Genomic DNA, 72089 nt, shown 5'->3' with positions numbered 1-72089 from the left:
ATAAAGCAGGTGACCAGCCCTCTGCTCTTACCTATGCTGCCAAGTCTTTCCTCATATTACAGGGGTGCAAATAAAGCATCAGCCAATCTCCCACCCTTGGGCATATAGAGGACCCAAGAGGTCAATTAATGACCAGTTACTGACTTCATTCCATCTCTGCCTGAATGACATGTATCTGTTTGGTGGATGACCAGTTGAGCAGGGTTCACCGCTTGTGTAAAAGCTAAAAAGGCAAAATATCTTCAATAGGTGTCCCCTGTGCTTATTGGGTCACAACACTCAAGTTGACATCCTCCAATTTCTACACACCATTGGATGCCCTCTAATGTCAAACCAACAACATCTCTTCACAGGATTAATCATGTTCTTTCTTCGAAAGAATCATCAATTTTATCAATTGGCCTGGGAAGATAAGGAAATAGAAAGAATCGTTAAAAGTACCTTAGTAGCTGAAACACTAGCTTTGGTCGAAGAAATATGCAGGAATGGTGTACTTGTCTAAAATTGTGAATAAAACTTTATATAAGGGGTGTTTTGGTGAAAAAAACCCTATAGAATGTTATGTGCTTATTGACTCCTCTGGAGCAATATTTCTTTGACAAAGGATGTCACAGAGAGAAGGGTGAGACTTAATCTTGCTTTGTGAAGGAAATGTTAGAAAGAAAAGAGTTTTACAAAATAAAAAGAGTTGGAATCAAGTCCCAAGTTGTCAGACTGTTTTACACAGAGATCTGCTTGGCCTAAGACATTGTTAGATGTCCTCAAAGATGGATGTTCTGTATTATGACAAAAACCTGGAATATTGTGTTATAAGCAAATGGATGATGATTTGTTTCTTTAATTCCTTAATTATTATTTCTACAAGTTGATTCTTTTTGAAATAGGAACAAGAAAATGGAATCTGTTATTGGTTGGTTATATTGTCATGTATGACAGAAGATTTAAAAAAGCATCTTTTATTTATTTGATTAGTTTTGGAAAGATTGTTACCAAAAGGTTGAAATTAAAGAAAAAAGTGGAATTTGTTAGTGCCAGTTAATCACGTTGTTGAGTTTGTGACTGTCTTTATTTAACGTTACAAAGAAATGGGTAGTGGCTATTAATTGTCATAGCACGAATATATAGGGTAAATCTGTAACACTGTTTAGGAGATGAGACACCAAGGTGAGAGGTTGGTTATTAATGAGGTTGGTACTTGGGAAATGGTTTCAACAAATCTGGAAACTACCATATGCTGAAGGAAATGCTCAAATAAATGTTGAACCAGTAACTGGACTCTCCCAGAGGAGAAGATCAGTCTCTCAGGGTGGGCCGAGAGTTTGGTAGCTCAGATAATAGGAAACTAAATTATATTTATTACTGCCTTTATCTGAGTGAACTGTAAAGGTGACCCTGATCAACACCTTGAGAAAATCAACCAAAAAACCATCATCTATGTCTGTGGAACAATGCATCATGAAAAGCATTTAAGTAATCTGCTGAATCTTGTTATTTTCTTTTTTTTGTCCATATGGGTTTATAACAAAGACCAATTAAATTACTTTGTTTAACTTTACTCTGCTGAAGTTACTGTAATGTTAATAAATGGCTAAGTCTCTTTTTAAAATTAAAAGGCGGAAGAGCGCCTCATCTTCTGCCTAGGACCCCTCCAACCACAAGGGATGAAGTCCGATTTCTCCAGTTTCCTCATTTCCCCTCCCCCCACCTTGTCTCAGTCCCAACCCTCGAACTCAGCACCACCTTCCTGACCTGCAATCTTCTTCCTAACCTCTCCGCCCCCACCCCCACTCCGGCCTATCACCCTCACCTTAACCTCCTTCCACCTATCGCATTTCCAACGCCCCTCCCCCAAGTCCCTCCTCCCTACCTTTTATCTTAGCCTGCTTGGCACACTCTCCTCATTCCTGAAGAAGGGCTCATGCCCGAAATGTCAATTCTCCTGCTGCTTGGATGCTGCCTGACCTGCGTTTTTCCAGCAACACATTTTCAGCTCTGATCTCCAGCATCTGCAGTCCTCACTTTCTCCTTTTAAAATTACCAGCCAATATCTAGAATTGTTTATTCACGAACTCCAGGATTGGTTATTCAAAAGTCTGGTTAGGATCCATTGGGATCAATTTTGAGGTCTTTGAAGGTTTTAATTTTACTATGTTGCAAATATGGAAAGGTAGATTTGGTTTGCTAGCTGTCTCTGTGTTGTAACAAGTTGGAAGAAATTATTATGCACTTTAAAAAATACCACAAAAGATCGACAAATTCAAGTTAGTCATCTCTGGATCAATGCTAGCATTTAAGTTGCACTAAGGTGTCTTTCTCAGCCATGGGTTCACATTCAGATCTTAAAGGTGAAGAACTTGCTGGATAGATTTTTGTAGCTTTGAAAATTTTCCTTGGGAAAAGTAATTTCTCCAGCCTTCGAAGAAGAAATTAAACATTCTGTGGTAATACAAAGAGTCCTCAATGATTGCCAGATTTTGAAATGATTAAGACACTGGTTTAAGGTGTCAATACAAAGGAATTATCAAAAGCTGAATGGTGTTGAAATAACCTTTAAGAGATCTGTCTATTACAACAGAAAACAAAATCAGAACAGCACTAATGGATGAATGAAAGCCCAGAATGCCCTCAGAACAGTGAAGAGATGACTTGAAGTATTGCTTCTGCAATGAATTGCTCAAAATAGAGAGGTAGCATTTTTTTAAATCACACGTAACAAAGAGACTTGAGGTTGGAGGTGAAGATAATGATAAATTTGAAAGAAACCAAACAGATCAAAAATAGTGTTAGTCCAGTATCAGTCTATGATTCCTTTAACAATGAGAACAGATTGTGTTTGCAATTTAAAAATGTTTGGAACAGATTGGCGAAAATGTTACCTTGATTACTAAGTAGAGAGTTGTCAAATGATTAAGGAACTTAAAAGTACAACTTGCTTTAGGTTTGATGATGAAAGCACATTGGGATTACTAAAGAGAAATGCAATATAACTGGAGTAAGCTATTTTATAATTGTTGATGTCATGTTCAGTGAGCTACCTGGGATGCTGAACAAACAAACTAGGCACAAATGAAACATGAAATGGTAAAAAAGATAAAGCAGTAAATTTTAGAAAATCAGTGAATCTAGTCAGCAAATTGTGGACAGAGAGAATGTGAGAACTGCAGATGCTGGAGAGTCAGAGTCAAAAAGTGTGGCGCTGGAAAAGCACAGCAGGTCAGGCAGCATCCGAGGAGCAGGAGAGTCAACGTTTCGGGCATAAGCCCTTCATTAGGAATGAATTCCTGATCATGAGTTCCTGATGAAAGGCTTAAGCCCGAATCATTGACTCTCTTGCTCCTCGGATGCTGCCTGACCTGCTGTGCTTTTCCAGTGCCACACTTTTCAAGCAGATTGTCTCATCCCAGTAATAACATTGGATGCCTTTCATTAAAGTATGAGATAAGTATGCAATAGTATCCAGTCATAAGAATCAGAGAGAAAGAAAAAAAGATTGTCTTAGACTCATACAGTTATAGAGTCTTAAAGTTGGATTGACAATTTACTCACCTTACTTTACATTTTCTGGGTATAGAGTGAAAAAAACTTTGATTTTGAGCCCTTACTGGAGGCAATTGCAGTACTCCTCCAATGATTGAGTAACGCTACTCATCTGCTTTCAATTTGTAATCTTTCAGCAGGTTAGTTGTTCTCCAAGAATGCAGATTAAATATTAAGGCCTCAAGCAGGCATGAGCATTACATGTCCACGCCAAATGCCTCCTTGTCCTGTGAGCTAACAAGTTTCATGAGAACAAGGTACTTAAAAATGGAATCTGAAGTTCCCAACTCCCACCCACTTTCCATAGCAAGTTTTGGAAGAAAACAGCTTGCAGCTGCCAGATTCTGAACTGTAAGTGTGCCAGGGCGAGACATGTGGTGTGGAAGGGAGCCTTTTCCCTGGCAAGGTTTGGGGATGAGTTTGCATGGTGGCTTACTGGTAAAATCCTTCATTTGCATACAATTTGAAAAAGCTCCTTATTGACGCATGACATTGGTCTCTTATAGAGCCCTCATATCACACCAAGCAACAGCAAAACACGAGGCTCCACTATAACGGATCTGAGGGCTCAGGAGTTGCTTTAGTAAAATTGCATTATCTTTCTAATATTACCCACAGATTATCTGCTCACGGACCTCAAACAGAAAACACCATCAGTGGAGTCATTGGGGCCTCGTTGATTCAGCAATGATTATGCAGAAAGAAACGGTGATTACAATACCATCAATAAGCCCACAAGAAATGCAACCTCCAGCAGCTAGCGCACAGCATTCAGAGTGGGAAGCAACAGCTGAATGACAAGGTCCGGAATCTACAGGCCTGCTGCCGGTTTCCACAACTGTCTAGAAACCATTGCAAGAGTTGATTAAGGTTGTCCTGCCCCATCATTACTGAACTTTGAGCCCTGCTGGAGGTGAATGTGAAATCGAAGGGCCTGGTGGCAATCTCATCTCAATGGCCATCAAAGTCATTGCTGGCCTAAGGTTTATGCTAGGGGCTGATTACAAGACAGTACTGGGGGAGGGGTGGCACCTCCCAGCTGTTGACACACAAATGCTTCCTGGCATGTTATTGATCTCTTTTGCTCCAGAACAGACCTCTTCTTATCCTCCTTCTGTGACAACGAGGGTCAAACATCCCAGGCATTGGTGTCCTCCTCTTTTCTCCTGGTACAGGGTGCTATCACCTACACCCACATGACCACAAACATGCAGAGCTCTAAACAGAAAAGCCTTTCTCTCCACAAATGTTCAAATTGTATGAGACCATTGATGCCAAGTGTAGAAGGTCTGTGTGAGGTATCCTGGACTCTGCCATCACTCCTACACTCTGGGAACTGCCTCCTTCCTGGGATCTCAGCATATACAGAGATGGCTGATGGGAGCTAAGGGCTCAAGATACCTTTTAAGAAACCCTCAGTAATGACAAGACAGCCACAGTGGGGAGACCGTAGGCCTCTTTAAGGGAATGTTTTGATGCCTGGGCTATTCCAGTGGGGTCTTTCAGTATAGGCCATCATTGTGGTATTCTGTGCCCTTCGCAACTGGAGCTGACAAAGCAGGTAAGTCCTGGATGCAGACAATATGATGGTTTGACAGCAGTCCTCTGAGAATGAATATGTGGCGTAGGATCAGAACACTCACAAGGAGGGCTGTTCAGGAGAGCAGCAAAACAAAGCAATGTATCACAGAACCTGAGAGGCTACAGTCAACCTCAGAGCCCCCTGCTTTCAAAATAAATGAGCAAGCTCAGACTTTGTTTCATTTTCCATTAATCTGGCAAGTCGCCCCTAATCAGTGCAAAGGGCATGAACAAATTTTATTTCTGTGCACCTTGTTATTCTTGCAGTCATCAACGGTTTGTGTTGCTGAATAAATGCCCTTACCCAAGTGATTGAAATCAAGGTATCTTCAGGTGGCTCCACTTTAAAGCATCCATATAATACCTGGTCATATGACCTTCAGGGAAAAGAGAGCAGTAAGACACTGCAGTAATATTGCATGCTGCTAATGTTAGGTAGCTCTTAAGGCATCAGTGAGGATCTGATATCCAAGTGTTGTGTAGTGACATCCCTAGTGATAGACACCAGGTTAACAGGAATTCTGAGGAATCACCTTTTGACCCTTTCATCATTGGTAGTTCTTCAATGTTTCAGAGGTCCATAGACTGTTAAATTGCCTTGGAGTGCTTGAACATTCTCTCTGATAGTGTTGAACCTACAAGAAGAGGTATTTTGTACAGATCTCTCTGAGAGACAGTGGACTTGTGAGCTCCACAACATCCATCTCCCAACCTTGAATGGCAATGTTCACACTTGAAAAGCTGATACATCAAACAAATTTTCTCTGTTGAGATTTGTGGAATCATCACTGATTCTGTACTGTCAGATGTGGATTGTTGCACGTAGATCAGGTCATAGAAAATGTTTAGTGTTGCCCACATTAAAGTGCAATGTCTTAGCTGCAGGCCTCAACAGCACATTTCAAGGACTCCTGATGTGAGGTTATCTGAGTTGGCAACTTGTGAGAGTTGAGTAATGCTTAAAGATTACAGTTCCATTTATGATTGGGATGTCTGAAGCGACTGCTTATCTCTAATGTGGGTGTGACTTAACCAGATCCGATAGCAAAACATATATGACAGCAGACAATGCAACAATGCAAGTGAAAATATATTAACAAAAGTAATAGGTTATTTACAATGATGGAACATCTGTTCCTTCAATAAGTCTGCTTCCTCCCCAGCTCTCACTACATTGAAGTGCAGGTCCATCTTCTACAGCACAGGTAGAGGACAGTGCTCTTTTGTTGGGCCTCCTGACTTGGAAGGCTCTGCCCAGCTAAAGGTTCACCCTCTTTGGCTTGTTCTGCTGAAGGCTTTCACATCACAGTACAGGTGGAGGTGAAGGGAGCAGGTACTTCTTGAGTAAGCCAAGAAGAAGCTTCTGGTCATCCTGTTTGTTGTTCCTCCTCCCTTTGGGTGCCTGCTTGCACCAGCCTGAGAGGATGGGGAAACCAGAGTGAGATCAAAGTTCCTTGCTCCCAACTCTTACCTCGCCATTGATCCTGAGCATCCATGGCAAATGCGATGGAATGTAGGTCCATGTATATATCTGGCAGACACTTACCCATGGCAATCATCAGGCAGGCAGGCATGTGCTTGCTGAAACCAGGACAACACTGAAAACATGGGTGGGTTCCTCTGTCCTTTGTTGCAGCCTACTGCACGCCTCTGGCAATGTTGTCTGATGTTCATGGGGCTATTTCTGCTCTTTCACCAAGTCATTACTGGCTGAAAGCAGGAGTACATCTGCCTGGGGCAAAGCAGGTGTCTGGTCTCCAGTAGACTTTGAGTTCCAGAGATCTGGGGTATTGCCTCATCCAGCGTCAGCAGAGACAGGTCAGTGATGCACTCGTGAGATTATTCACCCGAGTCGAAGCCGGAAACATTGCCTTCTGAGGTGAAAGCCTTTGACCTGATGCAGGGTTCTGGGGGAGGCCTTGCTGGGGTATCCTCAGATTCACTGGCTTCCTCCTCAAGGATAAAGGGGCCTCTGAGGGCCTCTTTGTGGAGATTCACTGGGGTCATGAGGAATGAGAGAAAATTTGTTGAAGAAGATGCACAAAGGTTTGTGCAGATTAAGAATGGGTTAGTGCTAGTGGTAATGGGAAATCAGCTCAGCACCATGAAGCTGCCCATTAGTACTAGCCCATCACTACCTGAGCATTTCTGCTCATCCGCAGCTAGATCCAATACTTCCACCTCACTGGGATTGACAAAACTGAAGTCCACCATCACCCTTACTGGTCTTGAGTCTCTTAGGCGACTGACTGTGTGGAGTTTGCACGTTCTCCCCGTGTCTGCGTGGGTTTCCTCCGGGTGCTCCGGTTTCCTCCCACAGTCCAAAGATGTGCAGGTCAGGTGAATTGGCCACGCTAAATTGCCCGTAGTATTAAATAAGGGGTAAATGTAGGGGTATGGGTGGGTTTCGCTTCGGCGGGTCGGTGTGGACTTGTTGGGCCGAAGGGCCTGTTTCCACACTGTAATGTAATGTAATGTAATGTTATCCTGATTGTGGGCTGGTTTTTCCTGCAATGGGAGAAAAGGGTGTCATTAAGTATGCTAGAAAAGGATGGATTAACAGTCAGTGGCTATGCAGAAGCAGGGGAGATGGTGAGATGATCCCAGTGAATATATAGGAAGCTCAGGTGCAGAATGGGTGAATAGTTTGGGCAGATAAGCTGGGTGAGAATGAACATGGTGAATGCAATACCGAGAACTGTGGTTCAAGAGCTTTGAATAGACGTGTATACAATGGCAGATTTAGAGTGAGTGGTGGTTCCTGTGAGTGCGACGTAGCAGGGAGAATGGTAACTGACCCCTGGAGAGCACTCCTGAGATCATTGACCTTCTTTCTGCACTCTAGGACGTCACCTTTCACTCTGGTCGCAGCACTGATTTGGCCTCCCCATTAGTCAGCTGGAGAAAAGACTGCTCTCTTCTCTACTGCCCTGTTCACCAGCACCTCCTGGTCCTGTCCTCGAATTGGGGAGTGAACTTTGCTTTCTGTTGGACTCAAACACCACACTGTGAGGGATTTTATTTTTTTATATAGCTTGTAGTGTCTGAAGTGTGCAGCTAGGTTTTAATAAATGAAGTGCCAGAGATATAAATGGTGAAAGGTTTTGTATTTCCATTTTATCAGCTATGTGAATCTGCTAGAAGCATGCCCAAGATCCTAATTTTATCATGAATAAGGTGAAAAGCAGAAGATTGCACGAGAAAATTCACTGTGAGCCATGGATGCAAAGAAACTTATCCACCATCACACTTAACTGCAACATGGGAAATATTCAGGCCAATGTGTTTTTGCTTCTGAAGGATGGATTCAATCCAGATAACTGTCTGAGCTGGATTCAACCAATGCCTAAGAGACCAAAGAACAATATCATTAATTCGTGATCTGATTCTGCAGCAGCAACAACATGTAAACACTACCTTCAGCTGATAGTGGAATCAAGCCTCATATTCTGATTCATGTTTATAAACTAGAGTTTGTGGATTTCAGGGGGCACATGAGGAAAGGGCAGAGAATGAGGTCATCACATTTTGTGCACTCGCCTATTTAGAATCTTAATGGGTACCAGTAACTCTTAAAAAGAAATCTAAACTGCCAGTCGTTAACGGTATGAATTTTGCCACATTTTTAAACACTATACAAGAGTTCGGCAAAAAACAAGTTCTACTGATGCAATTTTGTAAACTCATATTCTTTAAACTAGAACATCTCAACAGAACACTCCCTATAGTGTACTTTTTCCAAAATCTTATGACGACCTTAGCTTCTCCTGGGGCAAAGCTTTTCAGAGATCACTTTGATCCTCCTCAGTCTTCCTTCTAGGCAAGAAATTTCTTTAGATTCTGTTAAACAAACTCTCCAACTCTCCTTCAGAATCTCACAATTGTGGACCTTTCTGTTCAAGAAAGGGTCTCTGTACTCTTGCATTATTATAAATCCAAATCAGAAAACACCCTTGGTTTCAGATAGCTCTTTGTTAGTGGCAGGTTGTTTCGTCTGCTTGCCTGAAATCTTCTCCAAAGCTGACGGCAATTGCCTATTTTTGTAAGAAAACATGCAGATAAACCTCAAAACTAAAGGGTACCTCCTTGCATAATTACTTGGATAGCAACATGGCATACCTACGATGTTTCCAAATAGAACTTAAAATGACTTACCTCAACTGTCCAAAACTTCACTTTATCTAAAATGAATATCGATACTTTAATACCTTCCTTTGTTTATAAAATGATGCCAATGCTTCCTTTGATATTGAGGAATTATATAAATAATATAATAAATAATATTATGATTAATAATATCGCAGCACGGTGGAACAGTGGTTAGCACTGCTGCCTAACAACGCCAGGGACACAGGTTCAATTCCCATCCTCGGGCAACTGTCTGTGTGGAGTTTGCACATTCTCCCTGTGTCTGTGTGGGTTTCCTCCGGGTGCTCCAGTTTCCTCCCACAGTCCAAAGATGTGCAGGTCAGGTGAATTGGCCATGCTAAATTGCCTGTAGTGTTAGGGGTAAATGTAGGGGAATGAGTCTGGGTGGGTTGCTCTTCGGAGGGTCGGTGTGGACTTATTGGGCTAAAGGGATTGTTTCCACACTGTCGGGAAACTAATATAAATCACTAACCGGGACAAATATAACCTCCCAGAGTCGCTGGTGGTATTGAGAAGCTAAAAGAAGACCATCTGCTGTATCGTGTTTTCACACATACAAATCTAACTTCTTTAAGTAAACTCTGACCACTCTCTGAATTGTAATTATCTTGGGAATGTTTGCCAGCTTCCCAAACCCACTTTTTTCCCATTCCTACCTTTGCCATATTTCCATAATTTTACAAGTTTCCATATCTACATTTGTAAATACAATTTCCTAAAAGAGTTACAAATCTATAAAACATATGAATATAAATTAGATATTAGTAACATTGAATATTGATAAATATTGATTCAGTGGAGCTGCAATGATAGCTCCCACTCTGCCAATGATAATGCATGGACCAAAATGCTCCCATCAGTCCCAAATCCTGAGAATGTTTTTTTTTAACTGATCTGAATATCCTACTCATGTTTATTAGGGGCTTCATAGGCATTTGATGGAAGGAAAGAGAGGCTGGATAAGCTACAACTGTTTTCACTGGAACGTAAGAGGTTGAGACAGATTTATAAAATCATTGATTTGGTTAGATTAGGTGAATAGCAAAAGTCTTTTCCCAAGGGTTGGGGAGTTCAAACTTAGAAGGATTTTGTTTTCAGTTGAGATGAGAAAATGTGACAATGTTGTTACTTTAAAAATGTTATTTTGCCTTGGGCTTTTGTTGAAGAGAGGCTGTAAAAGCAGAGGTGCTGAACTGGTTACTTTAAAACAGCTTAAGTAAATAACTTAGGAGGCCTTTAAGTTTTAAAAAAAATGGTTGTAACAATGGGGGGGGGGGGGGGGTAGAGGAGGCGTGTCTCATAGATCAGGCTTTATAGGGTTTTTTTAGCTGTAACAGTCAGAATCTTTTTTGGCTCCCAGGAGGGTTGGAAGCTTCAGTAAATGTGATTCTTAGCTGCTACTTTCTCTGAAATCTCTCGATATTGTTTCCTCCTGGATGAGAGAAGTACATATAAGAATCTGTGCCTGCATTTACCTTTGTTGCCAAGGGGTGTATTTCTGGGGTGTTACTATATTGGAATATTTCATCAGTAATAGGTACTGTGTCTATTATTCAGTTAAATTTTCCAATGGTTAATTTATTCAAAATTCCTCTTCTTTTGTTTGTAATTTAACTACAGTGTTTAACTAAATGTGTTTTATTTAATATCAAGTAGTTTGACCTGTTGCATCACATCTAGAACATGCACTTCACAGCTACCTTTAAAACATGAAAAAGTTAGTACCTGGGCTACCTTCTTAAAATATTTTGAGGGGGTCTGGTCGGGTCCGTGACAAAAGATTTAAAAGGGACCTAAGGGACTTTATCACATGGGGGTGTTTCACATGTAGAATGAGCTGTGAAAGGAAGTGGTAAATGCAGGTACAATATTTAAAAAGCATTTAGACACGGTACATGAATTGTAAAGGTTTAGAGGGATATGGGCCAAATGTATGCAAATAGGACTAGTTTGGTTTGGGAAATCTGGCTGGCATGGACGAGTTAGACCCAGTCTGTTTCCATGTTGCTTGGCTCTGAGACTCTCCAGCTCTGTACAATGCAAACAAAGTAAAAGAGCTCGGGAAGGGACAGATAAAAAGACAACAAGTTTAATTTTAAGCTCTTGGGGGATATTTTAGGATGTAGTATTTTGGCAAAACATTTGGAATCAACTGCTTTTGGACACTACTTTTTAAAGTCTCTGATAAAGTTTTAGCAGGGTTTATGTAGCTTCCTGCTGGCATGGGTTTTGCACAGCTAGCCAAAGACACACTGGGCTAATTACTCAGAACAGACTGGAAAATCCCCCAGAAATGCCACTTGACAGAAGGAAGCTGGGTGCAGATTTGCTTCTCTAATATCTGTTCAAATGTAGCTGGCAAGAAATCCTGGAAGGACCAGATTCAGCTTTGAATCATTGAAAAGTTTCAGTAGCATGGTATTAAAATGTATTTTCTGCAGTGAATTTGCTGCTTTTCTCAACAAAGCCAAAAACTGTCTTTCACAATGTAAAACTGGGCATACTTCAGGAATTGTAGGCCATCTCCCACAATACAGTCTGAGACCATTATTCTAATTCAGGAATAGTAATTTGAACTTGGGTGATAATGTAAAATAGCTGACATTGATAAATTTGTCAGCTATTAGGCATAGGCCTGTTTTGTCTGAAAATCAACTTTAACAGAAAGAAGAGTTGCACATCTTGACTCCTATTATTTTATCCAGGTCCTTTTGCATTAATTTGCAGATGTTTCGCATAATTGTCTTCCCTTGATTAACAAATTCGCTTTTGATTGGCATCGGGTGACAACGAATGTTTAAAACCAGCTGTCGTGTTTAGTCAATACTACCAATCCATTTTATCACCTCTCAATTTATAGCTGTGATGAGAAATGAAATAATTGATTGTGAATGACAGCAACAGACTGGTCAAAGGAATTAAAATGTATGTGGTGTTTGAAAACCAATGTAGGGAAGAAGTATCAACTACTTAGGATAGAACAATGTGTGTTATGATGAGAGTGGTGGCAGAATCGCACAACAAATCCAGTGAGGCCGACCTCAATGTTGGGGAACAGCTTGTGGCATTTTTTATGCAAGTTTCATTCATTGAGGCACGATTGTCACAGGGCAGCAGTGAGTTGAGATTAGGGGAATCATTGTTTATTAACCACATTATTAACTGCACACTTTACCTCATGAAAACACAATGTCCCATCTTATCAACTGAGCAAACTAGAATTCTCGACATGGCAATCAGAGTGGGTACCTGGCAGCTTCAGCTCACTGCAATCAGCCTCCGTGTTGGTCACCACACAACAATATAGAACAATACAATGCAGAACAGGCCCTTTGACCCTCGATATTCGTGACTGAATACTGATGGGAAATATTCGTTTAGCACCTCTCCAATCTCCTCAGGGTCCACACACAACTTCCCACTTCTGTCTGTGACTTGCCCTATTCTTACCCTAGTCATCCTCGGAAGGTTTTTTGAGCAGTAAGACTGTGCTAACACTACGTTTTTGAACAAAGTCTGTTGTGCTTGTTTTTAAGTATTTTCTGGATCTGAAGATTGGTAAAGGAGCAGGTGGTTTTTATAAAGTGATGTACTCTTCTTATCAAATGTGGGAGATCAGGAAGCATTTTGATGTTCTTGAAGACTTTGCCTGCAGGAAGTGTGTTTGGTTGCAAATCCTATCAGATCTGTTGGAGTAGCAGTTAGAGGCAATAAGGAATTTATAGGAGCCATGGAGTGTGATGGATGACAGTTTAAAAGGGCCCTGAGGGGCAACTTTTTCATGCAGAGTGTGGTGCTTGTATGGAATGAGCTGCCTGAAGAGGTCATGGAAGTGGGTACAATTACAACATTTAAAATGCATCTGGATGGGTATATAAATTAGAAGAGTTTAGAGGGATGTGGCCCAAATGCTGGCAAGTGGGACTAGATGAGTTTAAGATATCTGGTTGACATGGACAAATTGGACCTAAGGGTCTGTTTCCGTGCTGTATACCTCTATGATTCTATGTGCCAGCAGCTTACCTGGCAAGTACAATGCATGTCCAGTAAGCAAGTCTCACTGTCTCAAGAGGGTAGTCCTTACTGAAGTCTATGGAAGCACCCCATGTTTCAGGAGGGGTGGGTGTGTCTTGGCATCGTATTTGTCAAGGGCAGCCTCTGATATCAGTCAGGACCAGGAGATTGGCCACAGTCAGGCAGCCAGTCATGGAGATCTTGGTCAGAGGTCCTGTCTCTTCAGACCAAGGAGTAGGTCCTGGTCAGCCCTGTGTCTCCATAGGGTCCAGTCTGGTTTGGGGGTACAGGGGCAAATAGTGAGTTATCCTGGGAGTGGCATGCAGTAAGATGGGGCTAGAATAACATGACAGGGCACCATAGAGACAGGGTAGGTAGTTAATGAGGTGTGTTTGGTTAACTACGTTAAGTAACCTTGTTCGGCCTTGCAGCAAGAAACCTTCTGTGAAACTTGACAAAACTAATGAAGGGCTTATGCCCGAAACATCGATTCTCCTGTTCCCTGGATGCTGCCTGACCTGCTGCGCTTTTCCAGCAACACATTTTCAAAACTAACGAATAGCCAAAAAAAGTAAGATTCAGCCCTAAAGGTCTGTTTACATTATTGTACAAAACGTCTGGCCATAAGCCAGCTTTTCTAACCAGGCAGCTGGAGAAACATCTAATGATGGTATTTAGTGCCAATTAAAGTTGCACTTTAATTCCAAACCAATAAATGGTAGTAACTTTTTGAAGCACAGAGTTTTTAAGATAATAATGGATTAGACATAGTGAATAGGTTTCCACTTGTGGGTGAATTCAAAACTAAATTAAATAAATATAAAGGACAGTGACTAACATAGAATTCAAGAGAAACATCTTTACACAGAGTGGTGAGGTTGTGAAATTGCCATGGAATGGTTATGGTGAGTTGCATTGATGCATTAGGGGAAGCTCAAAACAACTGTGCGAGCAAACAATCTAGTAGAGTGTTTTCATGGACTGACATACAGTCATAGAGATGTACAGCACAGAAACAGACCCAACAGTCCAACTCGTCCATGCTGACCAGATATCCCAACCTAATCTAGTCCCATTTGTCAGAACTTGGCCCATATCCCTCTAAACCCTTCCTATTCATATACACATCCAGATGTCTTTTAACTGTTGTAATTGTACCAGACTCCACCACTTCCTCTGGCATCTCATTCCATACATGCACCATTCTCTGCATGAAAAGGTTGCTCCTTAGATCCCATTTAAAATTTTCACCTCTCACCCTAACCTATGCCCTCTAGTTCTGGACGCCCCCACACCAAGGAAAAGACCCTGTCTGTATACCCTATCCATACCCCTCGTGATTTTATAAATGTCTATAGGGTCACCCTTCAGTCTCTGACGGTCCAGGGAAACCAGCCCCAGCCTATTCAGGCTGTCGCAATAGCTCAAACCCTCCAACCCCGGCAACATGAAGTAGGATGTGAGAAAGCTCACAGGGTATAAACACCAGCATAGACTGTTTGGGCCCAATGGCCTGTTTTCATGTAATACATTATATGTAAAAAAGAAACATTTGGATTTCTCATGAGAACACATGCACTTAATGAATACAAACTTTATTCATTCTTTAAGTTTAGAGAGATGATAATTTATTCTTTAGAAGCATATGCTTTCTTGGCTCAGATGATGACAATTGTGCATTGCCCTACCATTGGCCACATAAATTATGTAGAAACAAATAAAGCATTTTAATACATGATGCACTTTTTAAGCAAAATCAAATTTCACAACCATTTAGTCAGCTAGAAAGATTTATAGCATGCTTTAGCCATCTCCAATTATTTTACTGATTTTAATTTGACACAGCAATATATCAAAAAGTTGGCTTTAGAAATTCAGAAAATAAGGTCTGGAAATGAAGTATTCTTATAGTGAAAAACGTTATTAACTTGTACAAACTACATTATCCATTCAAAAGATCACATCTTCAGTCAAAGTACTGCATCAAAGAGAAATTATAAATTTTCTACATCAGAACATCAAATTATGAAAGTAATTAACACAAAGTTGACTGCTTAATTAATTACCATTTATCTGCTATGAAAATGTAAGTCAGCTCCACATCGAAGAAGTGAATTATCAATTACCAAAAATAAAGTTAGATGTATGAAGGGGAACTGCTTACACAATCGAGAGGATACAGGTAATTGGCTTGTGCAAAATTAGAATATGAAAACAAAGGAACATGATGTAATTTTTATTTGGTAATTTAATAAATGTATAACATTAGATTTTGATGGAAGAGGTCAGACTCAATGGAAGGTATATCCCATATCTGTGGGCCCCTACATTTATGGGGAGTCTCATTAAAACTATTATAGAACATAGAACATAGAACAGTACAGCACAGAACAGGCCCTTCAGCCCATGATGTTGTGCCAACCATTGATCCTCATGCAAGGTAAACCTAACATATGAACCCTCAAATTTCTGTGACTATATGCTTGTCCAGCAGTCTCTTAAATATCCCCAATGACCTCGTTTCCAAAACTGCTGCTGGCAATGCATTCCATGCTCTCACAACTCTCTGCGTAAAGAACCCACTTCTGACATCCCCTCTATACTTACCGCCAAACAGCTTAAAACTATGACCCCTCGTGTTAGCCATTTCTGCCCTGGGAAAAAGTCTCTGGATATTAACTCTATCTATGCCTCTCATTATCTTATACACCTCAAATTAGATCCTCTCTCTTCCCTCTTTTTTTCCAATAAGAAAAGTCCGAGCTCAGTCAACCTCTCTTCGTAAGATAAGCCCTCCATTCCAGGCAGCATTCTGGTAAACCTCCTCTGAACCCACTCCATAGCATCCACATCTTTCCTATAATAGGGCGAACAGAACTGGACACAGTATTCCAAGTGTGGTCTAACCAAAGTTTTATAGAGCTGCAACAAGCTCTCACGGCTCTTAAACTCAATCCCCCAGTTAATGAAAGCCAAAACACCATATGCTTTCTTAACAACCCTGTCCACTTGGGTGGCAATTTTAAGGGATCTATGTACCTACACACCAAGACCCCGCTGTTTCTCCACATCGCCAAGAATCCTGTCTTTAATCCTGTACTCAACTTTCAAGTTCGACCTTCCGAAATGCATCACTTCGCATTTATCCAGATTGAACTCCACCTGCCACCTCTCAGCCCATCTCTGCATCCTGTCAATGTCCCGCTGCAGCCTACAACAGTCCTCTATACTGTCAATGACACCTCCAATCTTTGTGTCATCAGCAAACTTGCTAACCCATCCTTCAATCTTCTCATCCATGTCATTAATAAAAATTACAAAGAGTAGAGGCCCAAGAACAGAGCCCTGTGGAACACCACTCACCTCCAGGCAGAATACTTTCCTTCCACTACCACTCGCTGTCTTCTGTCGACCAGCCAATTCTGTATCCAGACAGCTAAATTTCCCTGTATTCCATTCCTCCTGACCTTCTGAACGAGCCTACCATGGGGAACCTTATCAAATGCCTTGCTGAAGTCCATATACACCACATCCATTGCTCGACCCTCATCAACATGTCTAGTAACATCCTCAAAGAACTCAATAAGATTTGTGAGGCATGACCTGCCCCTCACAAAGCCGTGCTGACTGCATTTAATCAAGCCATGCTCTTCCAGATGGTCATAAACCCTATCCCTCAGAATCCTTTCTAACACCTTGCAAATGACAGATGTGAGACTGACTGGTCTGTAATTGCCGGGGATTTCCTTATTTCCTTTCTTGAAGAGACTAATTACATTTGCCTCCCTCTAGTCCTCAGGTACGACTCCTGGTGGAGTCCCAGTGGAGAGCGAGGATGCAAAGATCTTCGCAAGCGGCGAAGGAATCACATTTCTCGCTTCCCAAAGCAGCCGAGGACAAATCTGGTCTGGCCCTGGCGACTTGTCAATCTTAATGTTTGTCAAAATTTTCAGCACATCAGCTTCCTCAATCTCCATCCGTTCCAGCTGCTTACCTGATCCTCAATGGTTTCATTCACAACAAGGTCCTTTTCTTTAGTAAAGACAGAAGCAAAAAACTCATTTAGCGCTTCCCCTACCAGCTCCGACTCTATACACAAGTTTCTTATGCTATCCCTGACCGGCCCTACTCTTTCTTTGATCATTCTCTTATTCCTCACATACGTGTAAAATGCCTTTGGAAGTAAAAGTACACCAGAATATTTTATCAAGCCCGCCTTCAATGCATGAGAATCATGGGGCTTTGAGAAGCCTTGGGTCTCATGCAGTAAGTCCTTAGATGTGCTGTTTCAGGGTTCTTTACGAACAGGAGTCAATAATGTTGCAGTTAGCAGCAGCGTCAGGGCAAGAAATATTGGCTGGCTATCCATTTTCATTTTCAGTATCTCTGTTGAGAGTGAACATGTAAAGATATTAATTGAAAATGGATAAGGCTTGCCTACGGTGCATCCATGATTCTTTTCTCAGGTTCAAAATTTATTGTAGCCAACAAATAATTTGAGGTTAGACAGTACTATAGTGATAATGTCACTGGACTAGCAATCTGGAGTCCCAGGCTAAGCATCTAAAGATGTAGGTTTAAATCCTACAATAGTAATTTGAAGTCCAATTACAAAAATCTGGAACAGAAAATTAGTCTCAGTGATTATGAGCATGATTACCATCTGAGATCTGGACAATCAGGGTGAATTTTCTGAATGGATAGGCATGCCAGAATAGGGAATTCAAAGCCAAATCAGGCCCAGGCATCAAAGAGAAGAAAGATGGAATTAAGAGGGAGAGAAAAAGAAACAAGATGGTTAGAAAAGGTTTTCTTTGAAATGTTCTTTATTTTTCATCCAGAAAAAAATATTTGAAGAGTTGAAACTCCATGTTTATAATTATTAATTTACAGGGAGGTTTTCTGCCATAATTAAGATTAATCACATTAACGAAAACTCTATTTGGACTGAAATAGAGAAACCTTCATTTTCTGTGTCAAGCTTAATTTGTGTCTACTATGCAAGTACAGCAATTTCACACTGTTCAATGCATGAGGATGACAGAAAGATCTGTCTTCTTATAGTTCATGCAAAGGGGTGCATCTCAGACAGCAATATCCACACTTTCAAATTAAGCACACAACTCTCCTCACTTGAAGTTGCTGTGTAATCCCCATCATTGTAATTCCCTCTAGCCTTACAACTCCCTAACATCCATATGCTCCAATTATTCTGGCAACTTGTGAATTCCCAGCTTTAAATACCCTAACATTGGGAGTCATTCCTTTGTCGCCTAAGTAATAAGCTCTGTTATATATCACCAAACATGACTATCTCTGAACCTCTCTCTCCTCCATAAAGATAGATTTTGAAATGTGAAAACTTACTCTTTATGGTCATCTACTTTAATATTTCTTTGTGATTTTGTAATTTGTTTGATAATGATTGTAAAATATTTTGGCTTGTTTCATCAAGTTCAAGGTGCTATAAAATAACAAGTTATTATTTGTACAAATAATAATGAGGCAAATGTGTTAGCTTCCATATTATTCTGAAGGCAAATTCTAGCTCCATGTCTCAGGCATTATTAATAGCTTCATGAGTATAATGCCATAAACAGTCAAGGAAAGATAAATTACTAATAATTTTAGAGCTATGGAAAGAAAGGAAGTAAATATGGAAGTAGCATCTGTGCAAATTGTGGTAAGGCAACATAAGGAATGAATATCATGGATTACAAAACTAAAACTGGGTCTGTCACCTTTGTCCTGATAATAGTCTCAACTCCCTAATCTCTAGAACTATCTTCAATTTTTATTGTTATACTAATTTAATGGGACAAATGGCTTAAGTTGTATATAATTCAATAGCAATAGGAAAACAAATTTCATGAAGTTTGACAATTAAAAAAAATTCAAGGTGGTGCAGACATTTATTATTTGGTGATACCCTTATTTATCTTTTTTCTCCTCCTTCTCCTGCTTCCTTTTCTCCTGTCTTGAAGAACTCAATGAGAAATGAGGTCACGAGGCTACACTTAATTCTATTCTCACCAGACTTCCATAAAGGAGAAATCTGACTGGAGAGTGGCGAATGTTGTGCCCCTGTTCAAAAAAGGGAATAGGGATAACCCCGGGAATTACAGGCCAGTTAGTCTTACTTCGGTGGAAGGTAAAGTATTGGAAAGGGTACTGAGGGATAGGATTTATGAGTATCTGGAAAGACACTGCTTGATTAGGGACAGCCAGCACGGATTTGTGAAGGGTAGGTCTTGCCTTACAAGTCTGATTGAATTCTTTGAGAAGGTGACCAAGCATGTGGATGAGAATAGAGCAGTGGATGTAGTATACATGGATTTTAGTAAGGCATTTGATCAAATGGTAGGCTTATGCGGAAAGTCAGGAAGCATGGGATAGAGGGAAATTTGGCCAATTGGATAGAAAACTGGCTAACCGGTCGAAGTCAGAGAGTGGTGGTAGATGGTAAATATTCAGCCTGGAGCCCAGTTGCAAGTGGAGTTCCGCAGGGATCAGTTCTGGGTCCTCTGCTGTTCGTAATGTTTATTAATGACTTGGAAGAGGGAGTCGAAGGGTGGGTCAGTAAATTTGCAGATGATACGAAGATTGGTGGAGTTGTGGATAGTGAGGAGGGCTCTTGTCGGCTGCAAAGGGACTTGGATATGATGCAGAGCTGGGCTGAGGAGTGGCAGATGGAGTTCAACCCTGCCAAGTGTGAGGTTGTCCATTTTGGAAAGACAAATAAGAATGCGGAATACAGGGTTAACGGTAGGGTTCTTAGTGAGGTGGAGGAACAGAGGGATCTTGGGGTCTATGTTCATAGGTCTTTGAAAGTTGCCACTCAGGTAGATAGAGCTTGTAAGAAGGCCTATGGTGTATTAGCGTTCATTAGCAGAGGGATTGAATTCAAGAGTCGTGAAGTGATGTTGCAACTGTACAGGACTTTGGTTAGGCCACATTTGGAGTACTGTGTGCAGTTCTGGTCGCCTCACTTTAGGAAAGATGTGGAAGCTTTGGAGAGGGTGCAGAGAAGATTTACCAGGATGTTGCCTGGAATGGAGAATAGGTCATACGAGGATAGGTTGAGAGTGCTAGGCCTTTTCTCATTGGAACGGAGAAGGATGAGGGGTGACTTGACAGAGGTTTATAAGATGATCAGAGGAATAGATAGAGTAGACAGTCAGAAACTTTTTCCCCGGGTACAACAGAGTGTTACAAGGGGACATAAATTTAAGGTGAAGGGTGGAAGGTATAGGGGAGATGTCAGGGGTGGGTTCTTTACCCAGAGAGTGGTGGGGGCATGGAATGCGCTGCCTGTGGGAGTGGTAGAGTCAGAAACTTTGGTGACCTTTAAGCAGCAATTGGATAGGTACATGGATGGGTGCTTAAGCTAGGACAAATGTTCGACACAACATCGTGGGCCGAAGGGCCTGTTCTGTGCTGTATTGTTCTATGTCTATGTTCTAACTATTATGAAGTTATGTCTTCATGGTCACTGAAGTTGTTTACAGTAATTATGAACTTATTACACTGTTAAAAGTCAAGTTTGACATCGTTCAACAAGATATAACTTTTTTAAGGATTTTTAATCAGTGAGGCTCAACATTTGGGTTAATCACAAAAGCACATCATCCAGAGAAGAGTAAAATCACTGACAGAAACTTCAGGATTTCTGTATTTAACTATAGTATGGACATTCTGGTTCCAGAAGTCATAGGCACATTTACTAGAGTGATTACAGTGAAGACTAACAGTTTCATTTCCACTCCAACCACAAAAAATGAAATGGTGATGTACAAGCTAACAACATGGTTTTATTTGAGGTTTGTTTAATCCAATGCATCACATTAACTGCAAACCATATTAAGCCCAACATAAATCCAATGATATAAATTATTAATCAAGAAGTGACAATTTTAAACTAAATTTTATTGTGGGTTATTTTGACCATAACTAGTAGAACTTTAAACATTGAATGACAGTAAATCCAAGAAAGATTGAGAATCCCCAATAAACTGATATCACAGCATGCAGTACACAATGTACTGTGAGCAGTCACTGTTCATATGATTGTCACATTATATTAACACATGGGTTTAATAGAACTACAACCAAATTGAATCATGAGAATTCCCCTCAGATTCTAAACAACAAATCTCATGTGTTTCTTCATAAAGCTTCTCTCAACAAGCCTTCTATTATCTCTATGGGATGCTACAAGAAACACAAAGATGATTGTAACCACAGGAGTCTTGTTCAGTGTTGACAGCCTCAGAGTTTTCTCTGGCACTAAAGGAAATAAGACAGTAAGAGACTCTATTATTCCAGATGACTTATGTCTTCAGCAAGCTTCTATTTCCTGTTTCTTCAGAGCATGCCCACAAAGTATTTGGCTTATTGATGGAACAAGGCACATGATGTGCCTTATTGCTATTCCTCTAGCATCTGTCAAAAGTCACAATTTCAGAGCATAAACTGAATAGTCATAGCACACGGCTAGATATGTCCATAAAATCATAAGAAGTAGGGACAGGAGTAGGCCATTTGGGTGCACTGAGCTTGCTCAGTTGGCTTATTCGACATTCTGAATACCCAATCTCCTGATTTTTCCCTATAACTCTTGATTTCCCCTATTGATCTATCTGTCTCATACTTAAATCTATACAATGATTTTGGCCCCACAGCTCCCTGTGGCAAGGATTCCAAAGACTGGAATTCCTCCTCAACTCAGTCTTAAATTGGTGTCCCTTTATTCTGAGACTACGCCTTTTGTTCCTCGACTCTTCCATGAAGGGAAATGTCTTCTCAGCATTTACCCTGTTAAGTGCCTTTAACATGTTTCAATGAGATCACTTCTAATTTGTCAAAAGTCCAGTGAGTAGAGTCCCAAGCTGTTTACCTTTGCTTATAAGATAATCCCTCCACATCAGGGAGTGAATCTTCTCTGAATTGTCTCCATTGAAATAATATCTTTCCTTAAGGCATCAAAAACTACCCACAGTAATCCAGATATGGTTATACCAGGATCTGTACAGTTGCAGTAAGACTTACCTACTCTTACCCCCTGAAATAAGGGCCAACATTACATCAACTTTACCGATTGCCTCCCGGACCTGTGTGATAGTTTTCTATGTTTCATGTACAAGTACTCTAAGTCCCTTTGTGTTGCAGCTTTCTGCAATTTTTCTCCACTTAAGTAATACTTTGTTCTTTTGCTCTTTCTTCCAAAATGAACAGCTTCACATTTTCTCATATTATACTCTACTTGCTAACTTCTTGCCAATTACTTAATCTATCAATGTGATATCAATACCTCTCTGTAAACAGTTTGCATCTCTCTCACAATCCGTTTTGATTAGAATAGATTACTTTTTTTTAGATGAGATTACTTACAGTGTGGAAACAGGCCCTTCGGCCCAACAAGTCCACACCAACCCTCCGAAGAGCAACCCACCTAGACCCATTCCCCTACATTTACCCCTTCACCTAACATCTCGGCAATTTAGCATGGCCAATTCACCTAACCTGCACATTTTTGAACTGTGGGAGGAAACCGGAGTACCCGGAGGAAACCCACGCAGACACGGGGAGAACGTGCAAACTCCACACAGACAGTTGCCTGAAGCGGGAATTGAACCCGGGTCTCTGGCGCTGTGAGGCAGCAGTGCTAACCACTGTGCCACCGTGCCACCGTTCCACTTATTTTTGTGTTATCTGCAAATTTGGCTACAGTAGATTCACATCCTTCCTCCAAGTCATTAACATATATCGTAAGCAGTTGCTGTCCCATCACTGATCCCCACTGGTCATAAGTCGCCAATCTGAAAAACAATCCATGGGCAGTTTCCTGCCCATGAACCAATTCTCTAAGCATTCCAATATACTAGCTCTAACACTGTGAGCTTTTATCTTATTACTTAACTGTTTATGAGGTACCTTGTCCAACACCTTCTGGAAATCTAAGTGCCTCTGTCATTTTTTTGAATAGGAGTATCAATTAACAGTTTTCCAATCCTCTGGTACATCTCCAAAACTCTACTGTTTTTGAAAAATTTTCAATTGATACTGCCTCTAACTCTTAGTTTGTTTAATACTGTTTCTATAGTGATGGTGATGGTGCTTAATTCGACCTCCATATTCTTTAGTATTAATGAGATGTTCAAAGTATTTTCTATGGTAAAGAATGAAGTCATAGAGTCACAGAGTCATAGAGATGTACAGCATGGAAACAGACCCTTCAGTCCAACCCGTCCATGCCGACCAAATATTCCAACCCAATCTAGTCCCACCTGCCAGTACCCGGCCCATATCACTCCAAACCCTTCCTATTCATATACCCAGGATTCCTGAAGAAAGGCTTATGCCCGAAACGTCGATTCTCCTGTTCCCTGGATGCTGCCTGACCTGCTGCGCTTTTCCAGCAACACATTTTCAGCGCTATTCATATACCCATCCAAATGCCTCTTATATGTTGAAATTGTACCAGTCTCCACCACTTCCTCTGGCAGCTCATTCCATACACGTACTACCCTCTGTGTGAAAAAGTTGTCCCGTAGGTCTCTTTTATATCTTTCTCCTCTCACCCTAAACCTATGCCCTCTAGTTCTGGATTCCCCAACTCTAGGGAAAAGACTTTGCCTATTTACCCTATCCATGCCCATCATAATTTTGTAAACCTCTATAAGGTCATCCCTCAGCCTCTGACTCTACAGGTAAAACAGCCCCAGCCTGTTCATCTTCTCCCTATAGCTCAAATCCTCCAACCCTGGCAACATCCTTGTAAATCTTTTCTGAACCCTTTCAAGTTTCACCACATCTTTCCGATAGGAACGAGATGAGAAATGCATGCAATATTCCAACAATAGCCTAACCAATGTCCTGTGCAACCGCAACATGACCTCCCAACACCTGTACTCAATACTCTGACCAATAAAGGAAAGCATACCAAACACCTTCTTCACTATTCTATCTACTTGCGACTCTACTTTCAAGAAGTTATGAACCTGTGCTCCAAAGTCTCTTTGTTCAGCAACACTCCCTAGGACCTTACCATTAAGTGTATAAGTCCTGCTAAGATTTGCTTTCCCAAAATGCAGCACCTCACATTTATCTGAATTAAACTCCATCTGCCCCCTCTCAGCCCATTGGCCCATCTGGTCAAGATCCTGCTGTAATCTGAGGTAACCCTCTTCACTGGCCATTACACCTCCAATTTTGGTATCATCTGCAGACTTACTAACTCTCTTATGCTCGCATCCAAATCATTTATGTAAATGACAAAAAGTAGAGGGCCCAGCACCGATCCTTGTGGCACTCCACTGGTCACAGGCCTCCATTCTGAAAAGCAACCCTCCACCACCACCCTCTGTCTTCTACCTTTGAGCCAGTCCTGTATCCAAATGGCTAGTTCTGCCTGTATTCCGTGAGATCTAGAAATGTGTTGCTGGAAAAGCGCAGCAGGTCAGGCAGCATCCAGGGAACAGGAGAATCGACGTTTCGGGCATAAGCCCTTCTTCAGCCCGAAACGTCGATTCTCCTGTTCCCTGGATGCTGCCTGACCTGCTGCGCTTTTCCAGCAACACATTTCCAGCTCTGATCTCCAGCATCTGCAGACCTCACTTTCTCCTTCCGTGAGATCTAACCTTGCTAATTAGTCTCCCAAGGAGAACCTTGTCGAACGCCTTACTGAAGTCCATATAGATCACATCTACCACTCTGCCCTTATCAATCCTCTTTGTCACTTGCTCAAAAAACTCAATCAAGTTTGTGAGACATGGTTTTCCATGCACAAAACCATGTTGACTGTCCCTAATCTGTCCTTGCCTTTCCAAATACATGTCTATGACAGCCAATTTGTTGAGGAGGAATCTTTACCCGGATTGTGATATAAAGGCTTAGGTATGATTTTCATAGGCAGAATATGTTAATACCCAGAGTAGGCAATGAGAGAAAGGGCAAGAGTAGTGCCATGTTACCGATGTTGCTGTTATTTTATGCATTCACTTCTATTTGCTCTGTTGATTATTTCTGTTATGAGGAGGTGAGGAGTCAGTGTCAACACCATATACTTGCAGTTAATGCCCAGCTTGGTGAAAGAACCACCCGGGGAGTTGAAGACATGGCTTTTGATGGGTTGCCAGCACATAGACATGCTGAGCTTTGTATATCTGCAATCATTGGTTGGTTGGAAGTTGCCCAGTGACCAGAACTTCAGTTTCTGAAATGATACTCCACTTGCTGTTCTCTTTTATCTCAATTTCCTTAACATATATATATCAAAGAAAGCTTCCAAAATTTACTAAAACCTTGTGTAAAATATTAAATTAGGCTAATTGGGTTAATTTAGCTCTTTTGCAGCAAGCGGAATGTATACTGGAATTTTTAAATGTACAATTAGTAAATAGACTGATGAGTAGTGTAGCATCTTGGGGGTTAGTGAAGACTAAGAGTGAATATAACAGAAACAAAAACAGAAGTTGCTGTTAAAACCCAGCAAGTCTTGCAACATCTGTGGAAAGAAATTAGAGCCAAGGTTTCGGGTTCACTGACCCTTCTTCGGAACTAACAACAAATATAGCAGATTTATTTTAGGGACTAAAGAGCACTGGCTAGGATGCTCTCCAGAGTTAATTACAGTCAATGAAGTACAGTATTTGTTGTAAAGTAGGAAATGCAGCAGGCAATTTCAACATAGCAACTGTCACAAACAGCAAGGCACTAATAGCCATAGAAATTGAGAAATATATATTAGATAGGACATCATGGATAACTCCCTGGCCTTCTTTACAAGAATGAATCTTTTACACTCAACCCCCCACCCACCCCTATGCACTGTAAAAGAATATCAGAGCATAAGCTTTACGTTTCATTTAAATGCCACCACATTCCAACTGTGTGACATTTCCTCAGTGCTACATTGCATAGTCAGCATTGAGATTTCTGGATTAGAGTAGTGCTGGAAAAGCACAGCAGTTCAGGCAACATCCAAGGAGCAGGAAAATCGACGTTTTGGGCAAAAGCCCTTATTCAGGAATAGAGGCAGGGTGCCTGCAGGGTGGAGAGATTTCTGCTCAAGTCCTGGACTGAAACTTGAATACAGAGCCACAAGTGCTATTAATTGAACCACAGCTAACACACTCATCTTGGGCTAATTGGAAATTTACAACCAAAGGATCTTGAATAATCCCTCTGCTTGAACTATTAATTCTTGCGGAAATTTAGTTGTTTACTCCTACCCAATGAAAAGAAGATACACTGCAGACAGCAAAAACTAAAAATGTTTATGATAGATATATCCTGGCAGGGCAAAATCACCAATGCAGCACTTCTCTCAGGGGCAGAGTGCCCACGTTTGTTAGCAATCAACAAACAGATGCAACTTCTTTGGCTCAGCACATTTGCTAGAGGGTATGCTTGCAAGTGTGGCGTGAATCCTAAACATAATTTATTGCACTTGGAAAATACTAGCTGAGAACCAAGGCAAATGACAACACCTCCTACGGACTGACCATGGAGCAGCGGTTACAGAGGATTGGCACCAGGCGTGGAAAATAATAACAAGCTAGGACATTTGGAAATGTGCAGCAGAAGTTTTGTGATAGAACCTATCTCTGAATGATTGCACTTTTTCAGCCATCAGCAAATGTGTGCTGTGTGAAGAGACCCATCTGAAATGGATTGTGCATGTGTGTCATAGATGGAAGAATGCCAAGTTGCTGACCATCTTTAACAGTATGTGAACAATACCAATAGAGCATAATAGTCTGCTGTATTGCATATACACTGGTAGAAACATTCTGCATGTATGGCATGCAAATCAAAACGAAGTATATAATATCAGAGTTGTTATCACCCACATGCACAATTGCTGACACACGTGTACAGGTTGTCAGGTTCAAACTAAGGGTCAGATTTAGAGCAAGTCTATTCATGACACAAGAGCTTAAATAATGGGATGACGGTGACCAAAGTGTATTTGCCTCCTTATAAAGCTACACTGAAAGGTTTCTGACCTCCGATAATTGTGTGATTAGGCTGCCAGGCAACAGCATCAGTTTACAAAGTGATTGCAGAATGGTTTCAAAAATAAAGGTTATGACTAATTGATTAAAATAAAAAGTACAGCTGATATCTGAAGTGAGGAAATGAAATGAAAAACAAAGAGAAACATCAAGTGCTTCATAATTCCATGCATTGCTAACAATAAGAGCAGACTGCAGAATGTTATTTATGATTCTGAAAATACAAACTGGTAAAAAAAAAATCAGGTAGTATCGAGTGGCAAAGTATTCTAATCATTAGCTAGATATAGGAAAATAGAACTACAGAGGGGATCCAGTGTTTCATTCAACATTCCTTTTTATAAATAAATAAATTGTTTAAAACATAAGAATTAGTCATAGTCATAGTCATAGCGATGTACAGCTTGGAAACAGACCCTTCGGTCCAACCCGTCCATTCTGACCAGATATCCCAACCCAAACTAGTCCCACCTGCTAGTACCCGGCCCGTATTCCTCCAAACCCTTCCTATTCATATACCCATCCAAATGCCTTTTAAATGTTGAAATTGTACCAGCCTCCACCACATCCTCTAGCAGCTCATTCCATACACGTACCACCCTCTGCGTGAAAAAGTTGCCCTTTTGATCTCTTTTATATCTTTCCCCTCTCACCCTAAACCTATGCCCTCTAGTTCTGGACTCCCTGACCCCAGGGAAAAGACTGTCTATTTATCCTATCCATGCCCCTCTTAATTTTGTAAACCTCTATAAGGTCACCCCTCAGCTTCCGGCGCTCCAGGGAAAACAGCCCCAGCCTGTTCAGCCTCTCCCTGTAGCTCAGATCCTCCAACCCTGACAACATCCTTGTAAACCTTTTCTGAACCCTTTCAAGTTTCACAACATCTTTCCGATAGGAAGGAGACCAGAATTGCATGCAATATTCCAACAGTGGCCTAACCAATGTCCTGTACAGCCGCAACATGACCTCCCAACTCCTGTACTCAATACTCTGACCAATAAAGGAAAGCATACGAAACACCTTCTTCACTATCCTATCTACCTGTGACTCCCTTCACCTCTAATAGAAAACATGCTGATTTATAAATTATTCCATCTTAATCTGCCTCAGATTCAAAGCCAGTACTCCTTTCTTCAATCCTAAATCCAGCATCTCCATGCCAGTTCCAAAGTCTATCGTCTTCCCTCCAGTCACAATGCCTGAAACCATCTTTTTCAACTTTTAACTGGGATTTGCAAATTACCCCTTTAAAGAATCATAAACTGAGCACTCATGTTGGTTGAAGGCAATTTATTCATTTATGTATGAAAGCTAGCACACATAACAGCACTTACACGGTTTGAAAATTACTAATTTGACAGCAGAGAGAATAGCTCTTTTGCTTTCAGGGAAGAAAAGAATGAAAATGGAGAAATCAGCCAGATGTACCTTTCAGCAGTAATTAAAGTAAAAATTATAATACTGTCAGAATCCCTGGAGAGACCCATAACCTGCACAAAACGGATTCCCCAAATCGTGATAGAATCCCTACAGTACAGAAGCATGCCATTCAGCCCGTTGAATCCACACCGACCCTCCAAGTAGCATTCCATCCCTGTAACTCTACATTTCCCAAGGCTAATCAAACTAGCCTGTGGACATGGTGGGGCAATTTAGCATGGCCAATCCACCTGACCTGCACATCATTGGACTGTGGGAGGAAACCAGAGCACCCACAGGCACAGACACAGCAAGAATACTACATGATTTTTTTTTACCAGTTTGTATTTTCAGAATCATAAATAACATTCTGTAGTCTGCTCTTATTGTTAGCAATGCATGGAATTATGAAGCACTTGATGTTTTTCTTTGTTTTTCATTTCATTTCCTCACTTCAGATATCATGCAGACACAGCAAGAATGTGTCAACTTCATACAGACAGTCGCCCAAGGCTGGAATCAAACCCAGATCTCTAGCACAGTGAGGCAGCAGTGCTAACCACTGAGCTACCGTGCCATCCCAATGAATGGAAATGAGAGACTAGATTTCACCTTGTGAAACATTTGCTGAAACAGTCAAACCCAAAATCAACATTAAAGAAAGCATGTGAGATTTCTCCTCATACAAGTGGCATCATGTGCAATTTAAATCAAAGTTTTTCAACTCAAACTAAAATAAAACAAAGAATTGTGGATGTTGAAGATCTGAAATAAACAAAAGCAGAAATCGCTGGAGAAACTCAGCAGACCTGGCAGCATCTGTGGACAGAAAATAAATTTAATGTTTTGGGTCCAGTTCTGATGAAGGGTCACTGGATTTGAAATGTTAACTGTTTTCTCTTCACTGATGCTGCCAGACTTGCTGAGTTCCTCCAGTAGTTTCTGTTCTCTGGTTCAACCTCTGATACATAGGAGATCTCACTTGTCCACTCATTTAATTCAGGATGAGTATGGCTACAACATTTAAACAATTCAATACAATCCAGCACAGAGCAAACAATTTGATTGGCGTATCATCCACTACCTTCAACATTTGCTTACCCCACCACAATCATGATCACCAGCAGCCATATTCCATCCAAGCTTCCTGGATGGGATTAACACTGACAAGAAGCAAGCCAATGAACCCATGCTTACTCAGCTCACTACAGTGCAAGTGTTCCTTTTCAAGTGACTAACCAACAGCACACAGTTTGTGGACTGGTGCTTTGATATAAACTCCCAGGTCCATTTCTGAGCTATCCATACTGTTTTTGGGATTTAATCCCATTCAGATCATTCATGTATGGGTGGCACGGTGGCACAGTGGTTAGCACAGCGCCAGAGACCCGGGTTCAATTCCATCCTCAGGCGACTGACTGTTTGGAGTTTGCACATTCTCCCCGTGTCTGCGGGGTTTCCTCTGGGTGCTCCGGTTTCCTCCCCCAGTCCAAAGATGTGCAGGTTAGGTGAATTGGCCATGCTAAATTGCCTGTAGTGTTAGGTAAGGGGTAAATGTAGGGGAATGGGTGGGTTGCGCTTTGGCGGGTCAGTGTGGACTTGTTGGGCTGAAGGGCCTGTTTCCACACTGTATGTAATCTATCTAATCTAATGTATCACTTTGTCAAGGGTTTCTAAAATTGAACTTCTTTTTTACTGCCAAACCAGAAACTGACCTTTTTATAGAGAGCTTTGTTGATCTCTCCACAGATGAATATTGTTTTCTACAAATCTATCCTATTGTAGCACACATAGCTGGAACATGATACCACCCCAATTAGTTTTAATTTAAAAGGGTGATTCCCTGCAATTGATGTCCTTCATTTTAAAAATTTTCAACCCTTTAACAGCATTAGCGAGAGTTAACCTTTGCAAATGTGATGCCATATGCAGAAAATTCAGTTATTGTATTCCAGACCTTCCAGGATCCTTTCAATATCACTTTGAATTTCAAAAGATATCTCAGGAAGTCCTCTGTCTGGTAATAAACTCATCACAGTCCTTTATTTCAGATCATGGGAAAGGAACATGGCTGGCAAGGCAGGAATTTGTTGCCAATCCCTCATTGCCTTTCCAGAGACATTAATCTGTTTTCTCCTTTAGTTGGTGCAGACCATGTGTTGCAGGTATGCATACTGTGTTCGAAGGAAGGGAGTTTCAGGATTTTGAAGAAGGTGCAATATAGTTCCAAGTATGGAGGATTCTGGGTAATCCAAGATGGAGGATGGGAAAAATTTCTGGTTGTAACAACTGCTCCTTTTTTGAGGTATTTTAGGTTCCAAGAGATCAATTGTGCCAGAGGATTCTCTAGTCCGAGGTACAGACTGACGTTTCTGTGGCCAGCAGCGAAAAATCAGAATGGTGTGTTGTTTCCCTGGTGCCAGGATAGAGGAATTCTCAGAGAGGGCGCAGAATGTTCTCAATGGGGAGAGGGGCCAGCAAGAGGTCATTATCCACATTGGAACCAACGACATAGGAAGGGAAAATATTGAGATTCTGAAGGGAGATTACAGAGAGTTAGGCAGGAATTTTAAAAGGAGGTCCTCGAGTAGTAATTTTGGAATACTCCCAGTGCTACGAGCTAGTGAGGGCAGGAATAGGAGGATAGAGCAGATGAATGCATGGCTGAGGAGCTGGTGTATGGGAGAAGGATTCACATTTTTGTATTATTTGGGGTAGAAGTGACCTGTACAAGAAGGACGGATTGCACCTAAATGGGAAGGGGACTAATATACTGGCAGGGAGATTTGCTAGAGCTGCTCGGGCGGATTTAAACTAGTAAGGTGGGGAGGGTGGAATCCAGAGAGATAGTGAGGAAAGAGATCAATCTGAGACTGATACAGTTGAGAACAGAAGAGTCAAACAGTCAGGGTAGGCAGGGACAAGGTAGGACTAATAAACTGCATTTATTTTGATGCAAGAGGCCTAACCGGGAAGGCAGATGAACTCAGGGCATGATTAGGAACATGGGACTGGGATATCATAGCAATTACAGAAACGTGGCTCAGGGATGGGCAGGACTGGCAGCTTAATGTTCCAGGATACAAATGCTACAGGAAGGATAGAAAGGGAGGCAAGAGAGGAGGGGGAGTGGCATTTTTGATAAGGGATAGCATTACAGCTGTGCGGAGGGAGGATATTCCCAGAAATACATCCAGAAAAGTTATTTGGGTGGAACTGAGAAATAAGAAAGGGATGATCACCTTATTGGGATTGTATTATAGACCCCCTAATAGTCAGAGGGAAATTGAGAAACAAACTTGTAAAGAGATCCCAGCTATCTGTAAGAATAATAGGGTGGTTATGGTAGGGGATTTTAACTTTCCAAACATAGACTGGGACTGCCATAGTTTTAAGGGTTTAGATGGCGAGGAATCTGTTAAGTGTGTACAAGAAAAAATTCTGATTCAGTATGTGGATGTACCTACTAGAGAAAGTGCAAAACTTGACCTACTCTTGGGAAATAAGGCATGGCAGGTGACTGAGCTGTCAGTGGGGGAACACTTTGGGGCCAATTACCATAATTCTATTAGTTTTAAAATAGTCATGGAAAAGGATAGACCTGATCTAAAAGTTGAAGTTCTAAATTGGAGAAAGACTAATTTTGACAGTATTAGGCAAGAACTTTCAAAAGCTGATTGGGGGCGGATGTTCACAGGTAAAGGGACGGCTGGAAAATGGGGAGCCTTCAAGAATGAGGTAACGAGAATCCATAGAAATTATATTCCTTTTAGAGTGAAAGGAAAGGCTGGTAGGTATAGGGAATGCTGGATGACTAAAGAAATTGAGGGTTTGGTTAAGAAAAGAAGGAAGCAAGTGTAAGGTATAGACAGGATAGATCGAGTGAATCCTTAGAAGAGTATAAAGGCAATAGGAGTATACATAAGAGGGAAATCAGGAGGGCAAAATGGGCTCATGAGATAGCTTTGGCAAATAGAATTAAAGAGAATCCAAAGGGTTTTTACAAATATATTAAGGACAAAAGGGTAACTAGGGAGAGAATAGGGCCCCTCAAAGATCAGCTAGGCGGCCTTTGTGTGGAGCCGCAGAAAATGGGGAGATACTAAATGAGTATCTTGCCTCAGTATTTACTGTGGAAAAGGATATGGAAGATATAGACTGTAGGGAAATAGATAGTGGCACCTTGCAAAATGTCCAAATTACAGAGGAGGAACTGCTAGATACCTTGAAATGCATAAAGGTGGATAAATCCCCAGGACCTGATCAGGTGTATCCTAGAACTCTGTGGGAAGCTAGAGACATGATTACTGGGCCTCTTGCTGAGATATTTGTATCATTGATAGCCATAGGTGAGGTGCCGGCAGACTGGAGGTTGGCTAATGTGGTGCCACTGTTTAAGAAGGGTGGTAAGGAAGAGCCAGGGAATTATAGACCAGTGAACATGATATCGATGATGGACAAGTTGTTTGAGGGAATCCTGAGGGACAGGATGTACATGTATTTGGAAAGGCAAGGACTGATTAGGGATAGTCAACATGGCTTTGTGCATGGGAAATCATGTCTCACAAACTTGATTGAGTTTTTTGAAGAAGTAACAAAGAGGATTGATGAGGGCAGAGTCGTAGATGTGATCTATATAGACTTCAGTAAGGCTTTTAACAAGGTTTCCCATGGGAGACTGATGAGCAAGGTTAGATCTCATGGAATATAGGAAGAACTAGCCATTTGGATACAGAACTGGCTCAAAGGTAGAAAACAGAGGGTGGTGGTAGAGGTTTGTTTTTCAGACTGGAGGCCTGTGACCAGTGGAGTGCCACAAGGATTGATGCTGGGTCCACTACTTTTTGTCATTTATATAAATGATTTGGATGTGAGCATAAGAGGCACAGTTAGTAAGTTTGCAGATGACACCAAAATTGGAGGTGTAATGGCCAGTGAAGAGAGTTACCTCAGATTACAACAGGATCTGGACCAGATGGGCCAATGGGCTGAGAAGTGGCAGATGGAGTTTAATTCAGATAAATGTGAGGTGCTGCGTTTTGGAAAGCAAATCTTAACAGGACTTATACACTCAATGGTAAGATCCTAGGGAGTGTTGCTGAACAAAGAGACCTTGGTTCATAGCTCCTTGAAAGTGGAGTCGCAGGTAGATAGGATAGTGAAGAAGGCATTTGGTATGCTTTCTTTTATTGGTCAGAGTATTGAGTACAGGAGTTGGGAGGTCATGCTGCAGCTGTACAGGACATTGGTTCGGCCACTGTTGGAATATTGTGTGCAATTCTAGTCTCCTTCCTATCGGAAAGATTACATTACATTACATTAGAGTGTGGAAACAGGCCCTTCAGCCCAACAAATCCACATCGACCCACCGAAGCGCAACCCACCCATACCCCTACATTTACCCCTTACCTAACACTACGGGCAATTTAGCATGGCCAATTCACCTGACCTGCACATCTTTGGACTGTGGGAGGAAACCAGAGTACCCGGAGGAAACCCACGCGGACACGGGGAGAACGTGCAAACTCCACACAGTCAGTCGCCTGAGGCGGGAATTGAACCCGGGTCTCTGGTGCTGTGAGGCAGCAGTGCTAACCACTGTGCCACCGTGCTGCCCAAAGATGTTGTGAAACTTGAAAGGATTCAGAAAAGATTTACAAGGATGTTGCCAGGATTGGAGAATTTGAGCTATAGGGAGAGGCCGAATAGGCTTGGGCTGTTTTCTCTGGAGTGATGGAGGTTGAGGGGTGATCTTATAGAGGTTTACAAAATCATGACAGGCATGATAAATAGGCAAAGTCTTTTCCCTGGGGTCGGGTAGTCCAGAACTAGAGAGCATAGGTTTAGAGTGAGAGGGGAAAGATATAAAAGAGACTTAAGAGGCAACTTTGTCACTCAAAGGGTGGTACGTGTATGGAATGAGCTGCCAGAGGAAGTGGTGGAGGCTAGTACAATTGCAACATTTAAAAGGCATTTGGATGGGTATATGGATAGGAAGGGTTTAGAGGGATATGGGCCGGGTGCTGGCAGGTGAGACTAGATTGGGTTGGGATATCTGGTCGGCATGGACGGGTTGGACTGAAGGGTCTGTTTCCATTCTGTACGTCTCTATGACTCTATGATTAAGTCATAGTGGTATTAAGTCATGGAGCTTGAAAGGTAAGTGATGTTCCCTTGCATCTTCTGCTCTAGTTCCTTTAAGTGGCAGTGATCATGGTAGGTGCTTTGAAAGGAGGCATGCCAATTTGTGGATGGTACGCATTGTTGCCACTATGCATCTGCGGTGGGGTGAGCAAATGTTCAAGATGGTGGATGACATGCCAATCAAATTGTTTGCTCTGTCCTGGATTGTATTGAGTTGTTTTAGTGTTGTAGCTATACTCATCCAGGGAAGTGGACAAGATTCCATCACACTCCTGTCTTGTGCCCAGTGGACAAGCTTTGAAGAATTACGAAGTGTGTATTCAGCAGAGAATTCAAAACATCTCAACTGCTATTGTAGCTGCAGCATTAATATGGCTGGTCCAGTTAGGTTTCTGGTCAGTGGTAACCCCGGTTTATTAATAATGAGAGATTCCTGGAAAGGAGTTAGTTGCATAAAGGTTGCTGCAGCTGTCATCTTGATTGCCACTGGAACAGAAAAGCCACCAACCCCTTCAAGCCTGTGGGCCTCCTCCTGCAGTTGGTATTGTTCAAAGGTAGTATCTTAGGACATGCTCAGTCTGTGATGATACTGCTCCTTCATTATATGGGGGAAATGGCATCATAGATACGCTCTGGATCTCTTGTTTCTCCTGCACATCCTGAGAAGACCTTCGGCTGAGATCTGTGCACCTCAGGACTGTTGCTGGTCCTGGGCGTGTTGACTCGTCCATTCCTCCTTCCTTCCATGCCTCCATTACATCACAGCAACAGCAGCCGTACCTCTGCTGTGGCTCGATCCACTGGTTACAAGTGCAATGGCCCTTTGTGAGGAATATCAGAAACAGATCGGGTTCAGTCAGTATTTACGTCTTACACAAATGATGATTGAGCATAGTTCTCCATACAGTGGGAGATTAAGCACTCTGACAAGGAGTGAAATGCTTCAACATGATACTCTGACATAGCAAAACTTATTTTGTGAATGCAGCACAAATACAGCAGGAGGTCATACGTGCTGTCTGACTCCAGATACCTTGTTCCTCCCACATCAGCCAAGAAAGGCGGGATTGTATGGAAGAATGTGTTCACAAATATTGACAGTTTGAGGTGGGGGGAAATCAGCTCCATCCCCTTGTACAGCCTCAGAGATTATATATTATCTCTGTGAAGTTAAAAATCACACAACACCAGGTTATAGTTGGTCTTATAGCTTGGTGTTGTGTAATTTCTTTTAACTTTATCCACCCCTGTCCAACACCAGGACCTCCTCATCATTATCTTTGTGAATTGTGACCAACCGGGGAGATTTTTAAGGTCACCTGTGATTACTTTTATTTCACAGAGGTAGCTCCAATCACTCTGAAATGAGCAATGGCTCGGTCAAGATTGCTTGTGGCAGGATCTGTATTCCACACTGTTGGACACTATGTGCTTTTGCACTCAGGGGATTATGGTTACAGATGGCTTCAGTCTGTGTAAGTACCTGTTGAATCCAGTTACCCCTGAAAGGGCCACACATCACTTACAAATAGAGTTTGTGAGCTCAGACGGATCAATAAAAACTGATTCCATCCACTGCGTGTGGTGGTCACAGCCACTTTCCAGTTCCAATGTGCATTTACAAATCACATGAGTATGAAAGGCAATGCAGGTCTCACTTGACACAGCAAGTCACAGGCTCAGCCTAGATATTAAGGGTCCCCCCCCATGAATCGATAGATTCCTTTCTTCCTTGCACTCCCTGGAGTGTCCATCAGCTTCCACACATTCTTTTAAACTACTTTGAATTCCAATCTCATTTACAAACATTACCCACTCAGCACCAGTCCTAGCCACTGCCATCCATCATGCTGCTCTGTCCCTCTGCTGAAGACAAGGTGATTGTAATTGCAGTAACCCCCTATCCCCCAATGCAGCATTATCTTCCTTTCTTACATGTTGTGCTGCCCACTTTTCACAATTATTGTCCCTTCTGTATTCCAGCATGCTGTTTGCAGTTCCCAGAATTGAGTTTACCTACTTTCCAACCATAACCTCCTCTGACTCTCATTGAGCTGACTTCAGGACTGACCCCAACCAACTTGGATAGACATCCACTCCTAATCCTATCTTATATATTAAAACCCAATGCTTTCCAAAACCATCAGTTCTGAGGAAGGGTCACTGAACCTGACAAGTTAACTCTGACTTCTCTCCACAGATATGGCCAGACCTGCTGAGCTTTTAGGGCAATTTCTATTTTTGTTTCACACTACATCTCCTTCAAGCAAGTGAAAGTAGGAAGAAGGAAGATTGAGGAGAAGCAGTACTGACAAGCCTAATGGATCATCTCTGTGAACACTATGGGCAAGGACAATGAGCTGCCTTCCCAGGTTTCCCCTTCATCCATACATTCATTTTCTTAGATCTATATGTATGTGTAGAGGGGAACTGCGTATGGGGGTTGGAGTTTTAACGTAGAAATATATGTCAACAATTCATAATTGTTTTATCTATATGTAGAATCTCTTTATTATAAATAGTCATCCTTGTTAAATACTGAAACAGTATCCATGCTTTCTGTCAACCTGGGTATATAAGATGACGGTGGAATTTTGTGTACTTTAATGAAAACTTTCTCCTGCCACAGCTTGTGTGGAGGTATTCATTCTTCTTACTTTAAAGCTTTTCAATTCACCAGTATCTCAATGCTGCTGCATCTTCCTTCCTTTACTTCTGTAAGTAGCAATGTTGTTTTATTTCCTATGTGTTAAAGTAGTAAACAGTGCAATATAGCAATCCTTTTAATTATTTTAATTGGTAATTCTGTAAATCCATACCTCTTTCTGGGATTTCCCACATTTCTGAAGTCAAAATAAATGTTTTCCATCAGCATGCCAAAACATAGGCTTCTCCCTTTCACAGGCTACTACATAATGCATGGCATTTTCCAAGACATTCCAAATAAAGCCTTGTACTCAAGCTTGATTAAATACCAGAACCGTAGTATAAATTATCAATATCACACTCTTATTGTGGGCTCAAGAAGCTTCTGTTTTCTTCTGTTAGATTTTGTCTGCTTTACTTGTTAAATTGTCCCTTCATTGCCTTAATTTTCCTTTGCAACATTCCCCGTGCTTATAATGGCCCAGGGTCCCACTACTTTGGCTGTGCGTTGTGGTTTCTGCTCACTGCAGCAGTGATTCCTATTGTGATCTGTAAGTGATCTGTTTTTAACTCTCTGGGGCTAAAGCTCTGGGGTAGGCTGTTCCCTTAAAGCATAGGTGTTGTCACCCATGTGCACCTTGAACCTACTGTCCTGTAGGAACAGTTTAGAAATAGTATACACACAGGGAGGAGTGAGTTTTGATATTCTGATAAAATCAGTTAATGTGCCAGACTTTATCATTCACTGCAATGAGGTCAAGGAAAATGACCCCTGTTTTAATGTTTTTTGAAAACCATATTCAAAGCACATGGTTAATGTGAAACTTTGTTCAGATAAGCTCATTCTTTGTTGATTGACTGCATGGTTTGCATTCCTGAAGAAGGGCTCATGCCCGAAACGTCAATTCTCCTGCTCATTGGATGCTACCTGACCTGCTGCGCTTTTCCAGCAACACATTTTCAGCTTTTCATACCAACTGCAGTACTTTGTCCAGCTACAGGGAGGTGAGAGCAAGGTCAAGATTTGGAATTGTGCTGCCTGTGTGAACGGTGCAAATGATGGCACAGGTCTACACTGCTTGTTCACACTGATCACTGCTCAAGTTAAACATTGCCCCTTCACATCACACTAATAGGGAAATTCCTGATGTTAGTTTTAGATGAGTGTAAATACTGCCTTGTTTTGACATTTGGAGCCTGTAAATGTTATATACAGTAATGATTTTGAAGAGGTTAATGTTGAAGGCTCCATTATGCTCTACCCCATATTCTGATGTTTTAAGGAGTTGGTTGGGGAAAGGCAGTTTATCTTAGGATCTTGTAAGGGGGAAGACTTATATCCAAATATCTCCCAATAGCCTTAATAGCAGTGTCTAACTTCCTAATGTACCTGATCATTACTATGCAATAAGCTACATTTTATTTGGGGCAAGAGCCTCTTCTTATTAAGACTCACAAATGACACAAAATTAAGAGACAGCATAAGTTCTGAGGAGGCTGAAGGAGACTTGAAGGGGACTTGGACAGGCTAATTGAATGGGCTTGGACAGGGCAGTGTGAAGTTTGTTAAATTTCCAGTCCTAGATAGCGGCACAGTAGGACACTTCAGCCGGAGTTTGTCCATGCCACCTGTTCTTTTTCTTCTCTTTGTGTTCATTATTTCTTCTTCTCTACCTGCTTCTGGTCGACTCCTGGGTTCCAGTCGATACCCAGCCTCAGTGCAGACACGACCAGGGGTCCTCTCGGCTGTTGTAGCGGGCCCTGTGGTAGCTCCTAGGGCTTGGCATGGTAGACCCCCATTGCAGAGGAGAAACTGAGGACTGCAGATGCTGAAGAGTCAGAGTTGAGAAGTGTGGTGCTGGAAAAGCACAGTACGTCAGGCAGCACCATCGGAGCAGGCGAGTCGATGTTTTGGGTATAAGCCCTTCAGCCGGAAGAAGGGCTTATGCCTGAAACACCAACTCTCCTGTTCCTCAGATAGTGCCGTGCTTTCCCAGCACCACACTTTTTGGACACTCGTTGCAGCCTCTTGGCATGGTATGGCAGCCTCCTGGCATGTCATCATCTCGGCCCATTATGACATCATCTCGGCCCAGCATGACGTCATCTCGGCCCAGCATGGCAGTCTTCCAGATGTAGGTGGTTCTCTCTCAACCTGGCATGGCCTTAGCATGGTCTCTTGATCTTGAGGCTGTTCCAGTGCAATCTCCCAGCCTCATGAACCTGAAGGTGAAGCCTTGTGTGGTCTGGAGCCAAGATCCCATACAGACTGGACACTGGTCTGGGTTGGAAGGCCGTTGTTATGAACTTTTATTTATTTATGCATTACTGGATATTTTATTTAGGAGAAAGTGAGGATTGCAAATGCTGGAGAGTCAGAGTTGAAAAAGTACAGCTGGTCAGGCAGCATCCAAGCAGCAAGAGAGTCAACATTTCAGGCATAACCCTTCTTCAGCACTTTTTATTTCTCTATTTTCTAACATCTTGTAATTCACAAAGCTGTACCCATATACCTTTGTACCTAAGATGGTGCTGTAAGTGTCGATATATAAACTTTTCACTGTACTCATCGAGTCATATGTGACAATAAAGTTAATTCAATTCAATGAAATTGTCCACTTTGGGAGAAAATGCTGAGAGGCAGAATATTTATTCAATATTAGAAACCTAATGCAGGCCTAGTCAGCGACACCCATACCCTGTAAATGACTAATAAAATGGTGAGAGGTTGAGAAGAGCTGGTATCCAAAGGGATCTGGGTATCCTTGTTCACAAGTCATTAAAATCTAGCATGCAGCTACAGCAAGCAATTAGAAAGATAAATAGTATTTTGGCCTTCACCTCAGGGGAAGTTGAGAGTAGAAGTGCTACAGCTAAGGCGAATCAGCAAATTAAGTAAAAGGATAGGTCGACAGAGGTGCAGTGGCAGACAATTAAGGGAATATTTCAGAATACACAGAACACACAACTTTCATAGAGTAAGAAAAACTTTGAGGGATGGATCCAACATAAGTGGTTAACTCGGAATATTAAAGTATCAAACATAAAAAATAAACTTTGAATTGTGCAAACAGAAGTTCCAGGTCAGTAGATTGGACAGAATATGAAAGTCCATAGTTCAGAATGTACGGGTCAGGATGCTTAACCATTTGGAACCTGAGTCTTTTTAAAATCTGCCTGAAGGGGCACTTCCTGTATCTGTGGCCATTTTATCCATGTCAAGAAGTCTGTTGTGCAGGGAGAAAACTGAGAGAAACAACAGCTTCCCAATGGAGTCTGGTGAGGGGGTGCGGGATTTTCTTAAGGGGCTTTCCTTCATTCACAATGGTTTCCCCCCCCTCCGCCATCTTAGTTGGTGTAGCACTCAGCAACCTCTTCCACTGAATGCCTGAGCCTGTTTTCCTCATCCCAGAAACCCCACGCCCACTTACTCGTTTTTGAGGGAGCCTCAGTCATTCAGGCACACTCTCTTTTGCATCTGCCCTCTCAGCAATGGCCTCTAGTTGGCCAGCAACACTTGCGAGCAGGATGCCATCCTTAATTGGATGACTTATAGATATATGCCTCCCCAGTTCCCACTGTCAGTTGAGACAAGGTGCCCTCCTTCAGCTCCAGTAGTACTTCTTTAACCTCCATAGCAATCAGCCAAATCCGGGAGAGATCTGGGCAAACATGGCTGAGACAGTGAAGAGCAAAAAAAAACCACGAAAGTTAGAATAGATTAGATTGCAAATGATTGAGTGAGACAGGACTAAGAGGAGAATGAAAATGAGAAATGAGAACTTAAGACCTAAATGAGAGGGAGAGAGAGGGAGAGAAAAAGAGAGAGAAAGCGAGTTAGTATAAGACGGAGATTTAGAAGGAGAGTTATGCATTATTTTTGAGTATGTTGCAGCCGAAAGTTTCAGAGTCATATTTATACAGGGCATGTGAAGGTCACTTGATCTTCTTGGTCTCTGAACATTACAGCTGCTACTGATATCAATCAATCGCGACTGATAAAAGGCATACGCAGCGTCATGGGAAAAAATAGAGAATTATCAATAATTTTCTTTTCTTTCCACAATGGACTGCTTTACCACAGTGACTTATATCACTTAAAAATGGACAGGACCCCTACTTGAAGTATAGAAACTCACTGTGTTATATGATCCAGAAATTGGAATTTATGCATTCCAATGAGATTTCTCTAACACCAAAATTACTGATTTAATAATATACTTTTAATTAATGAGTGTTACAAAGAATACACAGAAACTGTAAATCAATCCGATTAGCCAAAATTAAAATGTTAAAGTATTTGCAAACAGAATTATTCAACCTGCATGAGTTCTGATAATTCTATTCATAGCAAAGGAAATAGAAGTGGGTGTATGTCTGTTGACCTGCTGCCTTTGTTCCACTTTCTGATCCCATCCAGAATCCCTTAGCTTAATTTTTCATGCCCAAAAAGCCTATTCATTCTTGAATTTTCCATCTTAACGTATCACCACTGCAACAAAATCATTTATTCGGAACTTCAGTGTAATTTAAATTATTTCATTAAGCTTTGCTTTGAAATTACTTTTACTAAGCTAGTTAGGTGTGCTGCTCTCTTTCCAAGGACATCCTATTCAGTGGGTTTCCAAGGTAACCATTCTTTTGAGAGCTTTCCAACTTCGCATTCATTGACTGCCACATTCATGATCAATTTTTATCCTCCAGTGAAGTCAATGGCTTCATCTCTATGGGTCCTTTACCCGGCTTGAAATCAAATATTCTCAGTGCCCTGAAATAATTGCCACTAAACATGCAGCTGACAAGGTCATTTGGGAAAAAAAAATTGATGAGAGTCATTGATTCATTTTCCACAAATTTCTATGAGAACAAGTCAATTCATAAGTAGGATGACCTCAAGAGCTCAAAGGGGTTTAATTTTTGGGGTTCACTGGTCCAGATCCATGTCTAGATTTTCAAAGCTGGATTGATTTTATTTTTCTTGATTTTTGAGATGCTTGTGCAGCATTCATATAAAATCTTCAGAAATGTGATGAATGTTACTGAAACATCTTTCTCTCTCCCTTTTTTAAAAAATAAAGTCGAGTTCTATAGCAACCTGATCAACAAAGAACATTGTAGACTTGTTCTCACTGACAAAGACATGATTTTATCACAGCCTGTGATACAAGAAGTTTCAACATTTGAAATGTTTGCATTTTGTGACCCATTTGTAAACCAACTGTGTAAAAAACTAAATGGAATGTTTCAGCAAAAATTGACATAATAACTTCAGGAGCAGTGATGGGCAGCCGGAGGGATTTCCCCAGAGAACTGCAGTGGTTAGATAAATGGGATTTAATCAGAGATCACCAGCCTGTGGAAATAAGATATATAAACAGGGAGTAGGGAGAGAGTTATGAGTCTTTGTTGGATAAAGTAAAACAATAGAGAGTTGACAGAAAAACTTTGGTTAGTGCGAGAAGACTGAAAGCTGAAGGGACTACCAACTATGCAGATCATCATTCACTGTACTCTCATTCAATCATCCTTTAGTCCTGGTAAACCCTTCTCACTGACAGAAAAAACAGGTAATGTGTCTTTTCTGTCTACTTAGCTGTTCTGTATCATATTTAAATTACTACTTCATAAAATGCTTTTAAATCACTTAAGAGCATGATGCCCCATAATGCAGCATGGTGGCTCAGTGGCTAGCATTGCTGCCTTGCAGCGCCAGAGACCTGGGTTCAATTCCACCCTCAGGCAACTGTGTGAAGTTTGCACATTCTCTCCTGGTCTATGTGGATTTCCTCTGGGTGCTATAGTTTCCTCCCACAATGCAAGATGTGTGGGTTAGCTTTGGAAAATGCAGGGTTATAGGGTAGGGGAGTGGGTGTAGGCAGGATGGTCTTCAAAGGGTCAATGTGGATGTGATGGCCTGAATAGTCTGCTCTCACACTGTAGGGATTCTATGATTAGGGAAGTTTGCAACTTCAGAACTAAATCATACATTATAATTAAATTAGGTTAGATTACTTACGGTGTGGAAACAGGCCCTTCGGCCCAACAAGTCCACACCGACCCTGCGAAGAGTAACCCACCTAGAACCATTTCCCTCTGACTAATGCACCTAACAGTATGGGCAATTTAGCATGGCCAATTCACCTGACCTGCACATCTTTGGACTGTGGGAGGAAACCGGAGCACCCGGAGGAAACCCACGCAGACAATGTGCAACTCCACACAGACAGTCACCCAAGGCTGGAATTGAATCTGGGACCCTGGTGCTGTGAGGCAGCAGTGCTAACCACTGAGCCACTGTGCCGCCCCTCCACACCGACCCTCCAAAGATCAACCCACCCAGACCCATTAAAGCATAGCCGATTTACCTAACCTGCACATTTTTGGACTGTGGGAGGAAACCCACGAAGAGAATGTGCAAACTCCACACAGACAGTTGCCTGAGACTGGAAATGAACCCGGGTCTCTGGCGCTGTGAGGCAGCTGTGCTAACCACTGTGCCACCCATGATGCGGTGGCTCCATGCACCTTATTACTTACTGAGCTGGTGTTCCTGAGTGCTGCAATGGCAAGTCCTGACTATGGATCATAATCCCGGATCTTCCATTGATATTGGCCCTTGAAGAACAACATGTTTTTTTAAATTAAATGTGGCTCAAAAATAACTGGGATGTAAATTCAGTGGCTGTCTTAACAGAAGAAAAGAGAGTCATAGAATCATAGAGTCATAGAGATGGACAGCATGGAAACAGACCCTTCAGTCCAACCCGTCCATGCCGACCAGATATCCCAACCCAATCTAGTCCCACCTGCCATCACCCGGCCCATATCCCTCCAAACACTTCCTATTCATATACCCATCCAAATGCCTCTTAAATGTTGCAATTGTACCAGCCTCCACCACATCCTCTGGCAGCTCATTCCATACACGTACCACCCTTTGCGTGAAAAAGTTACCCCTTAGGTCTCTTTTGTATCTTTCCCCTCTCACCCTAAACCTATGCCCTCTAGTTCTGGACTCCCTGACCCCAGGGAAAAGACTTTGCCTATTTATCCTATCCATGCCTCTCATAATTTTGTAAACCTGAGGTCACCCCTCAGCCTCCGACGCTCCAGGGAAAACAGCCCCAGCCTGTTCAGCCTCTCCCTATAGCTCAAATCCTCCAACCCTGGCAACATCCTTGTAAATCTTTTCTGAACTCTTTCAAGTTTCACAACATCTTTCCGATAGGAAGGAGACCAGAATTGCACGCAATATTAAAACAGTGGCCTGACCAATGTCCTGTACAGCTGCAACATGACCTCCCAACTCCTGTACTCAAAGAGAGAGATATCCTGTAATGTCATATTTGATAAAGTGTCAAGGAAGCTTCAAAGGGATGGACTTGAAAGGGAAAAACTGCACTATATACTGAACTGTAATCACCTGGGAGCTATCTCAGATGATGAACATTGAGTCATAATGATGAAAGAAAAGACGACAGCCTGAGTGAGAGACATGTTTTATGTTTTCCCCAGTCAAGAATACACAAGAACAAGTATAAAGAATCAGTCCACCCTGGTGTGTCTGTGCTAGTCAAGAAGGTAAGCTAGTGATTTAATGTACTCATGTGCACTAGCCTGACTTTGAGTTGGTCCAATGTGAATATCACAGTTGAAGAACCACACATCAGTCAACGCTACAATTGCAGATAAAGGATTGTGTTGTTCTGTGAGCTAGAAGCCAGTGAGCCAACAAGCCAGTCAAAATGAAACAGGACAAAAGAACTTCAGTTAATCTGCAAAGCCAAGAATCCCAAACTCATGAGCTATTCTTCACAAATGATCTATAGAGACTGATCCATATATCTTTAATCTTTTATATTTCTTTGGACTAAGTTCTCATTTCTAATCTGTGTATATGTGTGCAACATTATTATTTCATCTCACACTTAGTAAATAATAAACTCACTGTTTTGCTAACTCAAGAATGCCTGGCGAACTTTGTTATTTTTAAAACGTAATTCATTTGGTTTGGGAGAGGGTAGTAATCCTTTTTAAAGGAACTGTGTTCCAACGAGTCAAGGAGTGGGTGAGTAAAGATGGAGAGCCAAGTTACCCCTTCTCAACCCATGGCTTGACAATTTGGGGTATCCTCTGTAGAACTCTAAAACTGAAATAATTGTTTCTCAGAATTCGAATAACTTCTTTCCCAGAAAGAATGCTCCTAGAGGAACAGAGAGTGACCAGATCCAGGTATAACACTGTGTCAGAGTGGAGAGTGTGGTGCTGGAAAAGCACAGGAGAAAGTGAGGACTGCAGATGCTGGAGAGGATCGAGAGTGTGGTGCTGAAAAAGCACAGCAGGTAAGACCGTATCTGAGGAGCAGGAGAATTGAGGTTTTGGGCATAAGCGCTTCATCAGGAATGAGGCTTTTGGGTCGGGGCTGAGAGATAAATGGGAGGGAGGTGGGGTTGGAGGGAGGTAGCTGGGAAAAGGATAGGTGGATAAAGTTGAGGGAGAAGGTGATAAGTCAGAGGGGGCAGTGATGGATGGGATGTGGTGCCAAGTTGGAGGCTTGGGACTGGGATAATGTGGAGGGAGGGAAAATGAGGAAGCTGTTGAAATCCACATTTATCCCGTGTGGTTGCAGGGTCCCAAGGCAGAATATGAGGTGCTCCTCCTCCAGGCGTCGGGTGGTAACAGTTTGGCAGTGGAGGAGGCCCAGGACCTGCATATCCTTGAGGGATTCTGAATCAATCCAACCCACATCCCACTCCTGGCACCTTTCCCAGTCACCACAGGAAGTGCAAAACCTACACCCATACCACTCCCCTCACCTCCAACCAAGGCCCCAAGGCATCCTTCCACATCTGTCAGAAATGCACCTGTACTTCTACAAATGTCATCTACTGTATCCATTGCACCCGGTGTGGTCTCCTCTACAGTGAGCAGACAAGACGCCTTCTTGTGGATTGTTTCAGAGTACATCTCTGGGACGCACCCACACCCATCAACCCCACCGCCCCGTGGCTGAATACTTCAAATCCCCCTCCCACTCTGTCAAGGACATGCAGGTCCTGGGCCTCCTCCACCGCCAAACAGTTACCACCTGATGCCTGGAGAAGGAACACCTTATATTCCGCCTTGGGACTCTGCAAATGTGGATTTCAACAGCTTCCTCATTTCCCTTCTCCCCACATTATCCCAGTCCCAAGACTCCAACTCAGCACCACCGTCCGGACCCGTCCATCACTGCCCCTCTGACCTATCACCTTCTCCCTCACCTTCAACCACCTATCGCTTTTCCAGCTACCTGCCACCACCCGCCCCCCCCAACCCCACCATCCAGTGGCTGAACACTTCAACTTCCCCTCCCACTCCACCAAGGACATGCAGGTCCTGGGCCTCCTCCACAGAGTTACAGAATGTCCGGGCCAATGACAGAAAGCAACCGGAAAAACCAGTGGGATTTATTTGTGGAACTGTGTGAAACTATTAAGATGCCTGATGGGAAAATTGGCCAACTCTGGGTTATAACATAATATAATTAACGACTGTGGCAAAGGTTGGGGACATTGCTAACCAGCAGACATGGCACAGGCTGAATTTACATAAATTCTCTAATGTTGGCAGCCCTCATCAGAATTTGATTAAAATGGCTCCGTACATGTTTTGAAAAACTAACTACAGTCCAAACAAAGACATTCATATGCAAAACAATGTTATGGAATGACGTATGTAACACAATGTTTCGGAAAGTTAATAGGATAACACAGATCAAAATTCAATGTACAGGCCTAGCGAATGATGAACATTTAGTGATAATTTCTGACAGCTACTGATATGTTTTAAGTATTACAAATCCTTCCTTTCTCTCTGGAAGCATGAAAAACTTGAGAAGAGGAATTGGGAACAATTAGTATCTCTCTCTCTTACAAGTTTTAGCCAAACTGCATGCAGTACTATTGTCAATAAAGACTGATTATTGTCATGCAAGCTGTGTTTTTTTTGAGCATTGTTGGTCTTTTTGCCCTCACCAGCAGACAATAGCTGCCATCCCAGCTGTTTTAGCTATTTTAATCCAATTCAACATACTGGGGCTCAGAGAGTTTAGCAAGGGACTAGGAAAAGTGCATGAAGGAGAGTATGTGACCATTCCCCTTTACCGAGTACATCTGTGACTTTGTGTTGGCACCAGTTCTTGTAGGAGTCACTCTCATTCCTTCCCTTCCCTCCCCACCCCTATCAGCATTCCGGAAAGACCACTCCCTCCACGACTCCCTCGTCAGGTCCACACCTCCCACCAACCCAACCTCCACTCCCGGCACCTTCTCCTGCAACCGCAAGAAGTGCAAAACGTGCGCCCATACCTCCCCCCTCACCTCCTTCCAAGGCCCCAATGGATCCTTCCATATCCATCGCAAATTCACCTGCACCTCCACACACATCATTTACTGTATCCGCTGCACCCGATGTGGTCTCCTCTATATTGGGGAGACAGGCCACCTACTTGCAGAACATTTCAGGGAACACCTCTGGGACACCCACACCAACCAACCCAACCGCCCCGTGGCTGAACACTTTAACTCCCCCTCCCACTCTGCCAAGGACATGCAGGTCCCTGGCCTCCTCCATCGCCAGACTCTGGCCACACGACGCCTGGAGGAAGAGCGCCCCATCTTCCGCCTAGGAATCCTCCAACCACACGGGATGAATGTAGATTTCTCCAGCTTCCTCATTTCCCCTCCCCCCACCTTATCTCAGTCCCAACCCTCAGATTCAACACCGCCCTCTTGACCTGCAATCTTCTTCCTGACCTCTCCGCCCCCACCCCCTCTCCAGCCTATCACCCTCACCCTCACCTCCTTCCACCTATCATATTCCCAGCGCCCCTCCCGCAAATTCCCCCCCCCCCCACCTTTTATCTCAGCCCGCTTGGCACACCAGCCTCATTCCTGCAGAAGGGCGTATGTCCAAAATGTCGATTCTCCTGCTCCTCAGATGCTGCCTGGCCTGCCGCGCTTTTCCAGCATCACACTTTTCAACTCTGGTCTCCAGCATCTGCAGTCCTCACTTTCTCCTCATTCTGTCTGTGAATGGGGAGAAAGTGAGGTCTGCAGATGCTGGAGATCAGAGCTGAAAATGTGTTGCTGGAAAAGCGCAGCAGGTTAGGCAGCATCCAGGGAACAGGAGAATCAACGTTTTGAGCATAAGCCCTTCTTCAGGAATCTGTGAATGGGTTCAGCTAGCTCCTCAGGCTCAGAGTTAATAGCAGCCCCAATGATCTCCAGGAAGCATGCTGAGGTCAGGGAGATAGAATAGCTGCAGGAAAAAGTGCCCGCCAAATTCCCTAACTATGTGCTCACACGGTACGTGGTCTGACAGGATCAGCTAGTGGAAGCTGAGGTGGCTTCTGCAAACTGATGATCCTCCTGAAACCACTTTTGAGAAGTATGTAACACCCCAACAAGCTGACTCTCTATTAATAACACAAGCTGAGACTGAACAGAAGACGTCCCTGGACATTATGCATTAAAAATGAAGTGCTGATGAGCAACTAAAGACTCCTTCACAGATCTGCAAATGAAAATCTAGCAGTGTTGTTAAGGTACTGTAGGGAAATATTGAAGCTACTCCACAAGATTCCAACTAGTGGGCATGTGAGTATGCACAAAGTGCAAGCCCACATCAGCCAGCAATTCTGCAGGGCATGGCTCCACAAGAATGTAGTAAGTCTCAAAAACAGCGGTGCTGGAAAAGCACAGCAGGTCAGGCAGCATCTGAAGAGCAGAAGAGTCAATGTTTTGGGCATAAACAGCCTGATAAGATTCCTGATGAAGGTGTTATGCCCGAAATGTCAACTCTCCTGCTCCTCAGATGCTGCCTGACCTGTTGTGCTTTTCCAGTACCACCTGTTTCGATTCTGACTCTCCAGCATCTGCAGTCCTCACTTTCTCCAAGAATGTAGTAAGGTCTTGAAGAATCTGCCACACTGCCAGACTGTGGGAAAGCTGTGATCTGCAATAAGACCTGCACCTCTAAATCTCATGCCAATATTTAGGAAATCTGTCAGCTTGGTGGACAGTATGGGACCCCCACTCAAAATAAAAGGGGGCCACCAGTTGATCCTTATCATTATGGATGTAACTATTTGTTTACCAGTCACCATTCCCCTGAGAAATATATCTGCCAAAAGGCAGTGATGAGGAAATTTATCCAATTCTTCATCCATGAATAGGTGTCATGAATAGTCCTTAGGCCCTTGAGCCCTCGAAGTTATCATTCCAGTCTGTGTAATCATTCAAATAGTCTTGGGACAAAGGCCTGACTGACCAATAACAAGTAGCATTTACATAGCACTATTAATATAGTAAGATGTCCTTTGTCTTCACAACGGTGTATTTCAAACAGAAGTTTGGCACCAAATCATCTTTGGTGTTATCAGAACAGGTGAGTAAAGAAAACTTGGTCAAAGAAGTATTTTTTTGCTTTAAAGGAGGAAAGAACAATTCTAGGATGGGATGCAAGAGATTATAATCTAATAAACTGATTCCATGGTGATACAGCAATGAGTAAAGTGTTGAGTGAGAGACCAGAATTGAAGGACATCAGAGATCATGAAGATTGATAAGGTTAATGCTGGTTACAAAGATAAAATGTGAGACACATGAAGGAATTGTGCCTGGGAGGTCGTCTGAGAAACAGCCTATCCTGGGATGGTGGTCATTAAATATCTATATATTCATAACATGGAAAGCCTTGAAATAAATGGTAAAAGTGGGGGAGGTGTGGCATCGCTAGTCAAGGACAGTATTACGTAGCAGAAAGGACATTTGAGGACTCATCTACTGAGGTAGTATGGGCTGAGGTTAGAAACAGGAAAGGAGAGGTCACCCTGTTAGGAGTTTTCTATAGGCCTCCAAATAGTTTCAGAGATGTAGAGGAAAGGATAGCAAAGATAATTCTGGATAGGAGCAAGAGTAACAGAGTAGTTGTTATGGGGTATTTAACTTTCTAAACAGGAAATACCATAGTTCCGTGTTCTTTAGATGGGACAGTTTTTGTCCAATGTGTGCAGAAGGGTTTCCTGACACAGTATGTAGACAAGCCAACAAGGGGTGAGGCCACATTATATTTGGTACTGGGTAATGAACCTGGCCAGGTGTTAGATTTGGAGATAGGTGAGCACTTTGGTGATAGTGACCACAATTTGGTTATGTTTACATCTGTGATGGAAAGGGATAGATGTATAATGCAGGACAAGATTTATTGTTGGGGCAAAGGCAATTATGATGCGATTATGCATGATTTAGGATGCACAGGAAGGGGAAGGAAACTGCAAGGGATGGACACAACTGAAATGTGGAGTTTATTCAAGGAACAGCTACTGCATGTTGTTGATAAGTATGTACCTGTCAGGCAGGGAGGAAGTTGTCGAGTGTGGGAGCCATAGTTTACTAAAGAAGTTGAATCTCTTGTCAAGAGGAAGACAAAGGTTTATGTTAGGATTAGATGTGATGGCTCAGTTAGGGTACCTGAAAGTTACAAGCTAGCCTGTGAAGACCTAAAGAGAGAACTAAGAAGAGCCAGGAGGGGACATGAGAAGTCATTGGCGGATAGGATCGAGGAAAACTCAAAGGCTTTCTATTGGTATATCAGGAATAAAAAAATGAATAAAGATTAGGACCACTCAAGGATAGTAGTGGGCAGTTGTCCTTGGATTACGAGGAAATAGAGGAAGTGCTAAATGAATATTTTTCCTCAGTATTCACACTGGAAAAAGACAATGTTGTTGAGGAGAATACTGAGATACAGGCTACTAGGCTAGATAGGATTGAGGTTCACAGGGAGGAGGTGTCAGCAATTCTGGAAAGTGTGAAAATAGATAGATCCTCTGGGCCAGATGTGGTTTATCCTCAGATTCTCTGGGAAACCAGGGAGGAGATTATAGAGCCTTTGGCTTTAATCTTTATGTCATCATTGTCTGCAGGAATAGTGCCAGAAGACTGGAGGATAACAAATGTCCCCTTGTTCAAGAAGGGGAGTAGCGACAACACTGGTAGACCAGTGAGTCTTACTTTGGTTGTGGGTGAAGTGTTGGAAAAGGTTATAAGAAATAGGATTTATAACCATCTAGAGAGGAATAAGTTTATTAGGGATAGTCAACACAGTTTTGTGAAGGGTAGGTTGTGCCTTACAAACCTTATTGAGTTTTTTGAGATGATGACCAAACAGGTGGTTGAGGATAAAATGGTTGATGTGGTATATATGGATTTCAGTAAGGCATTTGATAAGATTCCCCATGGTAGGCTATTGCACAAAATATGGAGGCATGGTATTGAGGGTGATATAGCAGTTTGGATCAGAAATTGGCTAGCTGAAAGAAGACAGAAGGTGGTGGTTGATGGGAAATATTAATCCTGGAGTTCAGTTACTAGTGGTGGACTGCAAAGATCTGTTTTGGGGCCACTGCTGTTTATAAATGACCTTAGATGAGGGCGTAGAAGGATGGATTAGTAAAATTTGGAAATGACATTAAGGTCAGTGGAATTGTGGATACAGCTGAAGGATGTTGCAGGTTATAGAGGGACATAGATAAGCTGCAGAACTGGGCTGAGAGGTGGCAAATGGAGTTTAATATGGAAAAGTGTGAGGTGACTCACTTTGGAAGGAGCAACAGGAATGCAAAGTACTGGGCTATGGTAAGATTCTTGGTAGTATAGATAAGCAGAGGGATCTCGGTGTCCACGTTCTTTGATTCCTGAAAGTTGCCATCCAGCTTGATAGGATTATTAAGAAGGCATACGGTGTGTTAGCTTTTATTGGTAGAGGGATTGAGTTTTAGAGCCATGAGGTCGTGCTGCAGCTATACAAAACTCTGATTCAGCCGCACTTGGAGTATTGGGTACAGTTCTGGTCACCGCATTATAGGAAGGATGTGGAAGCTTTGGAAAGCATTCAGAGGAGATTTAATAATATATTGCCTGGTATGGAGGGAAGGTCTTATGAGGAAAGGCTGAGGAACTTGAGGCTGTTTTCATTGAGAGAAGAAGATTGAGAGGTATTGGGACATGTAAGATAATCAGAGGATTAGATAGGGTGGACAGTAAGAGATTTTTCCTCGGATGGTGATGGCTAGCATGAGGAGACATAGCTTTAAATTGAGGGTGAGAGTTATAGACAGAATGTCAGAGGCAGTTTCTTTACTCAGAGAGTAGTAGGGGCATGGAACGCATTGCCTGCAACAGTAGTAGACTCGCCAACTTCAAGGGCATTTAAATGATCATTGGATAAACATTTGATTGAAAATGGAATAGTGTAGTGCAGATGGGCTTCAGATTGGTTCGACAGGTTGCTGCAACATCGAGGGCCAAAAGGCCTGTATTGCGCTGTAATGTTCTACATTCTAAGCTGCTGAATATTTAAAAATCTTATGATGCAGGATGAATTGAAATACTTCCTCACCCAACTTCCATGGGTGACATAGTGAAGATGTTTGCCCTTAAAGACTCTGCTTCAGTGACCTGCTTTGCTAATGGTGCTGAAGGCCCTGATTTGGCTTGGAATGAGTCTGAGGTGTAAACATATATAGAGGACTCTCGATTATCCGTAGCACATGGGCGGGCAGTATTTTGTACGGTAAATCGAATTCCGCATAATCGAATGCCAGATAGCATAGTTTAGCTGAGCATCGGGACCTTGTGATCTTACTGGATAATCTGATATTCAGATAATCGGATTCCAGATAATCAAGGTTCCTCTGTAAGGATTTGTTGACCTTTGCTGACACTGACCGTACTATCCCGAACGAGTGGTATCTGCAGACCATTTTCTAATCAGATAGCACAATTCCATCTCTGCCTCCCTGACGTGGCAGAAGCCAGGAATACAATTATATTCAGATATTTTTAGATGCATGCCTCAGTCTGCATGCAAGGACATGGAGGGAAGGACAGATAAGGTCAATCCAGCTCTAGTACAAAGGAACTTTACAATCCTCCTTTTATCCTCAATGGAGAAGAACACCCACAGGAACTCAGATTTATGAGAGTAAAAAGTTACTGGAAAACACTCCATCATCTGAAATTTAGTAATGAAAAATCCAAGGATAAATAACTGCATTATTTTGTAAATTAGTCATGATGAAAATGAAAATTATCACTCTACTAGCAATTTTCTTCAAAATGTTTAAACAATTAAATATTGGGCTTATTGCCATTAGTAGATAATTCGTCTGGCAGCAAATTTAACTGATTAATGTTGGTAGTTAATGTGCTTATCACAGAAAATATATTTTTCTTTTGTTTGCAAATCTAGCTGATCTTTAATTAAGTACAAAGATTTCTGACGTACACTGGATTATTTTAAAAGGCCATCTTGATTCTATGTAGCTCAAATATAACTCATGACAGTTTTGCCTTGTCTTAAAGAGATTATTATTACAGATCTATTCATTATTCAAATCATTTGCATAAATTACCTGAAGACAATTGAAATGCTATCAGCATTTTCTTATAAATAAAAATAGGCACAATTCTATGGGAAGACTATTGAAACACTTAAAAATTCAAACAAAGTAACATTTTATGTAACAGCTTATTTCATGATGTGAATTAAACAAAACATTGAAGTCACATACAGAGATATCTGCTGACATGGAGCGCCAGTTACTAAAAGGAAATCGGCAAAATAATTGCATTTATTTGAATGGTGGCACAGATATTTTTTTCAGGCCATTACATTAAGGCCCTTTAATCTTAAACGCTGAGAGTGTCAAAGTGGATAATTCTTTCCATTAGACTATGTCCATGTTTCATTCATACCCATAGGTTTGAATCTTGTTGAGCAGTGGTTCAGCACATTAAGTTATTTTTGGTTTACCCATAAGTGATTTCAAAGCAACAGTAGTTTAATGAGATAACAACAAAAATGCTGAAAGTGCACAGCAGGACAGGGTGCAACTGTGTGGAGAAAATTGGAGTAAACAAGCTGGATTTTACCACAGGCCTCGGGATATCCACATCAGGATTTGACCGGGGGGGGGGGGGGGGGGGGGGGGCGGAGCGGGGGAGTCTTAAAAGTACACTTTTTACAAGAAGGACCGGCTTGGCAGCTCTGATGCCCCATTGGCAGAGGTTGGGTAATGTTAACATAGGTCAGAGATGAAGAGGATATCTCAAATAGAAGGTATCCTCGCAGAGGAAAAGTAGGAAACATTGAAAGCAGCCAAGTAGGCAAGGCCCCCACAATCAAAGGAAAGGACCTCTGGATGGCTCAGAGGGCCCTCTTTGAATGATGAAGACTCTGGTTCCATTTGCCTCTCCAGCCAGAGCTGCAGAGTAAAGTTGCTTCCATGGAGCTGGCAGTCAACACAAGTGACTCTGCTACTGATAAATGGCTGATGAGCCACCAATTGCCTCTACTTTGAGTTTCATATCATAATCATTGGGGGCTATAGTGGTCCTTCTCAGGATAATAAGGGCTGCCAGTCCCTCAATTTTTTTAAGGTGACGGTGGATGAGAAAGAATTTATTCTACGTTCCGAAATAATTGCATCCAAGTTCATCAGGCCTTTCTGGAAATGGGCTGCGGACTTTGTATTTTTTTCCCAGGTGGGTAAGTTAACAAACACACTTTTAACTATCGGTAACGAAAGAAAATTCTCCTTCAGCATATAGGCAATAAAAAGCCGAGGCACCAAAGAAATTTAACATAAACATAACTTCAACAGCAAAAATAAACAGAAGATTGCATTTGCTATTTTTCAAGGTAAAAACCCTCAGATTTATTCCAGTCATAGATAAAGCCAAGAAACATGATAAAACTGTGGCAACTAATACTGCTTAATATTAGTTTGGTAGAAAAATAATTTGAAGAACTTCTCTTTCAGAGATCCAGCACTAAAAAAAACACTACCAAAACAGGAACCAGGTCAAGGATTGATTTGTCTTCTTGATTAAATTTACCTAATTTGGCAAATTTAATCTAGTGTTTGCTGAATATAAACCGATGAGTAAAAATCCAAAAATGACCATAGTAGGCCAGTTGTTCATCTAGCTTGCTCACTATAATCATCTCTATCATTTTATCCTCCACTCCCTATTGTTTGTTTATAGGGGTAGGTTTGCCAGTAGGAAATAGTGTTCAAGGACAGAACATTCTGGGTAATTACAGGCATATAAACCGCAATTTTGTACTATTTAATTTAATGGATGGAAAATGTCAGACAGCATGCCCGCATTTTTCGTCAATCACATTTCATAAACAATGACCTGTACTGAAGGTGCTGGATCATGGAAGTACCCCTCATATCTCTGAACACTGTGTTTCCCAAGCATTTAATTCCCTTTAAAATTACTCACTGGAATTTACAACGGTAGGCAATTTGGGCAAACAGCTGGATTGTACTGGGTTCATTGATTTAGTTCTTATTTAATTATTATTGATTCCTTTGTTCAAGATTTTTCTATTTTCAGTTTCTTTCATTAATCTCTATCACATCGCTTGTTAATCTTTTTTGCCTCCATGGCATCTAACCCAATTATTTTTTGTCATACTATCAGAAAATATCTTTTCTAAGGTGGGGCATACAAAATTAAAGGCATTGCTCTGAGGGGGTCATTTTTCTGGGACGTACTCCCCTTCTACCACTATAATTTCGGTATGTGCTTAATTTTATATTCAACACCCCTTGTGATGAAACCCAACACCTGAAGTCAACATTCTTTATTCAAAGCTGTATTGAAATACAGCTTAAAGGAATAGCTGAAGCAGGAACTTTTGTATTTAAATGGCTAACAGGAGAACCATTTAAAGCACAGAAAGTTACACTGTTATAAGAAACAAACAGAGCATTGAAATTAGTTTTAGGCAAGCCAAATAGAGGTTGCATTGAAATTATGTGGCCTCCTCTTACCTTTCAAACAACGATGCCTATAAACTTCTTTGGCTAAAGGTATTACTCACTGTACATATTTGCTCCAGTTCTATTTCCAAGTGTTGTGCCATGGAATTGCTTTAGATTGGTTCTTTCTTACAGACAAAGTATTGCAATTGGGTTTACCATTCTCTTCTACAAGATGGCTGTACGGGGGGTACTTACTGCTCGCCTTCAAGGATTTGCAGACTGGTCATCAAACTCTTTGGCCTTGTTATTACTGTTCCTTTCATAGCCAACAGGCCCTGGCATGGACCTCGACCAAAGAGTTTCTGGTGCTCAATAGGGAAGCTACCACTGCATCAGAAGACCCCCTGGAACCTGTATAACCAAACAAGAAAACATGGTGACTCATCACTCAATATACTGAAAGGTTCTGAACTCCACCAACATGTCTCTCTTTTGTTTAGTTGAAATGGATACCTCTAATAAAGGAAATAGAAGATGTACCCTATTGTGTCCAATAATACATTGTCAAAGATGGATATGAGCCCAAACTGCAAAACTTTTCTAAACCTCTATTTGAATGCACTGTGGCTATTCCAGATTAAGTTCTGATAGCTCTCTGAAAGGATGGATTGGGCTTCCAACAGCATTGTCAGTATTGTCCATTTATAACACTAATGCCATTTCTCTGCATACTTTCTGGAAAGAACCCAGTGTTTTTCAAAGCTTTTCATCTTGGCTCATATTGTAAACAATGTATTCAAAGCAGGTCTGCACAAAATTGATATTGACACTGATACATGGTGTTGAAAATGTTTGATCATTGTATTCTATCAGCAATGAGTCAGAAAATGATTTGTGGAGTTTGTTCCCAAAGTTGGGGCAGGGCTAAACAAGCATATTGGTTATCTTTAGAAAGGGCTATGGATCGTGGTTAGGAAACATGATTTGCCTCATTCTCTTACTTCAGCACCATGATTATTCAAAACATTTAGCGTTCCTGATGATGAGTAAAGTTGATAATGAATCTGCCAGTGCAAATGTTGTTACCATCTACCTAAGGTTACGTGCCAGCTAACACCGTGTTTGAACAAACTAAGCTGAAGCTGCAGTCCATGCAAACACATACCTGACCTGTATGATATCATTCAGTAGTGAGCTCTGAAAAGATCAATGGATCGTTTCTTTTAAGCTCAAAGCAAGGGAGCATTGACTCAACTTTCTGATCAGCAAAGGGAAAAAAATAATAAGCAATTTCATCACTTGCATCCAATCAAAAAGCTCATATCTTGAAAAGCAGTTTGATCTGACAACTAACAGTCTGCTGTTATTCCTGAGATGTCTGAACTTGAATGATGAAGATCTCAAATTAACTCTTTAGATGAGTGTATGGAAAGTTTCCAGCCTTGTCAGGTGAGCAGCTGCACTCCAAAAGCGTGTTATTTCAAATACACCTGTTGGACTATAACCTGGTGTCATGTAACTTCTGACTTTGTCCTCCCCAGTCCAACACTGGCACCTCCACATTATGTCAATGGACAGTCTACATGATGAATATTGCATTCGTACATCACAGTTAAAGGATCTGGATGTAAGTTAGCTCACTGAGCTGGAAGGTTTGTTTTCAGACGTTTCATCACCATACTAGGTAACATCATCAGTCAGCCTCCAGTGAAGCACTGGTGGTGCGGCTTGTTTTTTACTTACGTGTTTAAGTTTCCTTGGGTTGGTGACATCATTTCATGTGCTGATATCATTTCCTGTGGTGATGTCATTTCATGTTATTTTTCTCAAGGGTGGTAAATGGGATCCAAGTCAATGTGTTTCTTGATAAAGTTTCGGTTAGAATGCCATGCTTCCAGGAATTCTCGCGCATGTCTGTTTGGCTTGTCCTAGGATGGATATGTTGTCCCAGTGGTGTCCTTCTTCATCTGTATGTAAAGATGTGATAGTGGGTCATGTCTTTTTGTGACTAGTTGATGTTCATATATCCTGGTGGCTAGTTTTCTGCCTGTTTGTCCAATATAGTGTTTGTTACAGTTCTTGCACGGTATTTTGTAAATGACATTAGTTTTGCTTGTTGTCTGTATCAGGTGTTTCAAGTTCATGAGCTGCTGTTTTAGTGTGTTGGTGAGTTTGTGGTCTACCATGATGCCACGAGGTCTGAGTAGTCTGGCAGTCATTTCCAAGATGTATTTGATGTAGGGGAGAGTGGCTCAGGTTTCTGGACGTGTTTTGTCTGCTTGTTTGGTCTGTTGCTGAGAAATCATTGGATGCTCATTGGGTACCCGTTCTGTACATATTTTTTCCCATTCTGTTTCCAAGGATTGTCCTTGAGAAAATCACTGTATAGGTGATTTTCATAGTTCCTCTGTGCTGCAGTGTGTGGTGGCTCATTGAAATAATGTTCTAATGCAGCTTCGTTTGTGGATGTTGGGATGATTGCTTCTGTAGTTGAGTATATGATCCGTATGTATTGTTTTCCTGTAGACACTGGTTTGAAGTTCCCCATTGGCTGTTCAATCTACTGCGACATCCAGGAATGGCAATTTGTTGTTGTTTTCCTCCTCTTTAATGAATTTTATGCCAGTAAGGGTATTGTTGATGGGCTTGAAAGTTTCCTCTAGTTTGTTTCGTTTAGTGATGACAAAGATGTCATCCACACAGCAGACCTAAAGTTTTGGTTGGATGGTTGGCAGAGCTGTTTGTTTGAGTCTCTACATTACTGCCTCTGTTAAGAACCCTGGAAATCCCATGGGAGTTCCATTGGTTTGTCTGTAGGTTTTGTTGTTGAAGGTGAAGTGGGTGGTAAGACATAGGCTTGACCATTTACCATCCTTTGAGAAAAAGAACAAGAAATGACATCACCACAGGAAATGACATCAGAACATGAAATGATGTCACCATCCTAAGGAAACCTAAACACATAAATAAAAAGCGGGCCTCACCACCAGTGCTTCACCAAAGGCTCACTGATGATGTTGCATAGTATAGTGATGAAACTTCTGAAAACAAACTTTTCAGCTCAGCGAGCAAACCTACATCCAGAACCTCAACCTGAGCTACAAATCTTCTCAAAACTCACTAATAGTTAAAGTATGTTGATAAGAATAAATCATTTCCTGATAAAAGGAATAAAATATTTCACAAGTGAAAATTTGAGAAACCCCTACATACTGGTACTATGTCCCTGATTCATAACCACATCAAATGCATATGTTAAGAGTATGTTCTCCCTGATGAAACAGTGTTGGGGAATAGCTGTACTGTTGAGCTCATAAAGGCTGAACTGCAAGTAAAATTAATTACTGAATGACATGTCATGAATTTACACCTTATCGTGGTCTGCTAAAAACTGTTGCATTAAAAGAAAAGTGCCTTTAACAAGTGATTTCACTGAGACTCAACATTTCAAAAGGATTACAATGAAGTGTATAATAAGTATAACCAAACCCCCAGAGCACCAATTACTGCAAGGTTTCACATTTACATCAAAATTGTATTGGGATCAGCTATTGAATGAACTGCATGCATCATACAAAATAATATATCAACATAAATTATGTACATAAGCAGGTTATTTCTTTCCCTCATTCTTTAATGGAATGTGGACATCATGCCTATCTGAAATTGCCCTCAAACTAAATCAATTGCTAGGCCACTTCAAAGGGCAATTAAGAGTCAACCATATTGCTGTGGAGCTGAAATCACATGAACACCAGACCAGGTAAGGATACAAGATTCCCTTTCATTAAGTGCATTGAAGAAACAGATTTCTTTCACATTTATATAAACCTATGCTTGATTAATCGACAAGAAACGTGCACTCTGGTGGGTGCACAGATCTTGTTCCTAATATAAATCTCTTCCTTATTTGACTCCAGCTAATAGAGATCAAGGTTATTGTGTTTACACAGTCTATTACCTCCTTCGATGTTACCTACACAAGAATTTTTACAACACAACCTCCTTTCAACAGTGAATTACAGCCCTACAGAGGTTTGCCAGTTTTTATGCCGCTCCTTCTCAGTCCATAATTATTCTTGCTCCGCTCGATGAATGTGCGTTTATGTGAGACAAGATATTCAATTAAGAGAAATAGCCTTGCGTTACAAAGCCAGGCAGCCTGTAAGCTGACAATGCAGTTGCATCAGTGCAGTGTGGCAGCTCCACTCCAGCCTCCTTCAGTGTCGCTGGGATTTTATACTGAAGCCAAATTGACAAACTATCTACCGATACAGCTACAATGAGCTCAACTAGTGCAGGTAAATTCACGTAACAAAGAAACATTTCTTTTTAAAGCTTGCTGCTAAATAGATATTAAAACTGTTCACTGCTTCACTTCCCCAATGAGTAAACATTAGGCTTCCCATCAAAATGTTGATATTTACAACAGTGGCTTAAACGTCCACCTTCTCTAGTGTAATTATTTCTGTCAGATATGTCAGCTTTATTTTATTTTTTCAAAGTATATGAATATCACTGGTCAAGCTGGCATTTATTTCCCATCAGTAATTGTCCTTGAGAAGGTGGTGGTGAACTCCTTTCTTAAACCACTGCAGTTCATATAGTGTGGGTACACCCACACTGAGGGAGTTCAGGATGTTGACCCAGCAACAACGAAGGAATGTGGCATATTCCAAATCAGTGTCGTTTGTGGATTGTCTTCCCATGTAACTGCTGCCTTTGTCCTTCTGGGTGGTAGAGGCTGTGGGTTTGCAAGGTGCTGTCTAGAGAGTCTTAGTAAGTTGTTCTCGCGCAACTTGTGGATGGTACACAATGCTACCACTGTGTCAGTGGTGGAAGGCATGAATTTTGAAGGTGTTGGATGGGTGCCAATCAAGCTGACTGCTTTGACCTGGATGGTATCAAGCTTAACTGGTGTTGTTGTAGCTTTAGCCATCCAGGAAAGTGGGGAGTTTTCCATCAAATTCCATCTCACTTGCTTCCTGCAGGTATTGGACAGAATTTAGGGGAACAGGGAGGTGAGTTACTCATAGCAGAATCCATGGCCTTGGCCTGCTTTAGTAACCACAATATTTAAAGAGCTGGGCCAATTCAGTTTCTTCCCAGTTGTATCACTGACCATGTTGATAGTGGGGGAATTCAGCAATGGTAATGCTATTCTATATCAAGGACCAATGTTTGCGTTCTCTGGTTGGAGTTGGTCATGGCTTAGCACTTCTGTGATGTGAAAGTGCCTTGCCATTCATCAGCGAAAGCCTAATGTTACGCAGGTCTTGCTACAATGTTTTTTATGCACTGATTAAGGGACAATGCCCCATAAATCAAAGGCAGCTATCTGTATGGACAGCTGCCTGTGATTGAAAGCGAAAGATTGCTTAGAGATTGTAAAAGTTACAGAAAATACTGTTTGAAAGTGCTAATTAGATAAAAGAGAATAACAGGAAGTATTCTGTATTCAAAACTCAGAAATGAAATAAAAACTGAACTGTGGATGCTAGAAATCAGAAACGAAAACAGAAATTACTGGAAAACCTCACCAGGTCTTGCAGCACCTGTGGAGAGAAAGCAGGGTTAACATTTTGGGTCCAGTGACTCTTCTTCAGAACTGACTGAAAGAACTGCTGTTTTGAATCAAGGTGATGTATTTGGGTTATTTAAAACACTTAAATTTATCATTTCATTTTAATAGTCTCCTTAACAAAGGTGAGGATCGTCCCAGTTAAGAGAAGGCCCTGGCACCACCGTTAAAAGTGGTTGTGCAGCAGAAAGGAAAGGTGAGGCTATAAACCCATTGATTTACTTGACTAAAGTCAGTTTAGGATTTTCAAGAAGCAGTGAGCTAACCAATAACAGGTACAGTTAGGAAGATTTTCTTTCAAAGGATGTTGTCGTATTCAGCAGGCAGTCATGATGTGGAGGTGCCGGTGTTGGACTGGGGTGGACAAAGTCAGAAGCTACAAGACAACTGGTTATAGTCTAACGAGTTTATTTAAATCACAAGCTTTCAGGGCACCTGACGAAGGGGCTGCACTCCAAACTCTTGTGTGATATCAAATAAACCTGTTGGACTGTAATTTGGTGTTGTATGACTTCTGGCTTTAGCAGGCACTCTGTAGCCCTTCATATGAGCTGCAGACATAAAGGGCATGAGGGAGAATGATGGACAAGGCTGGCTGTCAGAAATGGTTCAAGTCAGAGATGACTGACTCCAAGATTTAATAAGTCCTGTAGGACATTGTATGAGAAATGAGAGAATGGAGACAGGAGCTTTTGCCATTGGATGGTATCAAGCCTCAGAAAAATGAAATGGCCATGGGGCAAAGTGGGGGAAGTTATTTAAGGACTTACTACAGTTTGGCATGGTGATTACCCTTTGTAACTGCAAACCTTCAATGTGTCTAATCTCAATGGTACCCATGAGCTGTGGATTGAGATAGCTAACTCATGTGATGTACATGACCAGAAACCAGAGTGATATGAGCTGATTCACAGGGGTGACCCATGGTTGTTTCATTGGCAAGACAGAATGCCTACTTGTAGCAGTTGTACATGGTCAAAGGCATGGGCTGACTAACACATATGGGCTCTGAGACATGGACAGCACAGTGTATGCTCATGGTTGAAGGTGAAGCACATTCACAATGGTCAGAAGAGAAGAGAAGAGCTGGAGTTACTTGGGCATTCATAACTGCAGTGACTCTAATGGAAAGGTTATGGGTTGCTGCTGAGCGGCTTTTTGCTGAGGGTGAGGTGGATGTGCAGAACATTGAGAGTGACCGCAGTAACAGATAAGGGTGTCAAACCTTCAATGTGTTCAAGGACTAGTAAGTGAGATGGCTCTGCAATACCTGGACCTATTGTCAGGTATTTAGTAACTCCAGGAAAACAGGGAAGAGCAAGCAATCCTTCAAAAGGTGGGTAAGGGATGCCTGAAGTTTAGAGAGATCTTGTCAAGGCATTTTTTGCATTAATAATGAATCTTGAGTCCTTTTGACAGCATCCTGACAGCTGTATGAATGACAGTGACACCCCCTACACAGACACCGGTGACCACACTCATTGCATTCCCCTATGCCCTGACATTTATAGAACCTGCTAAGGGTCTGAAAGGTAGAGAATATCTGTTGCCACGATCAGATTGAGCACAGCAGGAAAGACAGCAGCTGACCTCCACATCAACTGCAGACACCAGGCAAGCACAACAGAAGAGCACCAGAACCCTTTATATAAATCCACCTCGTTTCACTTAAGTCTCGCTGGATGATAGTTTTGTGATGAGTGCCAAAGTGTTAGATGCATGTAGAACATTAAAGGTCTTGTAATGCATCTTTTAACAGCTCATCTGCTCATTTCTGCACTACTCAGTTGTTAGCAGATGGTGAACACTTGAGATAGAGGGCACGAATGAGGCACAGAATAAGGGCAATGAAGAAGATAGGTTACGGATTGTTGTTACGATGGAACCACAGAGATGGCAATGGCATTTAGTGAAAGGTCATCAACGTGAAGACTGAGGGGCACTTAACAGTCTCTCAAAAGGAAGCTGTTCGTATGAGTGAGTTGAATCACTCTCTGGTGCACATGTTAATGCTCGGTAACATCAGAGCTGCAATGTATTTCCATTAGCCTCATTGATCCTCCAGGGAAAGCTTGGCAAGTGTTGATATCCAAAGGGAACTGGGCGTTCTTGTCTTTACTTCATTGAAAACTAACATGCAAGTACAGCAAGCAATGAGGAAAGCAAGTGATATTTTGGTTTTTATCACAAAAAGATTTGCCCTGTTTTTGGATACCGGAGTAAAGAAGTCTTCCTTCAATTCCATAGGATCTTGATGAGATTGCACCAAGATAATTGTCCCTTTACCAAAGGAAAAATATAATTTGCATGAGCAAGTACAGCAGACAGATTTCTGGGATATTCCTTTGAGAAGACTGAATCTATATTCTCTTGAGTTTAGAAGAACTGAGAGGTAATCTCATTGAAACTGAAATAAAAATGAATGCTCCCCCCAGGCTGGGGGCTAGTGGTTGTGGCAGTGGGTGGTGCACTTGAATAAAAAGACACAGTCAAAAGGAATTTTTCACTCAGAGGGTGATAAATATTTGAAATTCTCTACTGCAGAGAGCTGCGGAAGTTCTGTTGTTGAATATACTTAAGATAGAAATCAACAGACTCCTCAATACTAGCAACATGATGTGGGGCTAGTGCAGGAAAATGGGGTTGAGGTAGATGATCAGCCTTAAGGTAGGATTGCAGAGCAGACTCCATGGGCTGAATGGCCTCATCCTGCTCCTGTGTTCCTACATGCTCAGGGTAGTTGTTAGTTTCCACTGCTACTCCCCTTCTGGAGGTTGTGAAAAGTGCAGCATACTAAAACGTTATCTGGCATGAGGCAACTTAGAGAGCTCTCCAGATTATCCAGAGTCATTTTCAGAAGGCCTATTGGTGAGCCCTTATGTTGAATGACTGTAATTCAAAGTGTCCCCTCCCTCTGTGTCAGGCAAATAATTCAGGGGAAATTCCTTGTTACCCAACATCCCATCCATGAAGCCATGAAGGTGGTCTAAAGAATTACCGTACCTGGGGCAATGAAGGTCTTTCCCCCACATTAGGGGAGTTCAAAATTAGACGGCATTGTTTTAAGCTGAGTGGGGAAAGATTTAGAAGGGAGCGGAGGGACAACTTTATCACGGAGAGGGTGGTGTACATGTGGCATGAACCCACTAGAGGAAGTTATAGAAGTATTTACAGTTATGACATTTAAAAGATATTTGGTCAGGTCCATGGACAGAAAAGGTTCAGAGGGGTATGGGCCAAATGCAGGTAATTGGGACTGGTTTAGTTTGAGAAACCTGGTTGGCATGGACGGATTGGACAAGGATGACTCAACAATGTGTGATTCATGCAGTTTCTTGGGAATCATACCCAAACCTGCAGGATCCTTTAGTGGTGGTCGACTCATTGAGCATTCTGTGAGTGGAATGGTTTCCTGTTCACAAAGGGTCCTGCTTGAATTGTGGGGACCACATGCTTGCAGTTAGTCACCCCTCTGAATGTCAGAGAATTCAGCAATGGTCTCAAGTCCCCTAGGCCTGACAGACCTCGGTTTTGTGATACCTGATGTATCACTCTGTGACATCTTTTGTCTGCCTGATACAACTACTCCTCAAATACCTCCAGACCATCCCTGGATTGAGCCGGAAGTGTACAAGTTGAGGGCCACATCACTTTTATCACCATATCTAGGGCGGCACGGTGGCACAGTGGTTAGCACTGTTGCCTCACAGTGCCAGAGACCCAGGTTCAATTCCCGCCTCAGGCAACCATCTGTGTGGAGTTTGCACATTCTCCCTATGTCTGCATGGGTTTCCTCCGGGTGCTCCGATTTCCTCCCACAGTCCAAAAAAAATGCAGGTTAGGTGAATTGGCCATGCTAAATTGCCCGTAGTGTTAGGTGTAGAAAATGGGTCTGGGTGGGTTGATCTTCGGAGGGTTGGTGTGGACTTGTTGGGTGAAGGACCAGTTTCCACACTGTAAGTAATCTAATCTAATCAAATATCTCCTTGGCCTCAACTCTTCCTACAAAATCCCACACAGGGTGTGGACAGACATAGCTTTCAGAGTTACTGGTGTCACTCTGACATCTTCATAGTATGAAATATTATTTTCTCATCAACACACCTTGAACCTATCTCCATAGTACAAAAACCTCAGTCTATACATCCTTTCAGCTGTGAGTGTCTTCCACAAAACTGCAATTAACACAATTACCATCCTGCACTCTCATGAGGCTGGTGCTGCTCTGGTTGTTGCAGAGGGCCATATCACTGAGCAGGTGTTTCTGCCTCTCTCTCTTTCTTCTTGGCACTGGAGAAGTCAGAGTATATACTCCCCCATTGAGAATCCAAGCCTCAATGCTCAAAGATTCTCGACCCATAAATATTGCCTGTGCTCACTGCAGTGGACCTAGCAGGCACCCTTCCAAAGAGCACAGTCTGATATGGGCTCACACTGAGCAAGCCTTCCAACTCCCATTTAACTGATGCTCAACTGACCTGTTGAGAAACACAGTTGTACTCATTAGCTGTCACTCTCCTCCCATTGCACTTTTGCTTCCTTTTAACTGATGAGTTGCTGATGTTTCATTTCATTTATGCGCCCCAAAGGAAATTTTAAATCCACTTCAGAATCACTGTCAGTTGGCTGATTAACAGCCTCAAATTCCTTTCCACTACACTCCCACTGTCTGACAAGCTTCTTATTAACGTTGTCTGGTAGACATCAGGGTTCTCTTTTGATATGATCATCTTTTATTTTACTGGCTCACTCACTTCCAAGCTCATTAGCACAGGCTGAGCACAGATTGCAACCAAATGTTTTCATAAATATTGTTACTCTCTCAACCTCTAAGAAAAAAAGAATATTGAACCAAAGTTTGGGAAAGTCTGTTTATCGGAGAATCTGTACAGAACCACTGGAACTAGTATTAAGCTGTTATTTGACATTTTTAATTTTGAAATTTGTTTTGCAAACCCGAGGGAACCTTCCTACTACCAACTCAATCTTCCTCTGTGAATGTTTGGGCCCCAGGATGTGAAAACACGATGGGGTAGATCTGTCCATCCTCTTCATTATGAGATAGGGTTGGGGTGGAGGAGCTCTAATTAAGAGGAAGTAAAAGAGATTATTGGAGTAAAGGGGGAAATTAGTTTTAAGGTTTCATGTTCTGACAAGACTACATGTTTTGAATGGAATTTGAACATTTTAACGAAGTTTGTGTTAATAAAGTCATCTGTGATCAAAAAATAAATATGACTAAGGAAGCTCATTTACTTGTTTTAGGGCTAACCCTGTCTGGTCAAGTAACACAAGTCTCAAGAAACTTCACAGCTAAAGGAAGGTAACAATTTTGGCATGGTAGAGGGATGTACCTTTCGAGCAGTAGTTGTAGGCCAAAAGGAGTATGAATGTTTCCCCTTTGTTCCTCAGCCTAACCTGCTTGTACCATGCCCACAATCACTCGATCCAACAATCATTTCCCACTGATTGATTAGACACTGCCCCATATTACATTGGGCCCAGCCTACGTAATCAGCCCCTCCTATAACTGGATCTCCTTCCACCACTTGTACTTCCTCCAGTGATCAGAGACACACACCATGATCTAACTTTGCTTCCCAAGACATAATGATTCCTTGAGCCACAATGTCTGCTTTGTGATTGCTTTCTCCTTCATGTTTAGTCTCCAGCTGTGGCTTCTACATTACTTTTAACCCCTCCAATCTTTGCAACCTTCCAGCTTCCTTTTCCTGTTCCCTATTCCTTATAGTTTTCCCTTGACTTAATGGTCTATCCTTAAACTTAATGGTTTCCTCCTTGACATTAAGATCTATACCCATGGCCTTACTATCAACACTCAGAATCTTGCAATCTTCCTTCAACCCATGCAATCTCCCTGCAGCTGACAGCTGAGGCTAACCTTTCCAGTCCCACCCTCAGTCAAAGGCCGCTCTTCTCTTCAGCCAGACAAACTGGCGCTGGGGCGGCACGGTGGCACAGTGGTTAGCACTGCTGCCTCACAGCGCCAGAGATCCGGGTTCAATTCCTGCCTCAGGCGACTGACTGTGTGGAGTTTGCACGTTCTCCCCGTGTCTGCGTGGGTTTCCTCCGGGTGCTCCGGTTTCCTCCCACAGTCCAAAGATGTGCAGGTCAGGTGAATTGGCCATGCTAAATTGCCCGTAGTGTTAGATAAGGGGTAAATGTAGGGGAATGGGTGGGTTGCGCTTCAGCGGGTCGGTGTGGACTTGTTGGGCCGAAGGGCCTGTTTCCACACTAAGTAATCTAATCTAATCAATTCAACAAAATCTGAGGCAAACTATTGTTTTTGTTTTTTTCTGAATGCTGAGTTGCTTTTCCACACCGTCACTAACGCTGTTATTGCCAAGAGCATTCAGAAAGCTTTCCCATATATCAATGTTTCATTGCACAAAGAACTAATTCTTGATGTCAGTTCTGAACATCTTAGTTCTATCCTTATCCTGCATACAGAAACCAGATAGGAGACGGTTAAAAATACCTTTGTCATTCAGCCACTTTGGGAGTGACAGGAGCCAATTGATTGAGAATGCAACAAGAACAACTGCCTGAAGGAGATGGGTTCCATTGTTTTCATTTGTGCATCTGATCCCAATGATGTCATCAGAACTTGAACGTTTCTTCAATTCTACAGGCTGAGCCAGAAACTACAGTATGTTTCCCACGAGGCCAACAATGGGAAATGGGGCCAGGAGAAAAGCTAAACATCTTTAAAGTCCCTGTTCCTGTTCCTTCTTCTACAAGGAAAACTTAAGCCCACTAGACTAGATTCCTGATGAAGGGCTTTTGCCCCAGATGTCGATTTTTTCCTGGTCCTCGGATGCTGTCTGACCTGCTGTCCTTTTCCATCACCACTCTAATCTTGACTCTAATCTCCAGCATCTGCAGTACCCATTTTTGCCCTTAAGAGTTCCTGTAGCCAATCCCACCATTTCCTGCTTTCAACAGCTTGCCCCTGGACAGTGCAATTTTTCACTGCTAACTGCTAATCTCCTGCTCAGAGCAAGTAAGGAAATTAGGTGGTGAAATGTAAATGAAGCATGAGAATTACAGATAGGAAAGGACACAGAGTGCTGAGTAAACTATACACGTGTCACAGAGATTTTTTATTTGATCTAGAAATGTATTGAACAATCATCCTGCAAAACTGCCCAAACAGACGTCAGGAAGACTTGCATGATCCAAGCAGCATATTATGCAGTTATCATTATACAAACAACATAATCATTTCAATTTCACATCCATCGCTCAGTTAATCATGGAATTAAATTACTTCAAACTTTGAAGCCAAAGTAGCCTTTCTGATCTTTGAATGAAAAGATAACTCCAGGAGTTAAACTGAGTAAATTGACACAAGTAAATTTACCGAGTTGCAGCTTGGTGGCTAGCCCTGTTGCCTCACAGCACCTGGGATTTTCAATTCCACTTCTGGCAGGTGTTTTAAATAAATAAGTTGTAAGGTATTGTCTTTTTTTCTGAAAGGTTGGACTTGCTTTCTTGATTCTTAACATTTTGTAATGAAATAAGTTACATTTGCTTGCCCCCAGCACATTGCTGCAACAAGACAACAATAGGGCTTTTAAATTCTAAATTAGAAATATAATCATCCGTATGAAACAGTGTGGGGTAGAAATCTGAGTTATATAATTGTGATATAGGAACAGCACTTGTAAAACATTTTATTTGCAGTAAAGACCTTCAGAATATTTATATATATATATATATATATATATATATTTATATTTATATGTGTTGGCCTTGGTTACATCTGGTGGTGTTACATTTGTCAGTTAAAATGGTAACATATATGTGCGACTGTTTGGTATGGCTTAGCAACAAACCTACCAGCTAGGCAGGAGGGCAAGTTGCTCGTGTGCTAACTTCCAAGCAAAAAATCCTGGTTTCTGATTCAGCTGTGTGTATTTGCCCCAACAAAACGTGCAAGAACCTATTGTTATGCTAACAATGTGCTCAATCAATCCAAGTGATTTCTTTTCCAGCTGCAATGCTGCCTTGAAAGCCTCCAGACCTGGAGTGAGGTACCAAGACCCACACTTGAACAAATATTGGATAGACCTGGGTAGGAATATTCTGTCAGCAATGCTATTAAAACCTACCTTGCCAGCCTGACTGGTAAAAATACTGAGTAGCTGGAGTATTAAAAAGTCTACGATAAGGTATCTGATGGTGTATGGCTGGCAGTATGGGTGCAACAATTAGATCCAGTAGCCATTGCTTAAGAGGAACAAGTCATCCAAAGCTTTCCTGCTGCTCCATACTACCACCAGGTAATCTCTGCTGTGGTGTGTGTTAACTGACATTCACACTTGGTACATTGTCCATATGAGGTTTTTCAAAATGGAATTTTATTTTCCCAACTTGGCGATTTCAGGGTTAAGGTTTGGTCAGTGCTGAGCCAGCTCATCCCATTGTTCATTGGCTTCTTCACAATTAACTTTGAAGCTTCCTAAACAAACTTTCCACCTTATGGATGGTAGAACCTGGTATCACAATTATAAGGAAATGGAGCAGAGTTCTCTCCAGTGTCCTTTATCCTTCAATCAATATCATAAAATTAAAATGCTTGGTTGTTACCACGTTGGTGTTTCTGACAGCTGAGAGGAGAAAGATTTACAAGGGACCTGAGGGGCAACCTTTTCCACACAGAAGGTGATTCATATGTGGAATGAACTGTCAGAGGAAGTGGTAGATGCAGGTACAGTTACAACATAGAAAAGACATTTGGACAGGTACATGAATAAGAAAGGTTTAGAGGGACATGGCCAAACACAGACTAGTGGGACTAGTTTAATTTGAGAAAATTGATCCGCACTATAGTGATTCTATGTCCAGCTATGCTTTGTCTGTCTCTCCAGTTTAATGCTATTTGTTTCTAATTTTAGATATATTAACTTTTGAATAACTACATTCCTGCCCTCTGCGCCAGCAATCGTGGAGAGAGACTAATACCAGCGTGTTGAGAGAGAAAATAACTATCCATCATCAGGAAACCATCACTTTTTTCTGCAATGGGTATATCAATAAACAAGCTTTATATTTTGTTCTCTGTGATATTGGTTTCATAGTAGCAGGTCATTTGTGGTTAATTTTATGTTCTGGTAATAATATAACTTGTTCAGAGTAAAATTTCTGGCCACAGAGAGATTTTCACTGTTGTGATCAGCTGGGTCTGGAATAAATTCCCATTGGATTAACACAGGATCAATCACAAATCCGTTTAGTTGCTGCAGCATTTCTCACTGCCGTGAAATCCTCATCATATCTTTTTATAACTATGCAAATGCAGACCAAGCAAGGCCAATTCAGATCATAGTTTATCTTACACCTGCTACTGCTCAGAATGGCCCGTACTAGACGTGAAGGCAAGATTTTCCATCACAACAGATTGCTGTAAACATTTGAACTGCAATTGACTTCAAGGTTATAGAGGGGCCATTAAAAACAGTGCAGGAAAGAATGAAAGAGCAGAAGAATTCTAGGCCATGAAACCAGGACAAGAAAGAGCAAGATTTCAGAGGAATTAAAAGTCACAAAAGCAATGGGAGTCAGAACAAGACACTGAGCCAGTGAGAGTGCCAGCTAACCCCCAACAGGACCCATGTCAGAATTCGAAAAAGCTAGTGAAAGTGGTGTCAACGTTAAACAGAGCGCTGATTGGTAGCTAATGGACAAGTTCTGTGTGTTCTCCACTTAAAAGCTGCAGAAAGGAAAGTCATGTTGAGGAGGGACAGAGAAAACAAAAACAAAGAATTTTCTACTTGGTTTAAATTTAGGTTTGATATTTTAAGTAAAGTAGTGACATGGGAGGTCAATCCTGAATGTTGCACGACCAGTAAGTGGAAAGTTGTCTGGATGACCAGTGGAAAGTGTGACTCGTCTAAGCACTGGGTTTCAGAGCTTAAGCATATCAGCTTAAGGCACGGCAGTGACTCTATGAAGCTGAGAGTTACATGGATAACATGTTTTCAGACTTGGCCATCCACAACTGAAGTAAGTTCAGTCAGGAAAGGAATAGGTAACCACTACTCAGAAGAAGGGAGTCAGGAATGCCCCAGAGAACAGATTTTCTGTGCTGAAAAATGGTGAGATTGAGGATTCCTCAGGGGAATGCAGAAACAGCCCAGCTGTATAAGGG

The 72089-nt window shown here is 41.8% G+C and overlaps 1 long non-coding RNA gene across 1 annotated transcript; it reads left to right on the top strand.

The window, feature by feature from the left end:
* The first annotated feature begins 60564 nt into the window (after positions 1–60564).
* Positions 60565–71041, top strand: LOC122552777 (uncharacterized). The gene is made up of 4 exons (XR_006312495.2): positions 60565–60635; positions 67181–67238; positions 69934–70013; positions 70837–71041. It is a non-coding gene; the product is annotated as an uncharacterized LOC122552777 (long non-coding RNA).
* Positions 71042–72089: the final 1048 nt, after the last annotated feature.

Source organism: Chiloscyllium plagiosum, unplaced genomic scaffold, assembly GCF_037043375.1.
Source record: "Chiloscyllium plagiosum isolate Xiang-an unplaced genomic scaffold, Cpla_swu_hap1 HiC_scaffold_10, whole genome shotgun sequence".
NCBI classification, from domain to species: domain Eukaryota; kingdom Metazoa; phylum Chordata; class Chondrichthyes; order Orectolobiformes; family Hemiscylliidae; genus Chiloscyllium; species Chiloscyllium plagiosum.
The sequence above is the reverse complement of the archived record's forward strand: the minus strand, read 5'-3'. Positions and strand labels throughout refer to the sequence as shown.